Raw genomic sequence first — 57,500 nt, 5'->3', positions numbered from 1 at the left:
AGCATTCTCCAACATTTCCCAAAAAATCCAACTTTTGTGAACTTCTCAGCAGTGACAGCATGGACGAGGAGGAAATGCTTGCAGAGGGTTCTATTAAGAATAATGAAGCATCGCCAGCACTTAACAATCTTGCCCAAACCACCACTAATTCAAAACCTAGAGAAACTTTAACAGTGCCACAAGCTGGAAGTCTAGTCCTCATGAATAAGAATTTAATGATCCCATTACCAGCCAATAGCAGTGATCTCACAAAATTTACTCAACGTCCATCATTATCCCAATCAGATCGTTCAAAGTCAAATAATATAAATAAGCCATCAAATGACAGACAAATCCATAGAACTGAATCTCTACAAACAGAAGAGCCATTCTCAAGAAATGCAGAAAGAGTGAGACGAGAATATTCAAATGCTAAAAACCCTACTGCCAATTCTCCTTCCAATTTTTACGAGCCTCAGCAGAGTCAGCAAGGGTCCTTAAGTCATCACACTCTTGAACAGCAAAACAATTCTCACACATCTTCATCCCCCATGTCTGATAATACAGTACACTATCAAGGTCCAAAACCCCATCCACCATTGGAATTGTCTTCTGAAACTCGCCAGCGTCGCAGACGAGCTTCTCAGTCACCCACAGGTGAAGTTAGTGATGACTCCACAGACAGCATCAGAGCTTCCCAGTCTGACCAAGGCCCGGCCAAAAATCAACATGGAAGTGGAGAGTCTAGGACGGGAATGAGGAAAGAAAGGAGTGACCCAATGCTTGCTCTTAGTATGCAACGTAAAAAACACACATTGCCTGATCCACAGAACATTTCAAAGTGAGTAATAAAGAATTTGTGAGCAAAGATATTTTTCATGTTCATTTTTAAATTAGCATCTGTACCCCGGATGCAAGAATATCATTTATATGATATCTTAATGACATTCCTGACACGATTATTTAAGTGCTTATTACCTAATTTATGTGTATGCTTATGATTTAAATGTAAAACATAAACTTTGAAATACAGTAGAATTACTTTAAACCGAAATTTTGGGGACCTTCTAAACCATTTCGGTTTAAAGACATTTTGGTTTAAAGTAAGTTCCCGTGTTGCAATGTTTTTCAAGGGTAGTAACTATTTAAGGAATTTGCTCATTTAATCGTATCATTATCATGGGTTTCCCCTTAAATGGAGTTGTTGAATAAATGCCGTCTTCATAACCATTAATTTAAAAAGAATAATTTTTGTGTCTTTTAAAAATATTTTTGGGGGTTTTCGTTTTCAATTCAAAATTGTTGAAAGAGTTGGGGAAGTGAAGGAACCATGTCATTTATTATGCAATTCTTGTATCATGCGTGTTTCTACATGTGTAATATTCTCAATCTCGGGATGCCGTGTAATTTACATATCTCCGTCTTGATCAATTTTGTTTTCATCGACTTCACATAGTATTTTGATTTTAAACTCAAATGTGTAAGCACAGTGCTTTCTTTTAGACATCTTTTAGTAAAATGCAAAGCTAAAATAAGATCGAGAGTTCTTGTGTGATAATTGATAATGAATGATGCGCAACTACTCAGAGGTGAAGTGAAATGGAAATGAAAAGACGTGTCAATGCTAAGCTGTCTACTACACATCCCTCTTTTGTTGAAAAGCCATTAGGTTCAAAGGCCTAATTACATAGAACCTCCCCCCCCCCCCCCCCCCCCCCCCCTCACACACATTTAAACAAAGTGGAAATGAAATGGAATTTCAATGGTAAGTTATCGTCGTGTTGAAAATCCAGTCAGTTCCAAAGCATCAACACACGAGCGAGAACATCTCGCTTGCGTTATTCTACACCCCAACTCCCCCTCTTTCCTCATTTTTCGCCTGTCAGTCACCCGCTGTCTTCCTTTTCCAGTCTGTGCGATTGTGGTGTTGGCCAAGCCCAAGTGCAGTGATTGAAGAGTTTGCCTCCACCCCACCCATCACCCTCATGTTATACTTACGCTCTGTTTAATATCGCCGGGCATTATTACGTGTGGCCTCCTTCCCGAATTTTTGAAGAAAAATATAGAGAGAAAAAGGGAAGGTGCTCTCAAGTTGTTTCTGTTTAAAGAAAGTCCTGCTTAGAAGTATTTCGGTTCATTGTAAGAGTTAGTACAAAGATAATGAAGAAACTCGTACAATTTATTAAATTCTTTGCGGTTTAAGGTATTTTTCGGTTTAGCATCTTTCGGTTTAAAGTAATTTTACTGTATAAACTTAAACTATCCTCAATTTTAATGTTTTAGAGTTGCTCTTCTATTTGGTCTTTTTTATGTGTCAGGAAACTCACTCGTGGTCACACTCCAAAGACTGGATTACCTCAAACTATGTCAGGAATGAAAGTTGTCCATACTGAAATGGAAACGTCTCCAAAGTCACAAAACCTATGTTTGAATTCCCCTGGTAGGGATTATCACAGCCACTCTGAGTCATCTCTAGATCACGTTTCCATTGAGAGTCAAGTTGGACGTGGAGAGCCTTCTGGAGCCACAGTGGAGGACCTCAGGAGGTATTCATCTGGAAGCGGTGGTCATGGAGATGAAATGAGTCCTAAAGAAAAGGATTCCTCTAAGCCCAAGGAAATCGTGATTCACAGATTAGATGGGAGTAAACAGTGGTTGCCTGCTCAATTCCCTGGACCAAATACCAAGTCAGAAACAAGTGTAAAAACTCAGTAAGTTCTACACAACAAATTATGCTGTACTTTTTCTACTACACTGCAATAATGAGTTAGAAATTACCAATTGTACGTCTAATTGCTACTTTCAAGGAGAGAGAAGAATGAAATTGAAAAAAAAGTCAATTTGAAACAGTGATTATCTTTGAAAATAATCATGGTAAATTGAAATTTTAATTTATTGAAGAGTTATATAGAGCCCGTGTGAACCTCCAGTGATGCAAGCTTTTGAACCTTTTTACCACAGCAAGGCTTTTTTTTACTTCTATAAATAAATTAAAACTGTTTGTGCATTTAGAAGATGCAGATCTCAGCTTTGCTCTAATGTGATTTTTTTTATTTTAAAAATATTTTTAATATAATCATGTCCACAAATTTCAAAACGTTATTGTTTGGGCGGTAATTTTCATTATCATCTCTGTACAAACCAAATCCATTATACAGTAACAGGGACAATATCCCTGTCTTCGTCTTTATAGGAAAACAATGAATTATATACCACCTGTACCATCCTCCATGAGAATACTTCAGTGATATTGTAGATTCACCTTGATCACAGAGTTGTTTACAAACAATTCTGGGGAAATCTGTAGAATTAAGGTTTGCGAAATAAGTAAATGATTTTACCGTAATTAGTTTTGATTTATTTGATTGAAAATAACATCTGAAAAACAAAAACAACTGATTATTATTCATTTATTTTTCACTTTCATGTCTATTAGAAATGCTCAGTGATAGGAAAATCAATAAATACCCTGCCGAATATATATATATATATATATATATATATATATATATATATATATATATATATATATATATATATATATATATATGTGTGTGTGTGTGTGTGTGTGTTAGTGTAACTTAGCCTGTCGGACGTATTTGTCTGATGCATTGTCAATGAGTTAATATAATAAGTTGAGATGCTGGCATTTGTTTATCATATACACAAAACACGGCTTTTCTAGCTTTCTTGTCGTCATTTCTCTTTCAAACTTATGCTGGAAAGTATTGGAATCGTATTTACGTTGTTTATTATTTTGAAAAAAAAAATGTTGTCAGATTATTATCTCCTAAATCACATATTCTTAAATCTATTACAGTTATACAGTTTTTTTTTAAATAATGTTATCGTAAAAAAATATTAGCAATTCTTTATATATCACTGAAATGGTATTAAAAATTAGCAAGAATTAGATTAATTTAACAAGTGAATAATTTTTCAGTTTTTTTTTTCTTTTTATGTCGGTGGTAATAGTCAAGTCTTCAGTAGTTGTCCAATAATAAATAATGTTAATTTACCTCTATCTTTATTTCAGAGGTGCCATTGTTACCGAGAAACTGGCTTCAGGGGCTGTCTTCTCCCCCATTCACCCACAGCCCGTCACAAGCGCTGCAACAAAGAATACAAGAGAATCCTTACTATCATCTGAGATGGGTCCAGCATCATTCCCTCCGTCTACATACATATCATCCTCCTCCTCTGCACTCCTCCAGCCCACGCCTGTGACGGCTTCTGCTATGTCATGGATTGGCAGCTCTGTGGATTCTGGTGTACAGGAGGGTTTGTCTCAAGCCACCATGGACGCAAGGTTTGAGTTTGACTCTGCTTTCTTTATTTCTTGATATCTACATTGCCGTTGGAATCCCATATTCATAACTGCTAGATTTTCCACAAATTTTTTATATGTAATCCATTAAAAAAAACAAATCTTATTGTTGTGGAATATATTTGTAGCAAGAAATAATAATAATAGATAATAAATATGTAATTTATTCATATAGCACCTTTTCCATACAATATAGCTCTAGGCGCACAATATATACAGCATGCAATATATATAAATATATATCATAAAAAAAATTACTCTTTCATATAATCAACAATATTTAAAAGATGAGAATACGGATTTATTTTCAATAATGTAAATTACGGTAAATATGTTCTATGAGGTCGGTGAGACTAGAAAAATTATGTAATTAAACCTTGTGGTATATTATGAAAATTGCTTATCCATTATTTTTCAACTTTAATTTATTTTAAAAATAGATAAATGCTCAAGTGGTTCTTTCCACATAACATCTAAATATAACAGAAAGAGATGACTTTTTAGCAAAATTGTATTATGCGGAAATGAACCTAATGGGGGAAAAATAGTTCGAATTTAAAATGGCAAGAATTACAAAATCTTTTGTTTTTTCTATGTCAGATTGTACAGTTACTCTCACCAATAAAAGGATTTGATATAACTATGTTCTTCTTTATAATTATGACTTCTAATAATAATATAATAATAATAATAATAATAATAATAATAGATATTTATTGTCCATAAATATGGCAATTTGTCATTTAGTTACACTTGTTATAACGTTATATGATAACTATAACATTGAACAGATATTTCACTCCTACTTATTTTCTCTCTCTCTCTCTCTCTCTCTCTCTCTCTCTCTCTCTCTTTCTTTCTCTCTCTCTCTCTCTCTCTCTCTCTCTCTCTCTCTCTCTCTCTCTTCCTCTCTTTCTTTCACGCGTATAACTGGATGAAAAAGAATAAAGCATATATATCTTTCTATATATCTTTCTCATGATTTATGTCGTTTCATTTTTTTTTCAACTAGACTGCACCTAGTATCTGCGCATGAGGATCAACTTGCTACAATAACTTCATTGTGCAAGTACGAGATGCGTTTGCTTCTCAATGCAAAGAAGGCTACAGGCAGGAGGGTATGTCTTTTAAATATTTTTAAAAAATAAATTAATAGATAATAAATTCCTTTTCTTTATCCTTCAGGGATTTTTTTTTTTTTTTTTTTTTTTGGTTTATCTCAACAAAAGACAAAGGTAACCCAAGTGTCAAAGGTAGAACATTGCCGTAAAATGGACTATAAGGGCTAAATTTTGGGCGAGGAAAAAAACTAAAATGATGAGAGCATGGCCAACACCTTGATCCTCTAGGTGTAAGTAAATTGCCTCATCCACTCAGTAGATCCCACACTCAAGCTCGATACAGATGATTGAATTGATTGTCTTATAGTTGATGTTTTGAGTAAACACTGTTGTTGCTGCTGCATTGTGTGATTACTGTTTTGACTGTTGTTAACTATGATGACTCATAATAAAAGCATTCCTAGTAAATACGGGCATGAGATATGGGTGTATGCTATCAAATTTTCTAATCACCTTCATGAATCATTTTAATTTCGGTCAACTTTGCAAGTGAATAAAGCAAAAGGAATTGTGGCATTGTGATTGATAAAGACGATTTTTTGACTTGGATTTTGCAGATGGCATTGGTATTACTAATCCATTAGTGCATTTGTGTTTAATTGATGACATTTAGTGCTTTTTTACATAATTTTTCCTTCTGACTTTTTTCCTCTCTCCATTTTTCAGGGTTTTGATGACTATTTAAAAAAGGTCAATGACATTCTGAATCAGAAAGTGGCGGCAATAACAGCACTTCAAGACGAGATGAAAAGATACAGCAACAACACTAGTAATTAAAATAAAATAGGAGTTAGACTGGCTCACTTTCATGTGTAACTTATTGTCCCTATCAGGAAATATGCCGGGGTGAAACAGACATTGAAATCTTAAGTTTGTGTCAAGTTTCAATCAGAGAATTTTAATCAAATTTATTATGCCTTTACTGAGGAATATGAACATTAAACTGAAAAATAAATGTGATTCTGATCATTTGAATCTAATTTTCACCATTACAAATGCAATTAGGTTCACCTGCACAAATTGCCAAATGAAACTGAGAGATTATGTAGATACCATAACTGGATCTATTTAGGCATTATTATAGTTCGTACCTGCCTCCTGATTTATCTTGTTCTATTTTGGGATCAAAGTTCAGTAAATGCGTTCACTAAACTAATTATGTCAAATTCAAAGTTTTGTTATTTATCGTACATAGTGAATGAAGAAGGCAGAGTAAATATAGGACAAGTAATGATAAGCTGAGAAAGAATTATTGATAATTTGTTATACAAGTTTTTCAAAACGTTTATCCAGATGCACCATCTTGCAACTATTTTTCTTTTTCTTTGGAGGCATCCTCAGTTGACAGTTACGCAATACAGCTATACTGCCATAATGCTCTTGAATTCTTATTTTGAGTCACGATCACCCTGGTAAAAATGTTCTCTTATGTTGTCTTAATCACGGTTTTTAAGGTTGAACAAACGGGTTTAGTATTGGGATTTTAAAGTGTCTAGACCGCCAATGTTCCAAATCATGTGATTCTGTTTGTTCCATCTAGGCCTTATATACCAAATTCCTAGTTTTTCACTCAAGCAGTGCATCAAAGTTCATTTTCATTCGTTTTTGGTGGACACCTGAAAGACATTGATGTTGATATTTATTATTTATCGTGATATGCTCATTCTGCTGAACACCAATTTTTGGTCATTTTTCTGTCTTTCTATTGGAGTTTGCATACACTGGATGTTAAAAGTCAAACTGATGGCATGTAAATGATTAGAATATTTATTGATTTAAAATAGCAGCTCAAGGACGCTATTCGCTTATATTGTTGTATGGCAATTCAAAAGTTGGACACCATGCAAAAAAGAGAAATGAAAATTTTAATATTTATCATTCCATTTAACACATGGTTTTATTATGTCATTTCCATTTTTTGTACACATATAAAGATAGAGAACTGAGGTAAATTGACACTCTGAGAAAGGTATATGATTATTTATGGTCTGTGATACAATGTTTTAAGAAATTACTTTTAAAATGATTTAAAATGTTTATATACATACATATATACTGTTTGAAAATTTACAATTTAAATTTTATTGATCGATATATTTAGATTTTGATTTTGAATAGATAAAGGCATGAGTTGTAATTTTTGTCTCTATTGCAAGGAATGTGTTATTTTTAATGTTCCTAATCCGCTGAGGATAACTTTAAAATAGATGGTTTCAGTTGCAAACTGCTCAACTCTGGAACACCCATTTATCCGGTCTAATGAATAAGAACAGTTTAATCACAAGTCAAAATAAAGCATTTTCTTCATCGGATAGTTTTATCCAATATTTGGTAAGTTTTAAGGACAAGTGGACTATATATAAAAAAATTATTTGACAGAGCTATGTGGACACCGGTTTTTAAGTAGATAGACCTCTTTTATTTAAAAGACATTCATTTTTTAAGATTATAAGATTTACATGAAACATTGGTCTGTATGCTGAATGAAAGTTGGCTATGACATTATTTTTTATAAAAGTGAGAGAAAGCAAATATATATTAGGATTTTTTATGATGCTTTATTAGATGGTAAGTGATTTTTTGGCCAAACATTAGAGAGAACTGTATATTCTTGAAAAGTTTGCGACCAAAGCCATTTTTATGCTGAATGTGATTCAAATGATTTTTTTTTTCTTTTATGATCAACTGTAAAAAAATTATGAAATGTCATAAACATTTGTGATATAAATTTAATTGTTATATTACAACTTTTACCCCTCCTGTCACTTCTCAGTAATTCCAAACCCTGTCATCTGGTGATTTGGGAACATACTTTTTCTTCCTTATTTGCACTCTATTTTCTTTAAGCTAATTTCATTTCTACCAAATAATTTAGGCTTAAATAAACATAAAGTATAGAAACCCCAATTTCGGAACCACCCTCTACTGCCTGATAGGGATAGCAATTCAGTAGGCAACAGTTAGTCTGTGGGGCTGGTAAATGTCTTGTTAACACATGCACTCACTGTCTTGTTGACAGTGTTTTCATCACAGATAATTAAATCATCCTCTTTGGTTTAGCCTACTCTCTTTATTAACAAGAACAAATTACAACAGGCCAACTTAATAATACATTCTAGTATTTACAGTAAAGGAAAGGATATGCTTAAGAAAACGATGACTCATTCTATAGCAAAATGGTAGGTGCAAATAGTTATCTTCTCTTTTCAATGTGTACCCAAAATGATTTTAATTTTTAAAAAGAAGTAAAACAACAAACCAAATTGAAGTAAAAAAAAAAAAAGAGAGAGAGAAACAAGCAAACAATTTTTTTAAAAATAAAGTAAAACTATTCAAATAATACATCGATTCCTCTTGTAATTGTAATGCAGCTTCAAGAAAGGTGTGACCTTCACCAAGCAAAATGCTTCTCGATGTACAATATTATAATAGTCACTTTGTTGGTTTAAATTTAATCTAGAAGATGATGTGATCAATAAAAATTGCTGGGATTAGAGGCAATGTGATTACGTAACTGTGAATGAATTTAATAAACGCCCAATTTGATAATTTGTATTTTATCAAAATGGCAAGAGACAAGGGCATAAAATGGTCTAATACCCCCTGCTGCACAGCCTTCTGCATTTGTGTGAAATTGTAAGTCTAGATTTTTGCCTAAGTCCTAGCTGGCTTGCTAGGTTCCTGTAAGGTTTGTGGTAAGCTGTATTTTCAGGAAAAGCAGCTTTTTATGAGCGTAATTGCATGTTGGAAATCATTTAGCGTTTCCTTTTTTGAAAGGATCTCATGCCAATGTTCTACGCCAGACTCTATCTTATTGTCCTGTTAGTGGCAGAGTTCGTTGTCTTCAAGTTTATACATCAATGAAGTCTCTCATGTGGCTCAACTTTTAAAACTAAACTGCTGACCTTTTGTGTAAATATTATACAAATTATAGTTTTATATATACTGATGATGTTGCTATTATTATTATTATTATTATTATTATTATTATTATTATTATTATTATTATTAATATCAATATTACTATTATTATTAATATTATTAATATTATTATTGTTATTAGTATTATTATTGATTAAGTAATTTATTTACTTATTTATTTATTCATTTATGTCCTGCATGTACAAATGTACAAGTCCGTCAACCGGATGTAAACTATGGACTCATAATCTATCATTGCTGTAATACACATTTTGCTTTTTTCCCCGATTATTTCCATGTGAATAACAAGACTCATGATTAAGAACACTTAGTTCTTTTTTCCTATGCTTAAATTCACATGAAAAAATTATGCCATGGAATCGTTTCAAGAAACGAGTTTTTTAAATATAATACTGCATTTTAAAAATCCCTTTTGATTTCCTTTCTTTTTTATTAAATTATAATTGAATTAAAACTCCAAAATCAACTTGGCAAATAAAAAGAATAATAAATGCCAAAACCATTTTAATCACACGCAATTACGCGTTCACACTTGCATTTAGCCCAACACGGTTGATTGACTTCATGCTAATGTACAAATATTTGAGATTTGTAAAAAGTATATCATTAATTAGGGGTTTCTTTGACTTGCAGTATTATAAAATACTGTTAACAGAATCTCATTTCATTTCGTTATTTTATTGATGGCGGTTTACAATCCTTAATCTTTCACTGTTTACCAGATTTACTATTTAAAAGATCACATGTTGATGGCTTATGGTTTGGGTGCCCATGTTTCCAAAGGAAACTGATTACAAATAAATATTTCACAATGAATATTTCTTTTTGGCTATTTCTTTTTTCTTCTCCCTCAACCTTTCTGTGTTACACACTCAACAGAATCCCAAAAGAGAGTTTCAGAGATATGTCTTATACAGTACAGCTTGCCTACAATGGCCACAGTTGCAACGGGAAATTTTAAAATCCCTGTTCTATGGCCTATATAGTTCATATAAAGCAAGCATGGCTATAACGGGGAAATATTTCTTGGAACACGGCAACAACGGGGGTGTGAGCTGGAAGCTTAGCACCCAATTGAGAAAAACTATGTACTCAAGAAGAAAAGAAGAAGGCACACATGACACACATAACTTATAGGGAGCGGAGATGAGGTGGGAGAGAGCAAATTGCAGTTATTGTGTGTACCATTGACGTTTCTCTGTGTACGTTGTGTAGTGAGGGATGTGCATCTCTTGACTGATGGGTAACTATGCCCAATGAGTAGTGAGATGATGAAGCTCTATGTGAAGTCTGAGGCTGAGACTGTGCACTACTTGAATTTTGAAGTGCACTTCGTGGTTGTCAGTGGTGCAGTTGGAAAGGAGGAAGGTAGAATTAACCGTTGTTTGTTTTTGTTTGTTTTTAAGGGTTTTACAGCACTTGCAACACATTAAGGTCATATCAGCGCCAGTAAAAAGGAAGAACATGGGATAGTAAAAAGTTCTAGAATTACAATTGAAGCACCCAAGAAAAGGTAAGACAAAGGGGAATTGGTTCAAATAAGAAACAGGTGTAGATTCCAAGACCACACTATCAAAGTACTTAGTTTGAGATCACTAAAAGTCTCATCTAGACACAAACACAGGTCCCCACTATGAGGAATACACTCAAATGTTTTACAAATCGTATATAATATAAAGAAAACATAATACAATGCATAACAGAGAGATGATTTACAAGGAAAAAAATATCATCTCCAAAAGCTAACTATACATTTGACTGTTTCCCTCTCAGCTAGAGTTGATGTTGATGTGTTGCGGCTGATAGGCTGCTGTGTCGTTTGCTCCGTTTCATTTGACATCTTTAATTGAAAGGAATTTACATTCAATTGGAATTTTTACATGTTCATATTTTTAAAAGGACAGTGCATCTTATGTGATATTTTTTGTTGATTTTAATCAGTGACTTTTTACAACATTCTTATATTTATGACAACTATTTTAAACAAGAAGAAATGTTCATCGCCATTTTCCACTCCATCCATTTGCTGTTTTGATACGTCGACAACTAATCATAATGTGTAGCAACGATTACCCATTCCATTCATACCACCTGTACGGGCAGGGGCGGCGTGGAGGTAAACGAAAACAAAAACAATCAGTGGTCAAATTCCATATGCAACTATATAACAGGACTCAGCTACAACGGGGATGTTTTGTTAGTCCCACTATGCCTGTTGTATAGGGCATAGTGGGACTAAGTACTTTGATAGTGTGCTCTTGGAATCTACATCTGTTTCCTATTTGAGCCAATTCCCCTTTGTCTTACCTTTTCTTGGGTGGTTTAATTGTAATTCTAGAACTTTTTGCTAACCCACTTTCTTCCTTTTTGTTTTTATGGTGCTTGCAACACATTAAGGTCAAATCAGCACCAGTAAAAAGGAAGAAAATGGGATAGTAAAAAGTTCTAGAATTACAATTAAAGAACCCAAGAAAAGGTAAGACAGGGAGGAATTGGTTCAAATAAGAAACAGATGTAGATTCCAAGAGCACATTATCAAAGTACTTAGTTTGAGATCACTAAAAGTCTCATCCAGACACAAGCACAGGTCCCCACTAAGAGGAGCACACTCAAATGTTTTACAAATCATATACAACATAAAGAAAACATAATACAGTGCATAACAGAGAGATGATTTACAAGGAAAAACAATACCATCTCCCAAAATTAACTATACATTCGACTGTTTCCCTCTCAGCCAAGGCATCTGGCCAGGACCAGGACAAAACCAAGTAATCTCATTCCAAGAAAAAGACAGAAAGCAAGTTGGAAAACAGATATAGGGGGATAGAAGATGCAGCAAGTACCCCCCTGCCCACTATGGGAGGTCAGGAACCCAACCCAGCATTCCATCATTCAAGAGAAACGAAAAAAAAAAAAAGAAGTGGAGGGGTCATAGATTGCTGCCTGGCCCTGTGTCTTTTCCTTTTTGTTAATATTAGGATATTAAAACAATCCATTTTGTCTTACTTATTCTGAGTGCCTGTAACCCAAAAGTGATGCAGGCATTAATTTATTCTAAGACTGCAATCTAATTGTGACTCCCATTGGCTCAATTGGTAAAGAAAAAATGTCTAAGAAGAAAAGAGAATTATATCAAATATCAATCCAAAATACAGTTAAATTTTTCCATGTATAGATAGCACGCTTTTGATGTCATTAATTACTGTCTATTCTCATCTCTGAGAGGTGATCGGTTCTTACAGTTCTTACCAGTCGATTTAACAAACCTTACCATTACAAATGCTTGTGTAGTGTACATAATCTAACCACACATATATAAGTATAAGAGAAAAGCGAAAATTATGAATTTATTTCATAAATTTTATTTTTAACAAAACTTCACACAGAATTAACATCATTTCAAACGGTCTTCTGCTATAATTGAAATATCAAATATTTAAAAAACAATTCTCTACATCCACTAAAGGCAAGACCCAGTCTAATGCAGTCCGGCACTCTCTAATAAATCATGAGACCATTCTTTAACTCTGAATGATTTTGTTTCTGAAAAAAAAACAGAAAATCATTTTCCTTCAAGATTACAAAAATCAATCTAAATAGGCACAAGGTAGCGTCCTATACAAAAGGTAGCAAACAATCGCTATAGTCCGTTTCACAGGCAAGAGCTAAGAAATGAGTAAGCATGCCACGGCTATACCACTATATCACACTGGGTCTTTATAGGTATTATAACCTGATAAATTAAACTTCTGAGTTATATATATGTAAAAAATAAAAAAGACAAAAAGCCATCTTTGTAAGTCAGTAAAAAGTATAAAAGTTACAAAAATGAGACATTGCATGGTAAAAAGAAAAAGAGAAGTTAAAAAATATTAATAAACCAAACAATATTGCAAAAATATCACAGCTTCACTATAAAAGAACGAAATTACAAATTCAAGGGTGAAAAATGAAAACAATTATCTTTAAAAGACGTCATGGTCATGAAGTACAGACTAGCATGCACAAAAGGTTATCCAAATAAAAATAAACGCTTTTAGATTTCTAAACTTTATTTTCATTACATTCCACTAAAAATCTATTAAATGGAAAACGAAAATGAAGAATTGTAAAGCCTCAATAAATTACAAAAGAATATTTGATAGCTAACATTTTGTGTTCCCCTTATAACAAAACAAATGACATTACATTTAAAAGCCTGGAACAAACAGATTATGATGTTTGATAAAAAAAAAAAAATATTTTAAAAATCTCAGAGGCTTAAGAAATAGGAGGAAGAGATGATGGTGGTGGCATAAGAGCAGAAAAAGTAGGGGGAGGAGAATAAGAAGATAGACAAGAAGGAGAAGAAGAAGACGATGAAGAAGAAGAAGAATGAGGCGGTAGTGGAAGAGCTTGAAAAGAATGAGATAGAAGAGAAGTGGGAAAAAGTGGTGATGGTGGAGGAGGAGGAGGGAGGTGAAAGCGAACTAAAAGGCATAAAGTTAAAGAAGTAATCAATCATAAGTATTTACATTCAGATAAATTTGTGAGTGAGAGAAAGAGAAGCTCACATATATGATTTTAATTCTCTTTAGAAAAAAGACATAACAAGGAATTACAAGCATTTTAATGCTTGTCCCAAACTAACGGTATGACGTTGCATAATGTATCTTATCTTTTTTAAAAAGCAACCCCTAAAGAAAACGGGTTTTTTTTTTTAATAAAGGGCCAATGACAAGTCTCAAACATGAAATCAGATGCATACATTTATTGAAACCCAGAGTGAAAACATATTTTGACTAATTGAACCAGAAGGACATTTGACTGAGAACAAAACCTCTGAATCTGTTTATAAGCATTGTCGGGCTCTAAGTATGCTCTACGTGATTCCGATTCCTGCGGATCAAGCTTATAAATTGAGACCACTGTAATAAACTTTCACTTCAAATAAACTTTAAAACACAGTTCCAACTTTTCTTCTACAAGAATGATTGTTCCCCATAAAATTAAGACCAAATACACTGGTTGACGTTGATCTTATCCAAAACAGAAGGGGAACAACCCTTCAGCGACACAAACATTTAATCTATTAGTTATCCTCCTTTAATAAATACATATCTCCAGAAAGACAGCCCAGCTTCCTGTTAACCTTGGCTAGACAACCACATCACAGTGGAGATATGCATGAGACTATGGGGAGTGAAGGACAGGGATGACAGACAAAGGCCTTGGCCCAGACTCTACTAAGGGTACTCTAATTGCCTTGCCTTGACCCCCATACCCATAGTCTAGTGTGCTATGACAAAAGCACAAACCCACATGTTCACGTGCGTGAGTGCATGTGTCATGCTGGTGTTTTTCGGTGAATCTTTGGACACACTACACACTCAACTAATATAACCGGTGTTGTTTCTTGATTGTGGCAAGTGTATGCATTGAATGATGAGGAGACTAAAAGATGGTAGATAGAGTTTCCCTGTCTATCTATCTTAGTCCCAGTCATGCAGATCCAGATTGATGAGTTTATCGTATCTGGACTAGCTCAAGGATAGAGTTTATCTTAAACGTTTTAAATTATTTATTAGAGCAGAAAAATTGGGACCAGCCTCAGAGTTTATTTTAAGCGAGAGTTTATCTTAATGCAGTTTATTTTAACCAGACTGCAGTGTAAACTCTTTGTCTGACCCTTCAAAAGGTTGTGAACTTATCAACCTATCAATATGTGAAATAAAGAAGGTTTTGTTTTGTTTTTCAATGTATTCAGAAATAATTTTTTTTTTCTGGGTACAGCAACCCTGTGGGAATTTCTTAAGCGTAATGCAGTGTACTATAACTAAAACAGAGGACCAATCATCATTAAGTACAATAGTTGGAGGGAAAATGAAATTAGTTATAATGTTCAATACCTGTTTATGTACAGTTTTTACAATGAAAAGTTCAAAAGAAAACGGCACGTTAGGAGACGTTAGTAAAATTCTTTTCTCCGGGAATAAAGATGGACAAATAAAATATGACTATTTAAAAGATTGACAAACTGATCCAGAAATTGATTTTAAAAATGCTTAGACTTAACATAACATAACATATGGTATAGGGCAAAATAGGATCAAATCCTTTGAATGCCCTTAATATTAATAGTCATGCCATAAATCGATTGATTAAAGATTACAATAATGATACACGTGGTAAAGATAGTATTTCAACTTAAATGTACTCATGTATATGTGGTGTACAAACATATATCTTTAACCGTGACATGCAATCGAAGCACACACACACACACCCATACACACCCATATAGAAGATAACCATAATAATATAATAATGCATAATATATACATATAAGATTGAAAGCCATGTCAACAGCAGTGCAAACAAGTATTATTCGTCATATATAAATCTTCCATCTGTCTACTGACACCTTGAAATAATCCATAGATTTTGCATTCTATGTTTCGAATTTCAAACTGTTCCATTTCTGGACAATAAGAATACCGAACCAGTTTTGTCTTATGTTTGTTAAACTTGTCCCCTCTAGTAAAAGTAATATTAAAATATGAAAAAAAAATCAGAAAAGTCTATCCTATCCAGACCATGTATCAATCTATAAACCTGAATTAAATCCCCACTAATTCTTCTATATTTCAAACTGGGTAAGTCAAGAAATTCTAACCTTTCCTTATAAGATATATACTGTATTGTATAAAACTTTTTGGTAGCTCTCCTCTGTACACTTTCAATTCTAATAGATTGTCTTTTATATAATGGGCTCCAGATGCAATTTCCATATTCTAGAATTGGTCGAACGAGCGATTTATACAAATATAAAAATGTGGTTTTATCAAGACTTATAAAGGTTCTATATAATATTCCCATCATTCTGTTTGCATGGCTTACACAATTATCAATATGAACATCAAAATTCAAAAGTGAATCAAAAGTAACTCCCACACCCTTTTCATAAGACTTAAGACTGTCCAATGAGAAATCAAACTCTGCATTCCATTAACAAGCAATTGGATACATTAGAGTAATGTTGATTTATTATAGTGCACCTTGGATACAGCGACTTTGGATCCAATGAAAACTTTAAAATTCAAGATTTCCCCTCTATTTGACACTGCTAAAGCCACCACATTCCACGAAGTTCATAACCACAAGCTTTGGCTACAACAAGTAAATCGAAAATGCAAAGAGTGGAGACAAAACAAATTAAAAATATCTTGCATCCCGTTTTGAACTCACTGAGCTTTATTACACTGGCATTGTCTGGCAGACCTCTTTTAAACTATAATACACAAATAATCAAAGCATTGGGTTTGGGATGTGAGCATTGCCTGTGTGTGGGTTTATGGCAAACGGTGGATGACAGAGTGACTGTCAGCAACAATTTGGGTAGCGCAATGACTTTGTTTGTTATTGAGGGTTTTACGGCGCTTGCAACACATTAAGGTCATATCAGCGCCAGTAAAAAGGAAGAAAATGGGATAGTAAAAAGTTCTAGAATTACAATTAAAGCCCCAAGAAAAGGTAAGACAAAGGGGAATTTGATCAAATAGGAAACAGAAGTGGAATCCAAGAGCACACTATCAAAGTACTTAGCTTGTGATCACCGAAAAGTCTCATCCAGACACAAGCACAGGCCCCAACTAAGAGAGGTACACTCAAGTGCTTACAAATCATATATAACATGTAAAACAAAACAATACAGTGCATAACAGAGAGATGATTTACGAGGAAAAAAATATCATCTCCCAAAACTCTAACTAAACATTTGACTGTTTCCCTCTCAGCCATGGTATCCGGCCAGTGTGGACAAAACCAAGTAATCTCATTCCAAGACAAAGACAGAAAGCACGTTGGAAAACAGATAGAGGGGGATAGAAGACACAGTAAGTGCCTCCCTGCCCACTATGGGAGGTAAGGTGTGGCTGTGTGAGCATGCCAGTTTGGGTGCAATAGTTATCACTGTTGAAGAAGATGAGTGGTGGGGTGTGAAGAAAAATGGGAATCCTGGGATTGGGAAGATTACATTTCTTAAATGCTGCGAGACGGGAATGGCAGAAGGACTAAGGAGTGGAAATGAAATAAACCTATTAATCTTAACCTTTTGCCCAGCCAATAATTGGTTGAAATCAATCCAAGGTTACATCCCTTGTATATTAATGTCAAATTGACCACTCAGATTCAATGTAACATGAATCATAACAAACATTTACTGCCAGCCCCATTGACTTCGTTGTAACCAAAGTGCACAATATTTGATTGTTAAATCTCAAGTAAGACAAAGCACCCTGAAGTGTCTGCTAACTGAACACAGATATAAATTACTAATTACCACCCAAAGATCAAATATGAGTACAGCTCACTAATATAGTGAATGCTGAAGTGCTATCCTGGTGATACAATATGATCCATTAAGTCCCTCCTGGTGTATCATGTGGAACAAGAAAATGCAGCTTATTATTATTAAATTGTTTTGTTTTTGTTGTTTGTTTTTAAGGGTTTTACTATATCAGCGCCAGTAAAAAGGAAGAAAATGGGGTAGTATAAGGTTCTAGAATTATGATTAAAGTACCCAAGATAAAGTAAGACAAAGGGGAATTGGTTCAAATACGGAACAGATGTAGATTCCAAGAGCAGACAACCATCAGTGTACTTAGTTTGAAATCACCTAAAAGTCTCATCCTGACATAAGCACAGGTCCCTGCTAAGAGGAAGACACTCAAATGTTTATAAATCATATATATACAATATAAAATGTATATATATATATATATATATATATATATATATATATATATATATATATATATATATATATATGTGTGTGTGTGTGTGTGTAAAAAATTACAGTGCATAACATAGAGATGATTTACAAGCAAAAATACCATCTCCCAAAACTCTAACTATACATTTGACTGTTTCCCTCCCAGCAAGAGTATCCAGGACAAAACCAAGAAATCTCATTCCAAGTCAAAGACAGAAAGCATGCTGGAAAACAGATATAGGGGGATAGAAGACACAGTAAGTGCCTCCCTGCCCACTATGGGAAGTCAGGAACAATTATACTGTTAAAACAATACTTGAATATCAAGTGTTTTCACAGCGGTGCCATTTGCAATGTAAGCATGGTATCTATTGAGAGCAAATGTCAAGACTGAATTCTTTATTTTCTCTCCAAAAAAATGATGTAGTCATCCATTAGGCAACAAAGCTGTTTTGTGTGAATATCAACATTCTATGCAACAACATTTTACATGATGTATTCTAAACATTTATAAGAATTTAAAGCTGTATGCATTCCAGTGGCAAATTCTGGGACGAAGACAGTATAAAGGCATCAATATCACAGAAATTTATGTAATTTTTAATAACACGTGGCAAAGCTTGTGAGTGAAAATGTTGTCTTGCAGCTGGCATTGAAATGATTGAAAGACGGCAGAGATGAGTTAAAGAATGGACAGTGTTCGGCATCTTTCGACACCAATGTGAAAGTTGTGGATTAAATAATGCTATCCAAGCCAGGTCAGTAGAATGTTGCCATTTCCAACCGCAAACTGTGGCATATACCAGAAGCTTTGTCATTAATGCTTCCTTCTTGTTTTTCACATCCCAATGAGAATCAGAATAATAACTGAAACAGCTAAGAATATTATCCAACCCTTCTTTTCCATATCGTTTAATGAGTTTGATTGTAAAATATGCAGACTGTTCCAAAAACTCATCACTGCTAATCCCCGAATACAAGGGTTGATTACGATGGAGCTGCCACAGGAATAGAGAGTGGAGGTCCAATGATGTGGAGAAATGTGTCAGGGTGTGAATAAAACGGAGCATAAACTGATCATCATTAAGTTTCAATGCTGATCTGACAATATAAACCATGGCAAATGAACAGGCAGGCTCAGCTCCCGCTTCAAGGAGTATTTCAAGGATATTCCAACATGCGCTCTGACGAGGTTCCTTTTGATTATCAAAGGCCATTACCTGTGAATAATAGAAATATTATATGCCTTAAAATATAACTATATAAAAGTCAAAATCAATACTAAAATAGAAATCCCTGAGTGTGTGTACATAACTGCAGTTGATGATAGATGCCTGTATGATACCAGTCTTCCCTGAGAATAGAGCCTCAATAAAAATTTCACCAAGAGGGTGAATAAAGTGAATTTTATTTATCTTTTTGTATAATTCAAACCATTCTCCATCACAACTTGAAATTTGAATCCACATAATCTTGTTGTCTGCTGCAACATACTGCAGTTAGTTTATTGCTGTTCTGCCCCCTTTTCTCCTTTTTCATAATTTTTGAACAATTAGTGAATTACTCAGGACCATTAACAAAATTAAATAAACATATTGGCATTGTTTTTTCAGTGTTGTCAAAAATATCAACAGCTCTAGGAAATGATAAAACTATTTTCATGAAGAGTAAAATAGTCAAGAAGTTGAATTATTTTTTTTCATAGAATTCACCAATTCTACAAATTCATAGTAGTAACTGCTTAAACTTCTACTCATTTGGAAACAAACAGTGGAATTCGGATACAATGGGAAAAGTGGAACTAGCAAGAAATCCCTGTTGTAGCCAAGTCCCAATATATCAATGCATTGCATACAGTATTGAAGGGGGGGGGGGGGGGGGGCAATACAGAGCGAAAGGAATAATGTAAGGTACACATTTTGAGTAATCTCCCTTAGAAAATAAATCAGACATTGTGACAGTGACTGCCATCCTTTTAACCCCCCCTCCCCCTACCACTTACTTCAGAACAAAAGGCAAGATGGAACGATATCATGGTTAAATTCCATCACCCCTCTTATCTCTACTTTCCACCCAACCAAGCCCCAGCACTGACAGCTACTACCACTACTAACTGCACTTCAAAACTTAAGTATGTACCGGCCCAATGGTAAGAAAAGACAGCCTTAGGCTTCACATAGAGATAGCTCATTGCCCATCACTTCTCATTAGACATAGTTACCTAATAAGTCATGAATCACATAACCTTTACTATTTTTTTTACTCTTCGCCTAACACATTAGGTCAAAGAATACAAACCTGTTGATTGGTCAGTCACGTACCTCTTACTAGCCTTTTGTTGCATCATTGCAGTATACACACATAAAAACATAGGTCTCAACTCCAAATTTGGAAAAAAGGAGGTACTTTACATGCAGCACTGACTTAACAGTTGTTATAATTAATCTCACCCAAAAGCTTCAACAAACGTGAACCCTATATGTTCAGACTGTTTGCATAAAGTTTGAAAAAAATATAAAATAAACAGACACCAAATCATTACTAGACACTAGAGGTTGAGAAGGGAAGGTAGGGGTAAGTGGGGGAGGGGATGGGGAGAAAGGGGAGGGGGAGGTAGGGAGACGGCAGAGAAAATGAAGATAGAGGATTTCCACTATATAGTGGGAAATTGAGACCTATGTATAAAGTACATAGAAAAACATCAAGAGGACACCCAGTAACTACTCTTCACCGACTCCCACCCCTTTCCATTCCAGTTTGTGTATGTTATGTGTGCCATTTGTGCTTTCCTCTTTTCTTCTTGAGTAGTTTCTTTTTCTCAACTGGGTACTAAATTTGCAACTCACATCCCCATAGTTCCAAGAAATATTACCCAGTTATAGCAATGAATGATTTATATAGGACATAAAATGGGGATTTGAACATTTCCCGTTCCACTAGAGGCCATTGTATACCAACTGTGCTGTATTCACGTATGCTTACATTCTTGGCATAAAAGACTGAAATACTGAGATAATTTGATCCACAGGAAGCTGGGAGTGTTTGGTGATTAAATAAAATAATAATTAAAAAAAAAGACACAGAGAGAGAGAGAGAGAGAGAGAGAGAGAGAGAGAGAGAGAGAGACAGACAGACAGAGAGAGAGAGAGAGAGAGAGAGAGAGAGAGAGAGACACAGAGAGAGAGAGAGAAATTTATTCACTTACAACTGCAAGATCCAAAGGGCTGTAATTGTTTATATTTTGATGATCAAGGTTACAACCAGGGGAAGACAGTAGCGTTTTTACCATTGATCCACGACTCAGCTTTACAGCTAAGAATAATGCTGAATCATTCCGACGATTTAGGCACATATTGACATCAACCTTAATGACAGATTATACAAAGAAAAACCTAGGAGATGACTTTTTGGTTAAGAAAATGAACTGTATTCAAATGTAATTAACTGATAGTTTTGGGACTTATATCTGAAATAACTTATAGAGATAAGCAATAGAATTAACAGCATTTTCAAATCAGACGTGTAAAATTTATTTACTTCTGGTGAAAAATCTTAATACAAGCAATCTACATTCACTTATCTTCTCCTTTATCCGCTTCATCCGATCATTATCCTGCTTTAACATTATTTTAGTGTTTGATCCATGTTTTTATAACTCTAATGCAGTTGTCTCACATTTTTGTTCCTTTAAGTATTAAGATATCAGTGATAGATGTTAATATCTTAATTTTGTATATCACAGAGCAATGGTAAATCATATCATGATAGATTCACATGTCAACGAGTAGACATTGGTATACAGACTGAAAAGCCTTTACTCAAGCTTATTACCTGAGTGCCTGTGCCAAGGGTAAGAGCTCAGGTACTATGTTAAGGTCTAATTATACTTCTACACCAAAGATGCCATACGAATAATAGAACAATGATATATCTGCAATGCCAAATTGCTCATGTCAATAATTGTGATCAATACAATCAAAATATAGCAAAATATATATGCACTATACCATACCTGAGTGAGTAGGAACTGCTTTCAAAATTTTAAGTATACATTTCAGCAGTAAGAAATATTTAGATAAAGATAATACAATCATCTGATTATTTTGAACCTCTGTGTTCCATGGTATGATATACCTTTTTCAAAAGTGTTTCAAGTACATCAGGCTGATTGTCAATTATGGCTGATTCTATCTGAGATGAGAGCTCCTCTGCCATTTTACTTGTCATGTCTGTCTAAAGAAACAGAAATCAAAACATTAAAAAAAGTAATAAAAATAAAATGTCTGAGAGTGCATCAAATAGAAGAGGGGGCGTTGTGCACTTTGGCCAAACTTCAATAGAAAGGGGGGGGGGGGGGGGTGCACAACTTGACCAAAGAAAGGGAGAGAGGGGAGGGGGGGGGAGGGATGCAATTTGACTATAAAAGGTGGGTGGGATGTGCAAATTTTGGGCATTTTCTAATCTGGTGATGATTCTGACAGTGACATATTCACAAGGGTCACCAGATTTAGATATGTATCCAGAATCGGGTAAAAACGATAGATCTAGCTATACTATTTTCTGTTTTCAAACCATTCATAAAAAGCATCCTTAGGCTTAGGGCAACTTAAAATTTAAGGAGAAGTAAAGGGATGAGAATAGAGGTAGTGGCACTTTCTCGCTAATCCCCCCGCTACTCTCACCCACAGTTTAGTCTGTGCTCTCACCCAATCATCATCATCACTCAATCGACTGCTTTTAGTGATACTGGACGTAAGGAGAGGAACATATTCAACAAACTCAACGAACACCTTGCAATCAGAGAACAGACACCCCCCCCCCCCCCTATTTTTTTTTTCCATCGACTCTAGTAAAATACCTCTTATCGTACCAACTAATCTCAGAGCCAACCTCAGATTCATTTCACCACTAGTATAGGCAAACTCACTTTTCAAATGTTCCTATTTTCTACTAAGACATACAGTTGAACTTCAAAGAACCAAACGATTGCTGTAGGCATTCAAATGACATGAAAAGGACGATAGAAGAATGGAGACTACCTCAGGCCTCATCCCACCATGTGTTAGGGGTGAGGAAGGGTTAGTGTCATCCAATATTAGACTAGTGCATGCAGAGCTTTGTCCTAGGTTGGGAGAGAAATGAACTGATGATGAGGGAAGGTGGGGAGGAGGGGGGAGGAAGACCCACAAACAACCGAGGTGTTGGCGTAGGGGAAACCATGATACGAGATCGAAGAGAAAAAGCCGCCGGCACTTGGATGGTGGAAATGGTCTGTTTTTGTTTTTTTGGAAAGGGGGGAGGGGGGGGGGGTTGATAATCAGAATGGGATGTACACATACACATTTATAGTATAGGTGGAGGAGAAAGAGAAAGAAGAAAATACCAACAAATTGAAACGACGAAGAGAAAGACTGAGATAAAGAGAGACGGGGGGGAGAGAGAGAGAGAGATATGAAATATTGAGTGGACAAAAGGAAGAAGGAAAAACAAACAATATAAAATGATGAAGAGAGAGAGAGAGAGAGAGAGAGAGAGAGAGAGAGAGAGAGAGAGAGAGAGAGAGAGAGAGAGGGAGAGAGAGAGGGGGGGGGGGGAAATATACACAAGTTAAAATACCTAATGTACGGAGAAATTGAGACAGCTAAGTCAACACAAAATAATAATATGCCCATAAAAGGAAATGTCCAACTCTTAGAAATTGGGCGAGTCTATTTCTCTTAGCTGTGAAAGGGTGGTATATGATATTATTTTATTATTAGACAATAGACAGAATTCCTATTTTCTGTAAATTATTTTACTGTTATTTAGCAATATGAATAGTGGAAGACAAACATATATTTATCTATTGTGTATTCAAAATTTAAAAAATGTTTTTACTTAATTACAACATCCAGGCTTTAATATTCTATCGCCCCCTTGCATTGACCCTTTCCTTACCAGCCATTTAAAAAAAAAAATTTACTTTATTGAGAAAGACATCATTTTTGTTTTTTGTTTGTTTGTTTTTTCTTTTTTTTTTTTTTTTTTTGTTGTTTTTATTTTTTCAGAAGCTTTTTATCATGTTATTAAAAAACTTCGATTGTAATTTTCTAAAATTATTTATTTATTTGAGATCAGTATTTGTGTGCCATGTTTCTTTTTACTTGTGATTTTTAAAATTATTGTTATCATTCTTTAATTTATTATCATTGTATAAACGTACATAGGTAATCACTAAGCAGCGTGCTAAACTACAATCTAAAACTATTTAAACCTCATGGACGTATGCAGCAACATTTTCATTAATTTACCATCACCGCCAACGGAGAGGTGCATAAAAACGCCACCAAATTTTAAATGCATATGTATATTCACCCTCCTTATGTCCAGTACCACTAAAAGCAGTCACGTCACATGAGATGTGATGATAATCATTTGACATTTGAGAATATTGAGAATGAGAAAGGGGGGAAGGGTATACAGGGGTGAGAATAGCTAGAAGATGCCACTACCTCTATTCTCACCCAGGATGAGATGTCGAATGTTTTTCTACTCTCCCAGGATGAGAATATAGAAGAGGCAGAGGCAGCCAAAGTAAAAAGGGCTCACATTAAAATATTTCAAGATGTAATGAGTTCCATTTGCATTTTTCATTAATCTTGGTCACAATTAACACCTTACGTGTCCTCACTCTTCTTGTCCTAAGTCGGGTTTGCCATTTTCATCTTAACTCCAATCTCTTGTCATTCTACACTTACAATCCTATTACAACTCAGTTCAGTCAGTAATAGTAATAGAGTAGTCAGCTCGTTATCACTTAAGTTAAGTTAAGTTTTCTACCGTTGAAATGGCTCACTCATTCAGTTTCATTTCATAAATTAATCTTTTAGTTAATGTATCCATATTCTAATTTTCTCTTTGTCAAAATACAGAAACTCAAAGACAAAATCCAGATTGGATAAAGTAAAGTGTAAGTTTAAGTGTAAGTGCTAAGAGCCTCTAACTCTAAGTTGAGCATCCCAAGCGGAAGTAAAGGTAAATAATGTCAACACAACTCTTATTATTTGAGGGTAATAAAATCGTGCTCCGGAAATAAATACATTGACCTGTCTGAAAATTCGTGGACCAATGATATCAGGACAACACAGTTCCCCTTTGATGATTGGAAGATACGTGTAGTGTAGTGGCAGTGTGTGTCAGCCGGGGACCAGTGTGAGAGAAGTTTGTTGTCTCGTCCATTTGTTGTAAGCCGGTAATGAAAGATACCACAATGAATTACTTACTTCTTGGTGTCCTTGTAGCCTTCGCAGGCACAGTTTTAGCTGACGAGGATGTCTTGGTTCTCACCGACTCAAATTTTGCCGATGAAGTAGCTAAACATGACGTTATGCTCATTGAATTTTATGCCCCTTGGTAAGTCATTAGAATTAGAAGTATTATTTTCCAAGTCTGCACCAATAATTATTTTGAAAATTGGAAGAAAACTTTTTTTATTATTTTTTTTTTACGGACAGAGAAAGCTCTGTTTCGCCTCATCCTTGTAACACCAAACAATGTCAAACTCATTCCATACAATGACAAGCTCATTGTAATTGTATTGTAAGTATCAGTAAAATTATGAATGCCGGCGAGGCTAGAAGTCTAGACTAAGACTAAGACAAGACTAAGAATTTAATTAGAAGTTACTTAATATTAGTTATTAGAAGATATTTAGCAATTGGTCGGAAAAAAATGTGAGCGTGATATTGCTTGAAGTGAAGTCCATCACATTGTAATTGTAGCAATGAGCAAGGATTGTTGTCAGATATGAGTGTTTACCATTCATTATATATGCCTTTCTGACGCAGCACTCTTTATTCTATTATTCTGTTTCAATTTAAAGGCCGTAACTTAAAGCTATAACTATAACGATCCCAGAAAAGAGAGCTAACACTTAACAAGGGGCTAACCAATCATAGTCTTTTTTTTTTTTTTTTTTTACTCCATTCATATGATTATGATGATAGCATATAACCTAAATTGACCTTTCTTCTTAGGTGTGGCCATTGTAAAAGATTGGCACCAGAGTACGCTAAAGCTGCTACTTCTCTGAAAAATAATGATCCTCCTGTTCCATTGGCAAAGGTATATTTAATGCATGTCATATTTTTTCTCCACTCTATAAAGGTTGTTTTGCTGATTATTTTCATCGTTTAAAACAACAGCGTTTTTATGTAGCGCAATACCCACTGGACGTCTCAAAGCACTTTCCAAGGGGTCCCAGGCCAACATCATGTAAGATGAAACATGACGTCTGTTTGGTGATATTACATTTTTATGGACAAAACAACACTGTTAACAGCTTGGTTGTCGTTTTACACCCGAGTACGGGAGAGAATGTGTGAGTAAAGAGCCTCAACTATGCACCTAATGAGACTCGAACCCACCTTCCGTTCCGAAAGTTGGGAATTTCCGACTGAAACGAAATCAGCTCCTGTTTCAAGCTTTAAATTTCAGAGATTCAGTGTTCAAATAAGCACCATCGCCATCATTGCTACAACTACACGACAGCCACCACTGCATCGTTATTAACACTACTGTCGCCACTACATCATCATTACTATTACTACACCAAAGCAATCACCACATCAATAGCAGTCAGCATCAATACTGCTACCATTATTGGAACCACCACCACCACCTACAAATCATCACTACTCACTACTGCCACCACCACCACTATATCATTTGCTCTGCCACCACTACTACAACCATCGCTGTCACATTATCATCACTACTACTACTAGCATCTGACGGGAGGGCTTGGATCTCAATTTGGACTGTCGGCTGTTGTGCAGATGGGCGCTTTTCCCATGACTCGCGTGCAGAATTGTACACATGATGGTCAAGACGATCAATCGAGCATAGTGCTTCAAACACAGCTGTTGCAGAGTTGCCTTGCCTTTTCTGTTTTGGTTTTCTGCAGACATTTTCAAAGTGGTGCGGAATGTCGCAATTGGTGCATATATGACTGTATGCAGGGCAATGGTTGACTCTGTCTTGTTTCTTAGTGCCATGTCCATCTCTACCACAATAGCCGCATTTCCTTTCAGGGGGTCGGTTTTGCCCAGTGAGACGTTTTCTTTCCATTTGTCTATACGTGCTACTTGCTGCGTTGACTGATGTAGGGGTGAGCGTTAGAGGAAGGGGGTTAATCCTGCCAGCCGAGCGCTTCCCGCTTTCCTTAGCCTCGATAAAACGGATGGTGTTGTCGAGTGACATGTCTTGGTCAGCCTGTCCCAGCACATCGATGCGAATGTCGTCGTCTGCTAAGCCGATTATCAAAGTGTCCCGAATCATCTGATCACTGTATGAGACATTGACTCCACATGTGCACTTCAAATCGTACTGACAGACACTAGCTTGACCTTTGATGCGTGCGGCAAAGGTCCGGGCTGGTTCATCTCTGTCTTGTCGCATCTGCTGGAGTTGTAACCTAGCCACCATGACGTTTTCTTGGCGGATTGCGAGTTTTTTAATATTATCGAGGAGAGTATTTTCATCACATGACGTGAGGTTAGTGAAACTCCTTGATAAGTCTCTACGGAGGGCCTCGTCGCAGCATTCAAGGAGTTGAAAAATGATGTCCTGGCCGCTAAGTCGCGTGGTGAGCTTATATTCCGACCACCTCTGCTTGAAGTATGTCCATTCCTCGCTTGTTCCTGACACAGAGATGATCGGTCGCTTGACTTTTTCAGCTTTAACCCCTGTGGCCGTGGGCGCTGTTGCAGGGGATGTAGTCGGATGAGCAGTCCTCTCGTGGATGTCGAGGAGTCTGAGCAGGACGTCTGAAGGGATGTTTGATGTCCATGATTCTAGACAGCCTGGGGCAGGACATCTTATTGCGGTGATCTCTGCGAGATCTCTAGCATCCGTCATACTTTTAGTTTCTTCGATATAAATGAATAAGGCCTTGTCCTTTTTCAATCTCAATTTTATTTCAGAGATACAGAATATCGAAGAAAGACAATTGCATCATCTGTGAACAAATACATAACAGTGAAACGTAACAATAACTGATATCGTAAGGCTTTTATAATTCTCTAACTACTACTACTAGTACAACTATGTTATGAACATCGCTACTGCCACTGCTACAATTAGTAACCTACATCATCGACATCATTATAATTTTTAACCAATGATTTTTTTTTATTTTATCAATAATTAATTTTTTTAATTGCTATTTTTATCAATAACATTATCTTTTGTCATCATAATTACTGCCATTACTAGCACCAGCAACAGGTCATCCGTCCGAACCACCATTACAATACAATCTTCACTTCTTTTCTTTCTCTGTTATGTTATAAATTGCTGAAAAGTGGGGTTTTTTTTGTGAATCATGGGTCATATACTATGCTTCTGTGACCTGAATCAAAGCCCAAAGATTTCCTTGAGACTGCTATGTAGTGTAATTCTCAGATTATTCCACTTCTAAAGACTGGAGATTATTTCCTTTCAGATTTTTCATTTGAATAAAAATCTTTCCTATGTATGCACTTTGACCGGTTACAATGGAACTCTGATGAAGTCACCACTGCTTGACCAGACAGATTGGGTGACATCAAGCAAAGTTGACTTTATCCATTATCAATGGAACACACTTATAGAATAGAAAATATTGGACTAACAAGAGGTGTTAACTTTAGGCAGAGATTTACTCAATCTGGTTTCCAATACTTCATTCCTTCTGTTTTCTTATGTTTGACAGGTTGATTGTACTGCTGAGACTTCTACTTGTTCTAAGTATGGTGTAAGTGGTTATCCAACATTGAAAATTTTCAAGGGTGGAGATTTATCTGGGGATTATGATGGACCTCGTGAAGCAGGTATAATATTTGTTTTGTTTGGGGTTTTTTTAAGAGAGAACTCAGCCTTAATTGTTATTATTCATCATTTATTATTGATTGATTGTTGCAATACTTTATTGCATATAATTCCCTCCATCTGCTAAACGGGCTCCAGTGCATACAAAGTCACACTGACAAAATAATTTTGAAAATTGGAAAGAGCAATCACGCTACACCGCTGTTATGGACACTACACTGATTGCCTGTCAAGGAGAGTTATATATAAGATCACAGTAATGTGTTATGGGCACTGTATAAACATGTTATAAATTATTTAATTCCATCCTTTCGCATTGAAGCAGTATTCTCTCGTTTTACATCATGATTAGAAAAGAATTATGTTTCTTAGAAATAATAGTGATATGAAGTTGAATTGTGCTGCTTTTGTTTTTTACTGTCTCAGATTATATGTTCTAAAACTATTGTACCTTATATGTCAAAGATAGGCTTGCGTTAATGTTGTGGGATCTTAAATAGATAAACAGCATTTAGTACTGGTATGTTTGAGTACTTCTCTTTAAGTATATAATATTTCTTTTTTATTTCAATGTTTCACAATTTTCTTCTATTCTAGCTGGCATTGTGAAATATATGAAGAAGAAGGCTGGTCCTGTTGCCTCTCTTCTGGACACTGTCGATAAAGTCAAAGCATTCTGCGAGAAAGATTCTCTTGCTGTTGCTGTTGTTGGTAAGTCATTTTGATGTGTTTAACATATTGATGCATCTGCCATGATATTCAGTCATGTCCCGGTTTCCCTGATTTTTCTTCAAAATATTGATATGTTTGGTTATATGTATTATCAGATGAGGATCCCAACTCACTATGGGACTCATATTGGTTCCGAGTGGAGTTGAGGTTTTATTATTTTTTTTTTAATAATACATATTTTGTTCATGATAGTTGCATTAAGTTTTGAATTTGGGCTACAAGTGTTAAGACACCATTGGGCAGAAGTGGAAATGGTTATTTTATCATTGCGCAAATTTCAGAATTATTACTGCCATATTTCCCTGTATATATTTTTTAAATAGAGAAATAAATTGCTGCTCTTTTTCTTTTCAGGGTTTTTCTCTGATGCTGAAAGCGGTGATGCCAAAAACTTCATGAAGGTTGCTGGCAAACTTGATGATTTGCGATTTGGATACACTGTTAGTGAGGATGTCAGGACTGCCTTAAACCGCGATGAAAAGTGGGTCTATTTGTGTAGACTTTCTTTTTCTTTTCTTTTTTCTTTTCACAGCAAACTGCAGAGGTGCAAAACTGTACGCAAAATACGTAATTTGTACTAATTTTCATGCCCAGTACGCAGATACCCCCCAAAAAATTATTTTTTTTAATCGTTTGTTTTTGTTTCAGAATAACATGTGTTTGCTTTAATATTTCTTGAACTAGGATACTTAAGGTGGAAGAATCAATGCCATCATGTGTTATGTCATAAGTAATCACATGTGCTCAATTGCATGGTTTCCGTAGAAAGGGATGGGGCGAGGTGATGTTTTAGGGACTTTTATTTATATTTGTTTTAATTATTTGTAAATGTACCTAGCGCTTTTTAAACACTTCCATTTAAAATGAGAGAGATGTAAATTCATATGACTTTCTAGTAGAGAAGTTTCTTTTTATATAGTCTATCTCTTTCTCTCATCATTTTCTGTCCTTCAATTTTCCTCCCTTACGCTTGCATTTTATCATAAGATTCATCTGATTATAGTGAAATAATTTATTACAAGAAGGCAGTATAATGGACTTTGGAAACGAAGAATGAGTGGCTTATTTTCAATTAATCTTTATTTTTCTATTTTGCAATTAATTACAACTTCTTGAGTCTAATAATAAGTTTCATGATCACTTGGTTGCAGCAACCAATAAGTTCTATCATAAGGCATGAGAATGGTTTGACCATTGAGGCAAAAGTTTATCATCATCCCTCCTTGTGTGTAGTCGATTGTTGTACATTGTTGTTTTAAATTGTATCTTTGGCATGATATTTACAACTTATAAAATATTCCTTAAAATTTAAATATCTTGTGCTTAGAATGAATGTTTTTATGATAGTGTTTCTATGTAACATAATATCGCATAAATATGGTTTAATCTGTTATGTTAGATTTTGTTTTGAGTGACTGACATATGGATAAATTTTCTTCCTTTTTGACAAATTGCCATTATGATAAAGAAATCTTGGATTTCTTTAGTGACCTATTTAGCAACTTTGCTGTTTGGTTTTTCTGGTATTTCTCATTTGTAAAGATCCTTTTTCATTGTTGATAATCAAAAGCCACAACCCTTTGTAACCTTTAAAGGTAGGGATTGGCTGAGGTTGGGTTTTTTTCTTCATTTTAAGAGCACCAATTGTCTCATTTTATGGATTTGTATTCCGTTTTGGATTGACACATTTTTCCTGTCCTTTTTTTTTTTTCAAATTTATTGTACAGAATTTGCAAAATAAGAATTTTTTTAGTCTTCATAAGGAATTTGAAATTTCTTGGTTGGCAACTCTGATACTACAAATGGCTGTGCGGGCACCATGAAAAAGCACTCCTAAGTTGTTGTTTTTTTAAAACTTTAAACGGTTTATATAGGGTAGACTGAAAGTTCTAGTAGAGATAAAATCTCAAAGTAGGTCATGCAATTGTTGCGCAATGTCTTTTTTGTTTCATTTTGACACATTGTTTTACATTTTCAGTGCTGTTGTGTTGTTTCGACCAAAGAAACTTCAAAACAAATTTGAGTCTAGCGAGGTTTCTTTTACTGGAGCTGGCGTGACCAAACTGAAGGAATTTCTTGAAAAGGAATCGTAAGTTTCTTATATTTTTTAATTTTTTTTTTTCTAAATGAGATACGCAGACTCTTACTCTAATTTCAGGGTAATATCTGTGATTTGGTTAAATTGATGGTTTGCCATGTATTGGTTATATATAGGGTAGATACTTTCCTTAGTTTACAGATGTTAATTTTTGTACCTGTGTGTGAGACGAGCTTTATGATGAATATATGTTCATATTATTCTATTACCATATATGTATTTAAATTGATGATTTTATGAAGTGGGTGAGTGTTGGTTTTCAAATTGCAAATGGGTGTAATTTTTTTAAAACGTATATATTTCATGGTTCTGATCCTTTTGATCTAAATTCAATTTCGCATGTCAGCTGTTACCTGAACATGACATTAGGTGAAAGGGGAACGTTTATCAGGCCTGTAAATTTTCAGCTCTTAGGCTGATTTCCGACTTTTAACAATTTTTTCATTCTTTCATCTGCCTATATTGAGACTGTTTTCATGGAAACTCCAAAGCCTGATAAATAGATCGTTAGCCACCATTATATAGACCTACTGTTTATTATCTTTCATGGAGACTCCAAAGTCTGATAATTTTGATCGTAAGCCACGATTATGTAGACCTAAGTGGTCTTGGCTGGACGAGAGATTCGCTCAGTAACTTTTTTTGTCTACTTGCATTTGAAAAATTCCAGAGCTTGGACTTTGTTATTTCTTGATATGGTTGAATTATGGTGGTAGAGGCAAAACCTGTTTGACTCGACATGCCGAGATCTTGTATCACAAGACTTGTAGTCATAGAAAGGAATTCAAGAAAAGCCAGATAGTCCCAGCTATGTTTCGGGTGTTTGGATAGAGGTGCTGCACCAAATGTACCCAAGTCATTTGAGTGCCTCCAGACACAGAGAAACTTCGAAGAGAGCGCGGCTGAGACCCTTGTTGTACCTAATCCAAAGAAATATAAGTGTGATGTCCATCTAGCATCACTCGCCTCCCTATGTTTGTCTTATGGTCGTGTTGTAGTTACATTTTCTTTCTCAGTGTCTTATCTACTTATTTATAATATGCCGTTCTTGTCTCCATGCAATATCTATAATAAGTAAATTTTATATCACATAATTGTTATAAGCGCAATGACCAAAAATTATCAGACTTTTTGAAAAATGAACATTTACAGGCCTGCATTTGTTAGTATTAAATAAACTTTAGCTTTTATATGGTGCAATATCCATTAACCATGCTCATGTACGGTGAGAGAAAGTGAGTAAAGTCTTTTCCAAGGACTCAACTATGCGCAGAGCGAGGCTCGAACCCAGGGCCTTCCGATCCAAGCGAGTGTCTAGACCACATAGTCACACAAGTATCAGTATTAGTTACTCAGATCGAACTGTAATTAATCCTCTTTTTGTGTGTGTGTGTTTTTACTTGTGTCAACTTTTTTTTTTTTTTTTTTTTTTTTTTCTAAAGTTATATTGCATTATTTTACATGTTCATTCTTTTCATTATAACACATTTGGTTAACCTTGGGATAATCCGTCAACCATAACGATGATTTTTCATGGGAATTGTTTTGTTTGTTTTTTTGTAATTTTTATTCATAGTTTTAATTGTTTTGCAGATTCGGTCTGTGTGCTGAGAGAGATATGAATAATGCTGATAAATTTGGCAAGCCAACATTTGTTGCTTATTATAATGTTGACTACACACTTAACCCCAAGGGGACCAACTATTGGAGAAACAGGTATGTTACCTCAATAATTTGACAATGATGAAGACTCAGTGTATGCAATGTCCATGTAGATAGCTGCATGTCTCAATTACCTTGAAGCGCATGCATAATATGAAATGTAAAAAGAGTTTTATCAATGGGGAGAAGCTAGGAAATCATGCGGGTTTTATTTTGTGTTGTAATATCTATAAAGACTGGGATTCTTAATTTTCTTTGTATTGGCGGGATACTGTCTTTTACAGCATCTCAGACATTTTTATCACCATGTCTGATATTCATGTTTGTAAATACATTGGTGGGGGGAAAATCTGTTTTTGTGTGTGTGTGTGTGTTCGGCATGATCACCGACTTTGTTTTAATATTTCATGACTGAGGAGTGCTTCATGCGGAAATATTAATGTCATCATTTTGTATGTCATGATTTGACACTTGTATTCAATTGCATGAATTCCATAGTCACCTTCAGCTTTATAGCATGGGCTTGGACAGGCTGGTGCCAAATCTCAAAAATGACACAAGACGAGTAGGTGATGGTTCTCAGGGGAAGGAAAACGGATGGGGTGAGGTGGTGTCAAATTTTGCCGGCGTACGACGGAAATGCCGGTGAATGGGAATTTCTAAGACTGTCTTGCCGGTAAATTGATACTTTTGCCGGTGAGGGAGTCGATAATTCACCCGCATTTGCCACCATTACCAATCATCATTTACTGTATCACCGACCGCCACTTGACTACTACTACTACTACGATGACGATGATGCTAGGTTGTTTCAGGTTTTTTGTGTATGGCATTCAACACCTTCAGGTGAAGTGACCGTTGCCAACTTTGGCCCATGGGTAGTGTTTTAGGGACTTTTTAGAAATTTATGTATCACTCTTACAACTATAATACCTCTGACTAAAATGAGAGGTCTTATACTTGTTTTTTTTTCCCCCTATTTTGTAGTTTTATTTCAAATTTGTGAGTCTAATAATAAGTTTTAGCATAAGGCATGCTTTTGAGGCAGAACTCCGTCCCGTCTCTTTATGTAGTGCTTAAGTAACGTTCCTAAATGGTATGGTTGAAAAGGAGATTTACGACTTATAAATTTATTTTTTTTAAATTTAGATATCTTGTGCTTGGAATGGATGTGTATGTGATACTATTAATGTGTGTGACATAATATCGCCTATATATGATTTAATGTGTCATTTCGGATTTTGGTTTGAGTTTAACCTCCTTGTCCATCCAACAGTGATTCTGTAGATAGATCATTGTAAAACTGCTTTGCAGTAGGCTGTTGTCTTATCCAGTGATTAATATACAATTGTTATAGACTGCTTCATAATATAGGTCCATTGTGTGTTTCAGAGTGATGAAGGTTGGCAAGAAATTGAGGGATGAAGGCAAAGATTGTTATTTTGGCATTAGCAATATGAATACAATGTCAGGTGAAATGCAAGAATGCGGCTTGACATCGGAAGAAGCTTCAGATAAACCACAAGTGTGTGCCTTTAATGAAAAGAATCTGAAATTTAAGATGACAGAAGAATTCAGGTAAGTTGGGTTTTGGATATTAGGTTGACTTTAATGGTAGAGATTTTATTGAGTATATTTAACTCATTGTCTCAAAACAGTATTATATCGAGATGGTCAAATGTCAATGACAGTCAAATTAAGTACTCATGATCAATAAGTATGAAATTTGGTTTTTGGAGCTCTTAACTATAGAATTTATTCCCCTAATTTTAACTGATTAATACTAATACAACCCAAGTTTGATATTTTTAGAAGACATTCAATTTCCAGCATTTTAGTCATCCCGACATGATATAGATTTGTTGTGATGCGTCACATCTAGAGAATATTTAAGGCAGACATCTGGCTCTAAGCATCTGAGTAAAGTGATTTGAGCATTAGTGACGAGAGTTTCTCCTTGTTAAATAATACCTTTTCCTTCAAAATTACACCCTTTTTCAGTCAAAATAACACCTTTTATTCATTTGGGATTGGCAGAGCCGGTACTGATCAAGAGTAAACATCCATGGAATTGTCTAAGTGACCGCATTTGCAGCATAATTCTGTTCACATTGTGATCTTAGAAACTAGAAAAAGGAGCTCCAGTTGCCAGACTTGGAGTCAGTTATAGGAATGAGGCTAGTCAGACCTCAGTTGCTTACACCAAGCATTAGTATTTATTACACTTTTGGCTTATCTTCTGAAAAGATATATGTTGGTGCACCTTTAGGTTTTTGGGAGGTGTGGGGTGATTAATTAAAAACACAACTGAATCGCAGGAGTCTATTGAGCTACAAGTTGGTTCCCGCAATTTTTTAATTCAGCATACTCAGGAATCCCCAGCTGCATATTTTCATGCTTCTATGAGAAAGTGCACGATATGATTTTAAGATATTACCTATTCACTCCAGTATTATGGCCTTTGCGTGGTTAGAGATGAAGATCCATGATGTAGCAACATTTTTTTAGGACACTTAATTTCAGTATCGTGAGTATATATATGTACTTTTATGTTTTTGACTTTTTAAAAAATTATTATTTTGTTTATTTCAGTGTAGAAAATTTTGAAAAATTTGTCAAGGATGTTTTATCTGGCAACGTTGAACCTTATTTGAAGTCAGAACCTGTCCCTTCAACGAATGATGATCCAGTTAAGGTGAGAACACTTGTGTCATATCTTTATTGGCAAGCATGTAAACTAAATTGAAAATATTTAGAATCATGTAGATTCCACGTGTTTGCCACTTTCACAAGATTAAACCATGTTTTTTTCGTAAGAGATAAATGGTGCAAATCACAATTTTTTTCTTGACTTTCAAAATTTGATTGCAAAAAAAAAAATTGTATAATTTGTATTTATTGATTGTTGCTGACTTTCAATTCACCATAAGTTGATTTTTTATACATTGAATTTATCTGCATTTCGTCACTTGTGAGAACCATACCACTTTTGCTCGTATACTCCAGCACGTTTTACTCGAACTCCTCGGGATATGCAAATTCGTTCGAGGTAACGGTACATTGCCATGAAGTTTGATTTGGGGGGGGGGGGGGCAGTGTGGTCTTTGCTTTGCACCCGAAAGACCCTGTTTCGAATGTCCACCGTATTATGCGGTCGTCAGCAAGCCACCTCTTCTTAACTCAATTTGCGGCACTGTGTTGCGGCTGGCAACTGGGTTATTCCAGTCTTCCCTTTGAATATTTGAATAAACGCCAAGTCAAAATTTCCGCATGAGGATGAATTAATGGAACTTTATTATTATTTACTTACTTGGTATGTTACAGGGGTTTGTGTGTGTGTGTCAGAGTGGAGCACGGCATTCATTTGCCGCTGAAGGCAACCATGAGCACTAATGGCAACGTGATGTGAATAAGCAGAGAGGTGTCTGTTATGCGGAACGGTGGTGGTGTGTTTGTCTGCATGTGTATTTTACTGCAGACACACATACACACATTAGTAACTGTCAGTGTCACCAGTCGAGATAACCGAGTGCAATTTTTTAAAAACCTTTTTTTTTAACATTGGCTTGGTGAAATTAGTTAGAGGTAAAAATTTGTTTGAGGAAGGAATGGAATGATGACAAGGAATAATGAGGACGAGATCCAGGATATTTGAATGAGTTCGAGGAGACCATGCTGTAGTGTATGTTGTATAGTTCTTTTGTGTTATTTAGTATGACATTTGATATCATGGTCGATTTTGAGTCCGAGTACTAGAGTATTAACTCATTGTCAAATTTGTATTTAAGAATAAGCACCAAGCACTTGGGTTTTTTCCGGCATGTTCTTAACATTCTTGTTTTCTATTTTTTAGGTTGTTGTTGCCAAGAACTTTGATGAAATCGTTAATGATGAAGACAAGGATGTCCTTATTGAGTTTTATGCTCCTTGGTGTGGACATTGTAAGAGTTTAGCTCCCAAGTATGATGAACTTGCAGAAAAAGTAAGTATTAGTAGTTATGATTACAATCACGTATTTTCATGGAGGGTCAATTCTAATTTATTTCTATACATGTTTTTGTGTATTTTAAAAATATATTTTGTAATGTTTTTTTTTCAGATTGGATTCCTTACCACTGAACTTTTATGTTACTCATATAGTGCAAGTCACATCAGTTATTTGGTTTTCAAACATATTTGGCAGTGTATACTGGCTTTGCTTATAAATAATTATTCACAGGCCTGCCAGTTTTATTGGGATATTCCTATTTTTGGTCTCATTCCCAATTTCCTTTATTACAGCATATTTATTTCATTCTAGAACATGTCATCATTGTCATCACCGCTACCGCTAGCATCTTCATTTAGGTCCCAGATTTACAATAATAGAATATTTTCCAAATCTTGACTCTGGACAGTTGGCAATTCTCCATTCTTAGCAATTGAGTTTATCTGCCTTTTTTGGTTTAAATTGTTGCTATTATTGGCACAATTCTTAACTGCAGAGATTTTAGTCATCACCATTGGAGGATACTCACTCCCTTTAAAGATGTAAAGAACTCTCACGCTGCTTTGCCAAATTAAATAAAGACTATTTCTGCAATTTGTTTTAACAATAATTATTTTGAACAACTATGCTCAGACCTGCTACCTATACAGTTTTAATTAAAAGAGTATATGCAGATTTTTTTGGGTCTAAATTCTGATTGTTTCAAACCACATTTAAGGGGATCTCTATTAAATATAGTGTTAGTTTTGTCATGTATGGATATGTGCAATTTTAGGTATAAGTTTTAAAGAATGTAGAAGTGGTGGTCATCCTGCATTTTGGAAAGTGACAGGTCTGCTAGGCAGCATCAATTTGGAGTATTTCAACTCAACAAGTTTCCTATTTTATTTTCTTCTGTTCTATCTCTCTTTTTCAGTTACTTAAGGAGGAAGGTATCACTATTGCAAAGATGGATGCCACTGCCAATGACGTTCCTTCTAATTATGAAGTTAGAGGGTAAGTATCAGTATATTGGTGTTATTCAGAGGCTGAACAAGAATATGAAAGTCAAATATATGAGTCAGATGATTGGGACAGCGAGTTTATATACCATATTGAATTCACTGTAAGCTTGGAGTGTACAGTACATGCCATGTCTCGATGACAAACCTCAATTTAGCAACATACATTTTAGTGAAAACCCTGTTTAGTGATACTCAGCAGTTGAAATCGACGCTTGATACAAAACATTTTCTAACAACTGATGCCTTACTCGGTCTGTATTGCCAATGATAATACATTGTACTCATGTCTGTCCCAAGCCTGGATAAACTACAGAGGGGAAAATGGCATTTGAGCACCAAGTACGATCAAAACAATAAGAAAAGGCACCCTAGAGTGACAGCATAACTTGTAATCCCTTTGACATCATAGGTAGGAAACTTTCGAACAAGGTTGTAACGGGTCAAAAATGCATTGATGTCCCCCTTTTCCACCATCTTGGTAACCCTATATCACAACATCCCTGGTTAACACACAAAGAGCCCACGTACAGATGCATACATATAATAAAGGAATTTTCTACAAACACACGAAACACATGGGTAACATTCATTCTTTGTGTCCTTTGTTTGAGATGTAACAGATGACCAGAGCATGCAGAACAGCGTGGTAGGGGCATAGGGGGGGGGGGGGGGGGGGGGGGGGGGGGGCTCTTTGTTGGCTTCGTTTATGACTTGAAAGGCCACTAACCTGCCTTCAACAAGTTGAAGGATATAGCTAAACTATTGACCAATCAGAATCAATTAAATTTTTTACTTCATTTCTAAATATAGAAAGGTTAACAACTCCATTCATAACCGGGGTTGATCTTGTCCTCAATAATGGACTGGCGTGCTCGCTGTCAAAGCCAACTCGTCCTCAATACTGGACTGTCACATGTTGTGTATTAATTTAATCTAAATTTCCATTTTTATCAGGGGGATGTCCCAAAATTCTCTGTAAGATGTTATTTCTCCTTTTCCCGCAAAATCATTGATTTTTCTATACTTAACTACGACTACTAATATATGTTTAATTTTGTTGACTTCATCACAAACGCATTATGAAGGGTTAGGCTCAGTTGAAAAGACTAGCAAGTCAATAGTATTTTGCATGCAGTTAAGCTTACAGAGTAGTTCAGTTTGACAACCATATGTTTTGCAATGGTGTCTGTTAAGGATCATTAGTATCATTATTTTTTTATTTATTTTTTTTTCTCTTTTTCTTATTTTCTGTAGGTTCCCTACTATATATTTTGCACCTAAGGGAAGCAAGGGTTCACCAAAGAAATATGAGGTAAGTAAATTGTTTTTCTTTGATTTTTTGTTTTAAGCTTTGCTATCACTAGCTTGAGTGTATTATTGGCAAGTCAGAGTTGTCTTGCCTAGAGAACAAGTGAAAATTTCAGGCTTCATCTATGTTAAGATTTAAATTTTGTAAGCAGCAGCAATGTTTTACCACTTATTTTCATTATGGTTATCAACAAGAATTCCATACTTGGGGCTAAAGGGAATCATGTAAAGTATTTGTTCTTCTGTTACAAGCTTCTCTTGCTTCAAAGCCTAATTGGTCAATTACCTCATTCTATATGGAAAGTAGGGCTCAGTTGCTCAATTTTTAAGGAGCAGTTTGGGTCTTTTTCTATAAAAAAAAATTGATTACCTAGATTGGGTGATTTGAATCATTCTGTATCATCATTATAAGGTAACAATTTTTGGTTTTTAAAAGATGCATTATTTGTGTTGATACCGTTTTGTATCCTAATTCGTGGGTCTGGCATAAAATGTTTAACAATCTTGTGGCAAATTTTTCACCAATACTAATGAAGAAATAACCTCCATATTCTTCCCTCTTATCAATATTGTAACATTTTGTGTTTCCATAAACAGATTTTACAGCTGTAGCTTATGAGATTTGTGTGAGAGCATTACAGAGTTGTGAATCAAAATTGATGTTAAAGATTTATTATTTGTATTATAAGTCAAAGTACACATATACTATCAAAAATATCTCTATGGTGTACAATTATGTACAATTATCTCTGTGATAACTGGAAATTTTCAGACAATTTCCGGGAATAGATTCTGAGGAATGACTGTCACAGTATCCCATCGCCCTAGAAAAAGGGTTGACAATGACATATTGAGAAAATAGCTTTCCGCTTTTCACACTTTTCTTACTGCCTACCTAATCAACTGCGTTTTTTGTGCCTTTATACTATTTTTTGAGAAATTGCACTTCAATATTATATCTGAGACATTGATGTCACTTATTTATTGCTGACATGGAAATCAAATGGCTTAAGAATAACTTGCTATGTAAATCGGAATGGGCGATGATAGACTTGATGCCATTGATCATTAACCGGCCATTTTGCTTTTTTGAAGGCTCAGGATAATTATATTCTTGTTCATATCAATAGGAGTATTTATCATTATGATTACTTGGAGGTCTAAATCGGTTTACCTGCATGCATTCCAATTATGTAGTAGATATTATATTGAAATAAATTCTGTCACAGGCAGATTGCTCCAATCGAGCTGTTGTTTCGATCGAGCAGTATTACATTTACCAGCTTCACCTATGTTTGTGTGTTTGTGTTAAGCATTTTGCTCTTGGTCTTTATTAGATCAGTTGTCAAAGAGTGGACACTTGGCAGGGTCCTTTGACCTCCCATAGTGGGCAGAATGTCACATCGTGTCGTCTATCCCCTTATATCTGTTTTCCGAGTTGCTTTCTGTCTTTGTCTTGGAAGGGATTGTTTAGTTTTGTCTCAGCCCTGGTAGTGAAGAAACAGTCAAATGTATAGTTATAGTTTTTGGGGATGATATTTTTTTCCCTTGTAAATCATCTCTCTGTTACGTATTGTTAAACATTTGAGTGTGTTCCTCTAAGTGGGATCCTGTGCTGTTGTCTGGATGAGACTTTCAGGTGATCTCAAACTAAATACATTGGTGGTACGCTCGTGGAATCTACATCTGTTCCCTATTTGAACCAACTCCCCTTTATCTTACTTTTTCGTGGGTGCTTTGTAAATCTAGAATATTTTGACTTTCCCATTTTCTTCTTTTTACCTGGCTGATATGACCTAAATTTGTCGCAAGTGCTGTATAACCCGTAATACAACAAAGAGTGGTCAAGAGTTATAGGTTTAGGGCTTAGGGAGTCATTCTCATTCTCCAACTGTAAGTAAAAGATTTCGTAGAAACTCTTTAGTTTAACGTTGTATACAGTGCTAGTGCCTTGTGTAAAGAGCAAATTTAAGAGTGGTGCCATCATTTTAGCTGCCACCAAGTAAAGATAAGTGGAAATCTTATTTCTGCTGGATCTAAGGCAAGGGTGAAGCCCCCTAGTCGTAGAAAATGAGGTCTTGCTATAAGCATCCCTCATCGCCTTTGCCAAGGAGTTCAAAGTTAATAGCTATTGTTTATTTCTTACCTCATTCTGTTCTGAGTTCTACCTATTCAGATGATTGGTTAGTACAGGTTCACCAAAGTGAATATTTGGGGAATGTTTGCACCAGCTTGATGGGCAAGTTTCAAGGAGGGTATCCTTTGTTTCTTTTGAACAGGTGGGGGCAAGTCATTTATCACAATTGTGACATTATTGTCACTAGGTCTTTATCTCAAATTGTGTCACTTGCATTTAATTTGACTTTTTTTTTTTAATCTGCAGGGTGGTAGAGAGGTTGCCGATTTCATCAAATACCTTGCCAAGGAAGCCACAGATGAACTCTCAGGATACGACCGGGATGGCAAGAAGAAGAAGAAGAGCAAGAAGTCTAAGACTGAGTTGTAGTGTAGTCATGTGGAGATGTTATCATGTTATATTTATGTTTTATGATTCTATACCACTTAATTTAATTTTATTTGTTAGCTCTTTGGTTTATCTTTTTATTTTTTTGTCCAAATTGATTTTCTTTTTTTTATTTATTTATTTATTTTTTCAATGTTATATGGAAGACTGAATGGAGGAATGCCAGCCATTTGTTGTTTTTTTCCAAGTGGGAGTCTAATTTGACTTTTAAGGGGGAAAAGTATTTTGTGAGTATTACATATATTTGATTTTCTATCAGCACGATTGTTATAGTTATGTGTGCTTCCATTTTCATGTCTAGTAATGTGATCTATGAATCTGCCATCTCATAAATTTGTTGTGCGTGTGCATGAATGTGTTTGTGTGTGTATGTTTTCTCATTAATTCATTAAGTGTTGATATCAGATTGCTCATAATCGGTGGATAAAAAGTGAAATGCATGTGATAAGGGGGAAAGTGTTGTTCATCACTGGTTGTTTAGGGGCCAGGGGGGAGCTGTTAATACAATATATGAAATGAATAAACATAAAAACAAATGGCTTTTATCGTTTTCGTTTATTGAGTTTTCTGTGGTACATTTCAATCATGTGCTGATAATCGCCCTTTTTATATATGGATTGTCAAGTCCATCTGAATTCACAGGACCAGTAAAGATGGGGATTAGAGATATGAGTATTTTCTCCTTGTCCCAGGGCTTTTATCTCATGTAACTCATCCGTCCTATATGTTAATTGTTAGTATTTAATATACATTTGGACATGTCCAATACTTGACCTTGAGGTCGAATTTTTCAACCTCCCTATTGGCCAGTCACCCTTTCAGGTGGGATCTTCTGACCTCCCATTTTTATTATCCTCCTCCTTTCTTTTTTTCTTCTTCTTTCCACGTTGTTCTCTCTTTTTTCCTGGTCCTGGCGGTGATCATTAGCTGACAGGGAGGTAGGCAGTCAAATGCCTTGGGGATTTTTTTTTGATACATGTTTTTCATCAAGGTTATAGTATTATTATTATACTGATTAGTTTTGAATAATATTGTACTTTGTAAACAGTTTACTGTTTCCTATATAGTGAAATTCTTTGGTTGTGCATGGATTGGGCTTTTAGGTAATGTCGAAATAGGTACATTAATGGATTACTCGTGAATTTTTCTGTTCCCTATTAAAACAAGTCCCTTTGTCTTACTTTATCTTTGATCCGTTTAACCTCAGACTCAGATCTACAACTTCACTATTATCTTCCTTTCTGGCGCTGAAAAGATTTAATACTGGGTTGGGGTTTTTTACCTCCCGTAGTGGTCAGGGATGTCACTTGCTGCTTCTTCTTTCCACTTACATATCTCTCTCCACCTTGCTTTCTTTCTCTGTCTTGGAATCATTCTGGAGATCTCTCCTGTTATGTATTGTTAATTATGTATTCTGTAAACATTTGAGTGTGTTCCTCTAGTGGGATCTTTTACTGGTGTCTGGATGAGACTTGTAGGTGATCTCAAAATAAGTACATTGATGGTATGCTCTTGGCTGGAATCTACATCTATTCCCTATTTGAACAAATTCTCCTTTGTCTTACTTTTTCTTGGGTGATTTGATTGTAAATCTAGATTATTTTGACTATTCTATTTTCTTCTTTTTACTGGCGCTGATATGTCCTAAATGTGTTGCAAGCGCCGTAGAACCCTTAAACTTAAAATTGAAAAACAAACAAATAGCTAGAGTTAGAGAGACCAGTGACAGATTTTTTTGAGTGTTAAACATACAGCATGAGGCCGAACAGGCGAGTGCTAAATGAAATTGAATGTGATTAAGAGCTTGCTGGATGGGAGGGGGTGCATCAAGCAAGCATTGTGAATCTGTGGAGGTGTACTTATAGATATCATACTGCCGTACTCCGTAAAAACACATATTAAAAACTTTGGCCAAAAAACTCGTCCTTCAAATATCGATTGATTTAAATGACTTGCATCTTGGCAAAAACTCTCAAACCCGATACTTCAAGTTATCAACCCAAAGCGCTGACATGACACTGCCACAAGCGTTATGCATGAACCTTTATCGTTACTCATGTGTCAAATCGACCAATCCCATGTACATATATTATGACGTATATTCAATCAAGGTGTCTTTTAACTCCTTACCTTATTCAACCTCTTTTTTTTTCAGACTGCTTGGGGTGAATTTAAAAAAAAATTTTATCAGGGAAAACATTTAAACATTTTTTTTTTCACTTAAATTTCATTCGCTCGTGCAGTGACTACTCTTATCTGCTACTCACGGACTGGTGACCCGCTAAGAAAGAGAGCGAGTGCTGTTTGCTCATGCTGGATCGACGATAATAGTAATATATAGAAATGCATTTTAAAGTGTTTATTCCTGTTATAGTACCATGGAGGAAGATGATGCTCTGAACCGAGATGCATGGAGATGTGGCATTCATTATGGTAACCCTGCAAAATGTGGAATAAGCTGAAAGGAGCACCATAATTTAAAATATACTCAGCAACAAAAGTATTGCAATAAATTTCAAAATATAGAATAAAAATCAAACACTTGGCTTTAAGCATAAGATTCTAAAAGCAATGCTAACATTTCTGATTTAGACAAATTAAAAAATAGCACTTGAAAACCAAAACCTCAATATTACTTTTACGTGTTACAAACAAGAATCATTGGTACTGAAAAAGGAATTGTCAGTGTCAGTACCGAAATCGGTACAATGAAAAGAAATAAGGGGACGGACTGACGTGTGGCATTTAAACCTTGCGGATTTATTTTGTTATGTTTATGATCATCATTGATGACAGTCATTATGTTATGTTTTCTTTGCTTTACACCGAACGATTCCATCAATAACAATGTCGAGAGTGGCCTGCTTCAGATAAATAGTGTACAGCCTAACATTGATCTTATCCCATTTGATTTTCTCCTGGGGTAGCCTAATTCATCCCAACATTCCATAAGAGTTAGAGCTATACACGGTTCGTTAACACATTATTTACATGTCTTTCCTTAAATGTTCTCGTTATCAACGCATGCTCAGTTGGATTAAGTATATAAATATATATATACATATATGGGTTTGTTTTTTAAACGTTCGCTTAAGTCCCATTCACTTAAGTATGGAGAAGCGAGATTAGTGTTGGATCAACATTCTCTTATTTGCTGATCTGATAACCCAATTTATTATGGACTCATTGTTGTAATGGAAATCGCAAAATAGTGTCCATTACTAGACCCATAATTGCGTTCGAGGGTCAGACCTGCATATTATATTATATACACATCGTGTTGGATTTTTCACAGCGCAATAAAATGATTTAATTATTAAACAATTATCTATTTTTCTTGGGTTTATCTCACTGACTTCTGTGGTTTACCTTCTATCAATCTATATTTTGCTGGAAAGAGAAAATTTAAAGGAATCTATTTATATATTATAATTATAACATTTATCACTTTGATTTACAATGATATCTACGTTTAAAAAATAAAAGAGGAACGCCACTAGAAAATGAAGATCACACAAATTACGTTAATTCATGCGTTCTTTAGTGTATCTCATAAATATAGACTACACCTCGATGCATGCAGAAACTCGTTGCATAGATTTTACAAGATGAATTTCAACCTGGGAAATAGCTCTACACTTTTTGACCGATCAATGCTGTTCTCAAATGGTGGCGATTCTTAAAGTCAAAACACCTATCAACACGAATAGTCCAGTAGATTTAGGGTTTGACCCGGAAGAAATTGGTACCAAGCTAATTTTTATTCTGGTGAAACTAGACTATGATCTGAGCCTATCACTATCATGAAAAATCCACCAAAATCCGTCCATGGGATAACACTGTTAACAGAAAACCAAGATGAATGAATTTGAGATAACAAATTCAGGTTTAATTTATTAAAATGATGTTAAATAATTTTCAACACCATACCTCCTTTGACTATAGGTATAAGAAATTATATTAAAAAATAAACATGAATATTTATAGAGAGCATTTCCAGGGCTTCATCTTGCTCTATTTTCTTCAAAATGCTTCATTTATTTCTTCAGCAGCGGGTGGTTGGATGGGAGCATCACCCTTGAATCGTATACCTATGATGTTCGCATGGGTGTACGATCCGATAGTGATGTCGTTGGATGGGAGCATCACCCTTGAATCATATACCTATGATGTTCGCATGGGTGTACGATCCGATAGTGATGTCGTTGGATGGGAGCATCACCCTTGAATCGTATACCTATGATGTTCGCATGGGTGTACGATCCGATAGTGATGTCGTTGGATGGGAGCATCACCCTTGAATCATATACCTATGATGTTCGCATGGGTGTACGATCCGATAGTGATGTCGTTGGATGGGAGCATCACCCTTGAATCATATACCTATGATGTTCGCATGGGTGTACGATCCGATAGTGATGTCGTTGGATGGGAGCATCACCCTTGAATCGTATACCTATGATGTTCGCATGGGTGTACGATCCGATAGTGATGTCGTTGGATGGGAGCATCACCCTTGAATCATATACCTATGATGTTCGCATGGGTGTACGATCCGATAGTGATGTCGTTGGATGGGAGCATCACCCTTGAATCATATACCTATGATGTTCGCATGGGTGTACGATCCGATAGTGATGTTGTTGGATGGGAGCATCACCCTTGAATCATATACCTATGATGTTCGCATGGGTGTACGATCCGATAGTGATGTTGTTGGATGGGAGCATCACCCTTGAATCGTATACCTATGATGTTCGCATGGGTGTACGATCCGATAGTGATGTCGTTGGATGGGAGCATCACCCTTGAATCATATACCTATGATGTTCGCATGGGTGTACGATCCGATAGTGATGTCGTTGGATGGGAGCATCACCCTTGAATCATATACCTATGATGTTCGCATGGGTGTACGATCCGATAGTGATGTCGTTGGATGGGAGCATCACCCTTGAATCATATACCTATGATGTTCGCATGGGTGTACGATCCGATAGTGATGTCGTTGGATGGGAGCATCACCCTTGAATCATATACCTATGATGTTCGCATGGGTGTACGATCCGATAGTGATGTCGTTGGATGGGAGCATCACCCTTGAATCATATACCTATGATGTTCGCATGGGTGTACGATCCGATAGTGATGTCGTTGGATGGGAGCATCACCCTTGAATCATATACCTATGATGTTCGCATGGGTGTACGATCCGATAGTGATGTCGTTTCTTCTTCTCTTTACTAGCCTATCCTGCTTCTTTGGTTTGTGATTGTATTTTTGACAGGGGATATTTTTTTTTCTGTAAATCTTCTGCCTGTTTGTTCTTGGTTATTTATAATTTAGCTTATGATATCTTTAGGTTATGATTTTGATTTACATTTGTACTATTTTTGTTAGATTGCTTGTTTTTTTTGTTTCAGCGGTCTCTCATATAACCTCAATTGTGTTGGAAGAGACCTAAAGCAACAAACAAAAAAAAAAAAACCACCTGAACCAAATTTTTATTTCATGCAATGGAAGTGAGCTAACAGGATATTTTGTGAAATCACTCTACTAATAGTATCGTCACTGTTCCAGTCAGATTTTTGTCGAGAAGCTAGTGAATGCAAGGTGCCTTATTGGACAGGTTGTGGGGGCCCAATTCGCGGATCATCGCATTCAATCCCACAAATTGTGTGATAAGATGGGACAACCACATCGTCAAGCCCACGTTACCATTTTAATCACAAAACAACATAGAGGTCTCTTTCATGCAAATTATTTAATATTGAATCGGTTCTGCCTCAACAATTCGAGCTTTTGTAGTACATACATTACCGATTTGTGAAGATCTGTCTCTAAACTTTCCGAAATTATCATGGTTCTTGTTTTCCCTATATCATATTATAAAGTACACCCTGGCCTTACTGGCTGAAAAGGATGAGGACTTTTGAAGTGTTCCCTCGTGAAGGGTGTTATGCTTCAACTGAGCACAATGTCTATTTAGACTTTGAGTAGAAAATAAATCAGCAATTTCAATTTTCAAGTAATACAGTCCACTCCTGATAGTCGAAAGATTTCCCAAGAAACGGAATTAATTGTTAATTGCAACAAATTTTCGACCACAAAAAGTGGCAAAATCAAGAAGTTAATCAAATAAAATCTCATAATTAAATTTCATTATGGGCGAAATCATGACAGGTTGATAAATCGAGAATGGGCGGGGTTTAATGCTACAGTGGTGTGTCGCCACTCTATAAGACACGAAAGAGGGTCGGGTATGGGTTTGTAAGGTCACCTCTGACCATTAGATATGAGTGGGGGTGGGGGCATAATCTAGACAACAGGTAGACAATGGCATTTGTAAGAATAGACTGAACGATATCCTTTGTTATGGGATTGACACAACTGTGCATTATGACCAATGGGTTTGGTGATAACCTTATTGTCTCTCACCACGGCTAATCTCTGTGACTCTTACAAATGTAAGAGATCAAGAGAGTGAAAGTTAATCCAATCTGAATAAGTTGTCGGGCTTGCATCAAAGCACTTTTGCTTGTCAAAATCTATACAGGGCTGCCTTATGGTTTTTGTCTCAATCAAATTGCTCATTCTGTGGTGGAATAAAATCAATGTTTACAACAACAGGTTTGAGTTAACCATATTAAGGTATGAAACTGATCAGTGGTCAAATCAAAATTGCTATAAAAACCAACAACAAGCGGTGGTGAAAACTCCCATCATCGTATCTGAAATCGACCAAAGATACCGCAGCAATGGACGGTCCCAAGCCCTTGTAAACTCAGAGATATAACGTTGCAACTGGACAGGAAACTCAACTTCAGTTAATCGCCGCATTTTTGCTGATTTCAAGGTGTTGCGATTATCCGAAGTGGACTGTATATCAGTAAAACTACTACATGATATCATCTGCATTCACATTCAATTTCCAGCCAGATGTTGCATTTTAAAACATCATTGATACAATTAAGGTGTCAACATCAACATTACTGTGCGGCTGTGTGATCTAGTGGTATGACACTCGCTTTCGGACCGGAAGCATAGTTGAGCCCTTGGAAAAGGCTCTTTACTCACTTTCTCTCACCGTACTCAGGTGTAAAAGGAGTACCTGGTTGTTAACAGCGTTGTCTTTGTCAAAAAAAAATGGAATATCGCCTAACAGGCGTCATGTTTCGTTCTACATGTTACGTGTTACCCCTTGTAAAGCGCGATGAGCACGTTTAGTGGATATTGCGCTATATATATGCTCTATTTAACATGATGACCAGCTTCTTTTAGAGCTTGCATTGTTGTTCGCTTAACAGCATTTTGGTTCCCTTGCTTGACAGGAATGCTGTTTAGTTTTTTTTTTTTAAATCACTGCTAACCTGAAGTTTTGCATTGAATTCCTTAGCCATGTGTGATGATCTTATGCTCGTGATTCTTAATAATTACACTTCTCTATGCTTATAATGTGCGTGCAAATAAGCTAATGAAATCAATTTCAAAGGTCAGTTTTCAAAATTATGGTTCTACTTAGTTGATTTATTTAATATAGGAGGTAGAAATAGCTTCAGAGTCACTCAACTAAAAACTTATGGCACTAGATGGGTTTATTATGTTGCTGAATACTCTAAAAGAATATTAGAAACATAAAATTACTTACTTTGTATTATATTTTCCCAGTTAGAATGAAATTTAATGATTTTATAAACCAAAGTGCATAGAATATCGACAAATATGCTATTTTACCCTTATCTTGGCCATACAGTGACTTGGATTTGACATATTTTTAATTATTTTAAAAAACTTATAACATGCAAACGATTATTCTCATGTCATGATTGAGCTCAACTATCAACATTTCCAATGTTGCTTGATTTCCGCATTTTTTTTAGAGACCCCTGCGTAAAAATTATACAAATCTTTTTATATATTAAAGTCGAGTAGTGTAGACTGTTTTTAAAAGCACCAGAAAGCCCAGGTTGTCCATATTTTATTCAGTTCAAGTTTGATCTTCAACAAGGCAAGCCGTAACAGAAGGTCTTTGCGATAATTTACGAGTGTACGTGAACATTGTTCTGTTGGTAGATGCTCAGTTGTGGGTGTTGTTGAAAAAGAGGGACAAAATTCGATTTTAAGGCGATTCCAATATGGCTTTGTTTTGTAATCTGCAAGTTCCATCGAAGTCAAAATTCACGAATATTTTGTATCAAATAAAGCACATAATAATTTGCTAGTCAACTGCGACACCAGTTTTTGTCTAAATAACCAAAGCAGGTTTAAAAAGCGGTGTGTTAATTGTGTCCACGGGTGTGTTATTATTTTGTTATTATTATTATTATTATTATTATTATTATTATTATTATTATTATTATTATTATTATCATTATTATTATTATTATCAATATTATTATTTTCATCATCATCATCATCTCATCATCATCATTATTATTATTATTATTATTATTATTATTATTATATATTATTATTATTATTATTATTATTATTTATTATTATTATTATTATTATTATTATTATTATTATTATTATCATTATTATTTTTTAAAATTATTATTATTATTATTGTTATTATTATTATTATTATTATTATTATTATTATTATTATTATTATTATTATTATTATTAATATTATTGTTATTATTATTATTATTATTATTATTATTATTATTATTATTATTATTATTATCATTATTATTATTATTATTATGGGCTTGATTGGACGTGCACTTATTTGCAGGTCTGATAACCCAATTTATTATTGTTGTAATGGAAATCTCAAAAATGCAAAATGATGTCCTTTACAACAATGTTAAACTTGGCCCATAATTGCGTTCGGATGTCAGACCTGCATATGTGTACACGTCGGCTTGATTTAACATTGTTGTGATGGACAATACTTTGCGTCGGTTTGTGAGCCCATAATGACGTGTACATATAGGTCTTATAACTGGAGGCCATTATGGGCATATTTTAACGGTGTAATTGACAGTATTTTGCGTTGGCTTGAGAATATTTCCGTTACAACAACGAGGCCATAACAATTTGAGTTTTCAGACCAGCACATATGTACACGTCGTCCCATAACAATTTGAGTTATCAGTTCTGTAAAATAAATAGGCCACCTGTCAGCTTGAATAAAATTTGGCTATTTTGCGTTGTTATATTATTATTTTGAGAATAATAATCTCTAACACAAAATGTTTATGTGTATATTTACACTCAAAGTTGTGAGGTCATCGTGTTACCATCGGTTAGGTCTTCTTGATGTTTACATTTAAACAAAATGGAGATACCTCAGTGTTATCATCGGATAATATTCAATAAGGGAAATGGTTAAGGGTAAGAAAACAACCTTTCACCCTATAAAATGTGAGTGGTTTGTTTTAATATTAGTTTTCCTATATGTACTAAAAAGCAACGCCATTCCCCAGTTTGGCTTAGTCTCGCCATTAGCCACTGTGAACTGTTCCTCATATTGTCGTTGTCAGCTTGTTGACATCCATCATGGTATTCAACAACATTACCACAAGCACAATACTTTCTCTGCTACTAAGTTTGGCAGTGACTTTAAATCATCCTCGAAGCACTCTGAATTCCTCGGTATATTCTCTCTTGTCGTCGGTAACATGATAGCCATCTCTTGTAACATCAATGATGGTAGATCCCACACGGTTTCGTCTCTTTTGAACGGGATAGAATATCTGAAATACTCAGCCCTTAGTGTATCGTGCAGATCCGGGGAAGAGTTAATCTGGGATATACCTTCATGGCAAGTTTCTTTCAACATTTTTGAAAGTAAAAAGTGCAAATTAGTTCCGGAAGACGACACTACTACATTGACTATTCCGATGAATATGTGGATTTTCGAGGCTATTGGTGTCGGAAAAGACCTCATAAAACAGCTTGATATCAAATACACAACAAATACACTCTCTTTTTCGATAGAAGGTACTGACACTTTTAACATCCCTGACAGATGGCGAGGCGATGATATGATATCAGTTGATAGATTCAATCTCCAATCCAACAACCTCAAGCGCTTTGATTGCAAAATCCAGTTTACTAAAGACATGGATATGATAAATCTTAATGATAACGATCTAACGAAATTTCCAGAATGTTTGTTACGTGAAAATCATATAAGAATACACTTTCTCTCCCTATCTAACAATGATATCTCGGATATCTCATGCCTGTTTGGCAAAGCTATTCACGAAAGCGTTGTTGAAAGCATAGACCTAAGTTTTAACTCTTTACAAAAGGTCGGGACCTTTATGCCTATAAAAGAGCTCACCATCTTAGATCTGAGTAATAACCAAATAACACAGATTAATGACGATGCATTTAATCAACTCCACGATCTTAAACAACTTCATCTCCAAAACAATCGTATTAATTTCATTGGGCCTGTAGCGTTCCGTGAAAATGTCAATCTCAGGACATTAAAGTTAAATAATAACTTTTTGAAACACGTCCAAACTGAACAATTTGCTACAAAAGTACGCATTATAGTAGATCTGCGCAAAAATAGACTTCGAACCCCACCTCTTATGCCTGAAATAAAGAAAAATGGTTACCCGTCTCACATCGATGTTTTCGGTGCAATCAATCCTTTTGTATGTGACTGCCACATGGTTGATTTTCAACGGTTTTTGGAGACAAACATTACGAGCGGAAAAAAGCATTTTATAGATCTGGATCAATTCAGATGCAACGGACCGCGTGTTAACAAAGGAAAAGCGCTAAGAAATATTTCCTTCACTCAATCATGCCCATACATCGATGACTGTCCCCTCAATTGCGAATGTACATTATTCAATACAGAGAATTTTGTTATAAACTGCACTGCTAGACGGCTGCTTGAAATGCCAGAAGCAATTCCAATTTACCCAAATTCTAGAATTATTTTGGACCTCAGTCACAATCCGCTTCAACTTCTTGGCCATCGATCTTACTTGGGGAAACTTAGTGAGTTATACATGGATAACTGTCTTATGACATCTGTATCACCACAAGCAATTTTATCCCTTCAGAATGTTCAGGTTCTCCGACTCCACAATAATCTTTTGCAAAAACTCCCCTCGAACACGAAAAATATCACATTGAAAAAGGCCAATAATGTGACGCTACATAACAACCGGTGGTCTTGTTCATGCGATAGTCTATGGCTACCCAATTGGATTTCAACTCATCGTAGCGTTGTCTGGATGCCCGGATCGATTTTGTGCAACTACCTAAAGAAACCAGTCGAGGATTTTAGCCCGGGTGATGTTAATTGCGAATCATTTTCAAACAAAGATGTTATCTTGGCTCTGTCAATGATTGTCTCCTCCGTATTATCAACCTTCTTGCTGTTCTTTTACTATACTAAAGAAATCAAACTGTTCCTTTACACCAAACTGGGACTGCGGCTATGCACGGATTTTTCATATGGCGATATTTTCAGCCCGTATGATGCTTTTGTATCTTATGGACAAGATAACTACCAATGGGTGGTGGACACTCTTGTTCCAACGCTGGAGCAGGGCCCAAAGAAATATAAACTCTGCTTGCACTATCGGGACTTCCCAACAAACGAATCTAACATTGAGAACATCCCTTGGGCCATACGTCTAAGTAGGTGCTCCATTCTCGTTCTCAGCAAAGACTTCTTGAAAAAGGAGTGGTGCATCATGGAACTGCGAGCTGTTTTCCAAAGGCTTCTAATGTCGGCCAACAAGCTCATCATAATTGCCACAGACGATGTCAATCCAGATGAATTAACACCCGATCTGCGCGAGTATATAAAAACCCATGATTTTCTCATGGTGAACGAGCGTCGCTTCTGGGAGAAACTCGAGATGTTCTTACCACCTAAAGAGAGCATCAATGATATTTTGCCCCTGATGCAGACCGATTCAAACAATGACGATGTCCTCATGGACAGAAAGGAAGAAAGCACAGATAACCCGGTCGAATATGGAGAAGGTGATGTTTCGTGCAAGAATGATGGCTTTGAATACGGCGACTGCCGCTCTTAAAGGATGTGGTTGTTCTTGACGAAAAATAAGTTGGAAACACTCTTGTGAATGACAACCAATAGGCTAAGTCTCCCCCATCGCGTTAAGTTTTAAGGCTTAACATCTTTAAACATCGTAAATTTAAAAATCGTTATTTTATTCAAGAATATTTATCTATAACTTACTTCATTTTCCCTACTCACAACAACATCCTCCATCATTTGAGTGAAAGCGGTACAGCTTCATTTGTTATAATGATTTAAGGTTTAATGAAAGCTATTGCTCCAATTCAATTCATTCAAAGTCATAGAAATATCATTTTAATCAATTTTATGCTCAGATATATTTTTGACTCAGATTTATTAGACGGCCCTATTGTGAGCTGATTTAGAAACAGGCATGGTCGAGAACCCGTAACAGGTTATTTTGAGCTCCGTAAAATTATCTTCATGTTTTCAGTTTTTGAAAAATCCATGCGTCGGTCATTACAAATGGGAAGACAACAAAAAAATGTTAGAAGGGAAGTAATAAATGAACATTCTATGACGGAAACATATGAAATAGGACTTATTCAACATCTATAAACAAACGTGTCCATAATGATTTCATGTGTAATCAAGATTAGACGAAATACATCAAAAATGATTTGGTTGGTTTGTTTTTTTTTATGTGTGTGTGTGCGCGTGTGTGTGTGTGCGCGCGCGCGTGTGTGTGTGTGTGTGTGTGTGCGAGCAAATCACAAACAAAAGATACGGATCAAAATCATTTTCTAAAATAAACCTGTTAGATGCTGAATGGGCGAATGAAAGTGGAAGAGGATGAAGAACGCATTAACCCTTTCTAGGCGAGATCAAATCACACAGCAATCTGTCGTTGTGTGTGATCGTTTTCACAAGGAAAGCAGAATCAGCAACGTTGGACCTGCGCTTCAATTAAATTAAGCGAAAACTGTTGGATTTGTAATTTGATAATTTGAGAAGTTATGATCAAAAAGCAGTCCAGGTCTTCATTTCAAGGGTTGTTCAAGTTCATGACATCTTAATAAATGGTATCATTGTGAACGGAAGGCATTAACACAGTGGATAAAAAGATTTGCATAACTAGTCTAAATTTTGCCATGCAACCTGTTGTATGAGAGTGACATTAATTTGAAAAGAAAATGAATTGTCATCAATAAAAAAGAAAATAATGTAATATTTTATATTTAATTATTTATCATTATTTAGTTGTTAAATCATTTAATTACAAATAATGCTGCATTGGGGCGCGTAAAAAGTTAAAACTTGAAACATTTTGCAAGATGGGAATAAGTGAAAGATTCAGTTTAATAAGTGTGTTAATTTCACCCCTCCCCACCCACAATCTTGAGGAAGGATGAACATTTGAGTTCTCATCATACTTTTCTTATCAAACTGAAGCTTTTATCCGACTTCACCATCGTAGGCAGAGATAGTCTGTTAATGGAGCTGAAGTTCTCATCTCTTGAAAATAAAGGCTACTGCTAAAAAAAAAAAAAAAAACAAAAAAAAAAAAACAAAAACAAAAACAAAAAAACGAAAAACAATGAACAACCCCCCCCCCCCACCCACCAAAAAAACAAAACAAAAAAAAACCCCCAAACACTAGAGCAATTATAGAGCGCAATATCCACTAAATGTACTCAGAACGCTTTACAAGGGGTCCATAATAGCCAACAGTAATACTAAAATATGTAAGACGAGACCTATTAGGCGATATTACAATTTTTGCGGACAGTTTCAGCCTTGTTAACGGCCAGGTACTCATTGTGCTCCTGAGAACGTTGAGAGAATGTGAGTAAAGAGCTTTTTCCACGGACTCATTTATGCGAGTGGGTCTCGAACCCAGGACCTTCTGATCCGAAGGTTAGAGTCATACCACATGCCACATACTCTAAGTAATATTTGTAGCCCACCCTCTCAAAAAGGTGTGCTCAGGTGTAAAAAGAGTACCTGGTCGTTAACAGCGTTGTCTCTGTCAGAAAAAAGTGTAATATCACCTAACAGGCGTCATGTTTCGTTCTATATGTTACGCGTTGCTGTTGGTCAGGGACTCCTTGTAAAGCAGTTTGAGCACATTTGGTGGATATGCGCTATATAAAAGCTCGAGTTGTTATTTCGGGATGATAAGAATGCTTAAAAACGAACTTATGCCCAAAATATCAGTCTTGGGTTTAGTCTATATGTTTCATTGATGGGGGATGAATGATGTATATTAGTGTGCTATGAACAAAGATTTCATTTTTTTGGGGACCAAGTTGACGTTTTTAGCGTTAGTTTCATCCCGGAATGATACCGATTTGAGGAGGTGGTTTACATGTGTTTTGCCTCAGCTCATGGCTTAACTTGTCTATTTGTTACGATACACATAAATGTAGAACGTATGATAATGATAACGCATTAAGAGTCGTTCCATAAGCGGTCGATTGTGGTGTCTTGCCCTACTTTCGTTTCTACACTACCAATCATATTATTATCGTTGGTTTGTAATCCTTTTAATGTAGTCTATCTGGGTGGGGATCCTGACCTCCCATAGCGGGCAGGGAGGTACATACTGTGTCCTCTATCCCCTTATATCTGTTTTCCAACATGCTTTCTGTCTGTGTCTTGGAATAGGATTACATTTTTCTCCTGGCCATGGTCGGAGTCCTGGCTGGGAGGGAAACAGTCAAATGCATAGTTATTGTTTTGGGAGATGATATCATTTTTCCTTGTAAATCATCTCTCTGTTATGTGTTATTATATTTGTTATTTTAAATGTATAATGTAAGCATTTGAGTGGATTCCTCTTTGTTGGATTTTGTGCTTGTGTCTGGATGAGACTTATAGGTGATCTCAAACTAAGTACATTGGTGGTGTGCTCTTGGAATCTACATCTGATCCCTATTTGCTCCCAGTTCCCTTTTGTCTTACTTTCTCTGGGGTGCTTTAATTGTAATTCTAGAACTTTTTACTATCCCATTTTCTTCCTTTTTACTGGCGCTGATAATGCGCTGATAATGTGTTGCAAGCGCCGTAAAACCCTTACAAACAAAAACGTCTATTGTATTTTGATTGGTTTATAAAGAGTGTAACAGTTGATCGCTTACGGAATGTCTATTGATGTGTTTCGCCTGGATGTGTGTCACTCCAAATAATAGATATGAACAACACACACGGAGTCTTCCAAGTGGCTCCGTGACTCAACGTC

General features: G+C 35.6%; 4 protein-coding genes across 7 annotated transcripts in view; 3 read left to right on the top strand and 1 right to left on the bottom strand.

Moving 5' to 3' along the window:
- Nucleotides 1-7,937, top strand: part of LOC144966512 (uncharacterized) — an 18,986-nt gene extending 11,049 nt beyond the window's left edge. Inside the window, exons 9-13 of the mRNA XM_078903134.1 lie at nucleotides 1-820; nucleotides 2,298-2,690; nucleotides 4,016-4,288; nucleotides 5,319-5,424; nucleotides 6,094-7,937. The exon at nucleotides 1-820 is cut by the window's left edge and continues 905 nt beyond it. Coding sequence (XP_078759260.1) covers nucleotides 1-820; nucleotides 2,298-2,690; nucleotides 4,016-4,288; nucleotides 5,319-5,424; nucleotides 6,094-6,204 — 1,703 coding nt within the window. The 3' untranslated portion in view covers nucleotides 6,205-7,937. The remainder of the gene's footprint in view (nucleotides 821-2,297; nucleotides 2,691-4,015; nucleotides 4,289-5,318; nucleotides 5,425-6,093) is intronic.
- A 10,258-nt stretch (nucleotides 7,938-18,195) lies between these two features.
- Nucleotides 18,196-25,116, bottom strand: LOC144966511 (uncharacterized). Of its 4 annotated transcripts, none has more exons than XM_078903129.1 (4): nucleotides 24,713-25,116; nucleotides 22,259-22,353; nucleotides 21,330-21,488; nucleotides 18,196-19,344 (listed from the first exon to the last, which is right to left on the bottom strand). In XM_078903129.1, exons 2-4 carry the CDS (start codon nucleotides 22,349-22,351, stop codon nucleotides 18,643-18,645), a joined length of 954 nt encoding a protein of 317 aa, XP_078759255.1. In that variant the 5' UTR covers nucleotides 22,352-22,353; nucleotides 24,713-25,116; the 3' UTR covers nucleotides 18,196-18,642. The 4 variants fall into 4 exon arrangements, with proteins under 4 accessions (XP_078759255.1, XP_078759258.1, XP_078759257.1 ...); XM_078903132.1 differs by having other exon boundaries at nucleotides 22,259-22,357; nucleotides 24,785-25,116; XM_078903131.1 differs by having other exon boundaries at nucleotides 24,785-25,116.
- A 136-nt stretch (nucleotides 25,117-25,252) lies between these two features.
- Nucleotides 25,253-42,824, top strand: LOC144966510 (protein disulfide-isomerase A3-like). Its single transcript, XM_078903128.1, has 13 exons — nucleotides 25,253-25,516; nucleotides 26,140-26,227; nucleotides 28,857-28,974; nucleotides 29,570-29,683; nucleotides 30,059-30,185; nucleotides 31,683-31,793; nucleotides 33,396-33,518; nucleotides 34,857-35,042; nucleotides 36,057-36,159; nucleotides 37,318-37,446; nucleotides 38,369-38,448; nucleotides 39,711-39,768; nucleotides 42,148-42,824. The coding sequence occupies exons 1-13, from the start codon at nucleotides 25,359-25,361 to the stop codon at nucleotides 42,268-42,270; spliced, it is 1,518 nt and encodes a 505-aa protein (XP_078759254.1). The 5' UTR covers nucleotides 25,253-25,358; the 3' UTR covers nucleotides 42,271-42,824.
- Nucleotides 42,825-51,514: 8,690 nt separating this feature from the next.
- LOC144966509 (protein toll-like) lies at nucleotides 51,515-55,479 on the top strand. The gene has a single exon (XM_078903127.1). The coding sequence runs from the start codon at nucleotides 51,624-51,626 to the stop codon at nucleotides 54,312-54,314; it is 2,691 nt and encodes an 896-aa protein (XP_078759253.1). The 5' UTR covers nucleotides 51,515-51,623; the 3' UTR covers nucleotides 54,315-55,479.
- The last annotated feature ends 2,021 nt before the right edge of the window (nucleotides 55,480-57,500 follow it).

Source organism: Berghia stephanieae, chromosome 2, assembly GCF_034508935.2.
Source record: "Berghia stephanieae isolate SIO BIC M18660-M18661 chromosome 2, UCSD_Bste_1.3, whole genome shotgun sequence".
NCBI lineage: Eukaryota > Metazoa > Mollusca > Gastropoda > Nudibranchia > Aeolidiidae > Berghia > Berghia stephanieae.
The sequence above is the reverse complement of the archived record's forward strand: the minus strand, read 5'-3'. Positions and strand labels throughout refer to the sequence as shown.

Bases quoted from the DNA above. Each gene is read 5' to 3' on its own strand.
- LOC144966511 (XM_078903129.1), bottom strand. From the start codon at position 22,351: ATGACAAGTAAAATGGCAGAGGAGCTCTCATCTCAGATAGAATCAGCC. The intron at 21,489-22,258 runs GTATATCATACC...TCTGTCATTAAG, and splicing joins TTGAAACACTTTTGAAAAAG to GTTGATGTCAATATGTGCCT. The intron at 19,345-21,329 runs GTAAGTGAATAA...TATTATTCACAG, and splicing joins GCCCTTTGGATCTTGCAGTT to GTAATGGCCTTTGATAATCA.
- LOC144966510 (XM_078903128.1), top strand. From the start codon at position 25,359: ATGAAAGATACCACAATGAATTACTTACTTCTTGGTGTCCTTGTAGCC. The intron at 33,519-34,856 runs GTATGTTACCTC...TGTGTGTTTCAG, and splicing joins ACCAACTATTGGAGAAACAG to AGTGATGAAGGTTGGCAAGA. The intron at 38,449-39,710 runs GTAAGTATCAGT...TATTTTCTGTAG, and splicing joins TCTAATTATGAAGTTAGAGG to GTTCCCTACTATATATTTTG.
- LOC144966509 (XM_078903127.1), top strand. From the start codon at position 51,624: ATGGTTAAGGGTAAGAAAACAACCTTTCACCCTATAAAATGTGAGTGG.